At 44.2% G+C, this 69,188-nt stretch overlaps 7 protein-coding genes across 11 annotated transcripts; 1 reads left to right on the forward strand and 6 right to left on the reverse strand.

Annotated features, from left to right (window-relative positions):
- Positions 1-920: 920 nt before the first annotated feature.
- commd2 (COMM domain containing 2) lies at positions 921-3,491 on the reverse strand. Its single transcript, XM_078259568.1, has 6 exons — positions 3,174-3,491; positions 2,352-2,429; positions 1,861-1,943; positions 1,655-1,729; positions 1,463-1,561; positions 921-1,276 (listed from the first exon to the last, which is right to left on the reverse strand). Exons 1-6 carry the CDS (start codon positions 3,238-3,240, stop codon positions 1,073-1,075), a joined length of 606 nt encoding a protein of 201 aa, XP_078115694.1. The 5' UTR covers positions 3,241-3,491; the 3' UTR covers positions 921-1,072.
- A 2,455-nt stretch (positions 3,492-5,946) lies between these two features.
- Positions 5,947-16,828, reverse strand: lmnb2 (lamin B2). The gene is made up of 13 exons (XM_078259569.1): positions 16,413-16,828; positions 13,491-13,627; positions 13,196-13,352; positions 12,595-12,720; positions 12,109-12,207; positions 11,829-11,900; positions 11,613-11,738; positions 11,288-11,508; positions 10,270-10,507; positions 10,083-10,190; positions 8,777-8,896; positions 8,575-8,658; positions 5,947-7,574 (listed from the first exon to the last, which is right to left on the reverse strand). Exons 1-13 carry the CDS (start codon positions 16,626-16,628, stop codon positions 7,539-7,541), a joined length of 1,740 nt encoding a protein of 579 aa, XP_078115695.1. The 5' UTR covers positions 16,629-16,828; the 3' UTR covers positions 5,947-7,538.
- Positions 16,829-17,765: 937 nt separating this feature from the next.
- On the reverse strand, positions 17,766-19,511 carry nanos2 (nanos homolog 2). Its single transcript, XM_078259571.1, has one exon. It carries the CDS (start codon positions 18,689-18,691, stop codon positions 18,014-18,016), a length of 678 nt encoding a protein of 225 aa, XP_078115697.1. The 5' UTR covers positions 18,692-19,511; the 3' UTR covers positions 17,766-18,013.
- A 105-nt stretch (positions 19,512-19,616) lies between these two features.
- On the reverse strand, positions 19,617-40,143 carry pde6d (phosphodiesterase 6D, cGMP-specific, rod, delta). 3 transcript variants are annotated; one of them, XM_078259572.1, is made up of 6 exons: positions 39,859-40,143; positions 31,924-32,070; positions 28,963-29,083; positions 27,339-27,464; positions 25,323-25,428; positions 19,617-20,799 (listed from the first exon to the last, which is right to left on the reverse strand). In XM_078259572.1, exons 1-6 carry the CDS (start codon positions 39,928-39,930, stop codon positions 20,718-20,720), a joined length of 654 nt encoding a protein of 217 aa, XP_078115698.1. In that variant the 5' UTR covers positions 39,931-40,143; the 3' UTR covers positions 19,617-20,717. The 3 variants fall into 3 exon arrangements, with proteins under 3 accessions (XP_078115698.1, XP_078115699.1, XP_078115700.1); XM_078259573.1 differs by lacking the exon at positions 31,924-32,070 and having other exon boundaries at positions 39,859-40,134; XM_078259574.1 differs by lacking the exon at positions 31,924-32,070 and having other exon boundaries at positions 28,963-29,051; positions 39,881-40,129.
- A 6,279-nt stretch (positions 40,144-46,422) lies between these two features.
- Positions 46,423-50,587, reverse strand: rpl36 (ribosomal protein L36). Its single transcript, XM_078259575.1, has 4 exons — positions 50,479-50,587; positions 49,521-49,615; positions 46,765-46,899; positions 46,423-46,547 (listed from the first exon to the last, which is right to left on the reverse strand). Exons 2-4 carry the CDS (start codon positions 49,611-49,613, stop codon positions 46,458-46,460), a joined length of 318 nt encoding a protein of 105 aa, XP_078115701.1. The 5' UTR covers positions 49,614-49,615; positions 50,479-50,587; the 3' UTR covers positions 46,423-46,457.
- Positions 50,588-51,933: 1,346 nt separating this feature from the next.
- lrrc40 (leucine rich repeat containing 40) lies at positions 51,934-62,572 on the reverse strand. 3 transcript variants are annotated; one of them, XM_078259576.1, is made up of 15 exons: positions 62,351-62,572; positions 60,488-60,669; positions 60,297-60,370; positions 60,016-60,145; positions 59,805-59,928; positions 59,576-59,715; positions 58,975-59,147; positions 58,789-58,879; positions 56,589-56,634; positions 55,677-55,779; positions 55,368-55,475; positions 55,153-55,260; positions 53,949-54,026; positions 52,407-52,592; positions 51,934-52,304 (listed from the first exon to the last, which is right to left on the reverse strand). In XM_078259576.1, exons 1-15 carry the CDS (start codon positions 62,493-62,495, stop codon positions 52,199-52,201), a joined length of 1,794 nt encoding a protein of 597 aa, XP_078115702.1. In that variant the 5' UTR covers positions 62,496-62,572; the 3' UTR covers positions 51,934-52,198. The 3 variants fall into 3 exon arrangements, with proteins under 3 accessions (XP_078115702.1, XP_078115703.1, XP_078115704.1); XM_078259577.1 differs by lacking the exon at positions 55,368-55,475; XM_078259578.1 differs by lacking the exons at positions 51,934-52,304; positions 52,407-52,592 and adding an exon at positions 52,599-52,923.
- Positions 62,573-65,026: 2,454 nt separating this feature from the next.
- Positions 65,027-67,124, forward strand: smim24 (small integral membrane protein 24). The gene is made up of 3 exons (XM_078258203.1): positions 65,027-65,127; positions 65,477-65,579; positions 66,386-67,124. Exons 1-3 carry the CDS (start codon positions 65,064-65,066, stop codon positions 66,462-66,464), a joined length of 246 nt encoding a protein of 81 aa, XP_078114329.1. The 5' UTR covers positions 65,027-65,063; the 3' UTR covers positions 66,465-67,124.
- The last annotated feature ends 2,064 nt before the right edge of the window (positions 67,125-69,188 follow it).

The following is a 69,188-nucleotide window of genomic DNA, read 5'->3' on the forward strand; positions in this document are numbered from 1 at the left end:
TGAAAATGCAGCAAATCCGCTGACTGTGGCTTCTCAAACCGGAAGAATCTTTGTGTACAAGTTTCGGTAACACTTTACTTGAAGGTATCAACATAATCGTGACATGACACTGTCATAACTGTGACATGACACTGTAAGTAACGTGTCATAAACGTTATAAACAAGTCATAAATGTTTATAACTTCTGTCATTAAGTGTCATTCGGTTTTTGTCATGACAAGTTGACATTGTTTGGGTTGTCTTGATTATGACAAGTTGACATTAATCAAAGTGACATTACCAGAAGTTGTCTTGGTCATGTCAACTTGACATTAAATTTCTTTGGAGTGTCCTTATTAAGACAACTTGACAGTAAACAAGATGACATTATGTCAAGTTGTCATGGTGATATACATCTTCTGGTAATGTCATCCTGGTTAATGTCAACTTGTCATGACCAAGACAACTTCTGGTAATGTCACTTTGATTGATGTCAACTTGTCATAATCAAGACAACCCAAACAATGTCAACTTTTCATGACAAAAACCGAATGACACTTAATGACAGACGTTATAAACATTTATGACTTGTATATAATGTTTATGATACGTTCATGACAGAGTCATGTCATAGTTATGACAATGTCATGTCACGATTATGTCGATACCTTCAAGTAAAGTGTTACCCCAAGTTTCTATTATTATTCCAGCTTTAATAAACCACCTTAAATGAGAGCAGTTGTTTGTCTTCTGTCCTAACTGACCAAGTGGACCGCGTCAGATTCCTACTGGCGTGATGTGGAACCACCAACACTCTGAATAAACAGCTCATTGTCACGCAGCATGCAAACATGAGTTACATAAAGGACATTAATGACAAACATCTGTCACTGTTCATCCTCTCATGTTTGCACGGTTGGCTTTGACAAACCACAAGGATGGCGTTTTATCTTGTCTGACACTTTAATACAACGTCAACCTTAGAAACCGTAGAAACCTTATGTACAACACAGTCAGTACCATCTGCCACATATTGGGGTTTGAGTTTAAATCAACCCTGCCTAATGTCTCCAGGTATGAAGGCAGTGATGGGTTATTTGATGTTGCGAAATATGCGGCGAGCGTGGCTGGTTTTCATGGAGGCCAGAGCGGCCTCCAGTGTGGAGATGAGGTGCAGGAGGGAGCTGGGGTCCGTCTGGAGAACCCGGCTGCTGCGGCCGCCGTCAGCCCCGTCCGCCAGCAGCAGACGCATCGTCACCGTGGGAACCACTTGCTGACGCAGCGGACGGCTCGCCAACTGGCAGGAAGGAGCAGAGCACAGCGCGATGAGAGGAAATGTCAACACTGATAAACGGAAAGCTCAAACAGCCCTTTAAAGTTGTGGGGTCCAGCATTTTGGCCCCACAAAGCTGTCCGGACCCCACAAGTATACTGTATTCCCTGTTTTTGGACCCCATGAATACACACACACACACACACCTACCTGAACGTCCAGTCTCCACTCCAGGTTGTGGTAGGCCGGCAGGTTGGAGGGCAGCTGGCTCAGGATGCTGCGGATCTGAGCGTGGTGCTGCAGGTAGAGCTGCAACACACACACACAGTCACACACATACACTCGCAGAGATCACTGTCTGCTAACACTAACAACACACACCAATGAAACAGAGTCATGTACCTGTAACAGGATCTGGTTCAGCTCCTCACCGAACCCCAGAACCAGCACCGAGTCCAGGAAATCCACTTCAGAGATCTACAGGAACACACACACACATACACACACACACACGTCTCGGTTAAAGCTTTTGGTAATTTGTGTGTGTGTGTGTGTGTGTGTGTGTGTGTGTGTGTGTGTGTGTGCGTGTGTGTGTGTGTGTGTGTCACCATGTGTTTGGAGCTCTCTGTCATCAGAAACATCAGGCCTTCTACTCCGTGCTGCACCGTCTCCACCGGAACAGACAGCTTCCCTGAAAGCAGACGCTGGTCACATGACGGTTCCAGTGATCATCATAAGCTGCAGAGCTGACTCTGAATCAGCTGGGAGCTGTCACATCATAAAGCATATGGTGTTCAGCTGCAGCCTTTTTCTGCCCTTTGTGCTGCTGTTCAACTCTCTGCTTTATATCAAGTAGAGCTAGACTCAGCATTAGAACATTATTATTATTATATATATATATATATAGCATTGACTTTGGCTCGCTCTGCCTAACAATGACCACTGAATACACACACACTGTGAGAACACTGCAGTCCTGCTGTATATGCAGTACCAAGGGTTTATACAGCACACTGTCCTGACTGGTCCACCACTGCTGTCCACAGTGTCCACCAGTGTGGACCAATCAGCTGCTGGGGAATGAAAGCTGCAGTCTTACTGGCTGCCCCCTCGTAGATCTTTGGACTGGTCCCTCTCCTCAGAAACTCCAGCGCGATGCGACCAAACTCTCCCACCACTGAGGACAGACAACACATAATGTAGGACACATATATCAACTTCAACATTCATTCATTTCTCTGCTCTCATGTTAAAAATAAATAAATAAAAAAAAACAACCTACAAAGCCAGAAATCTTTGAATTTCAACAGTGACAAAGTCAGCCTACTATCACCTTAAGAATATATCAAGGGTAAAAAAGGACTTGGTCTCAGCAGGATTTGGAGAAAAAAAAAAACTTGTCCATGCTTTTTATCTTCAGTAGACTTGACTGCTGTAACGGTGTCTTTACAGGTCTCCCTAAAAAAAATACACACAAAAAACAGCTGTAGCTGATTCAGAACGCTGCTGCTCCAGTCCTCACTGAGGCCAAGAAAGTGGATCACGTCACTCCAGTTCTGAAGTCTTTACACTGGCTTCCTGTCTCTACAAGAATTGATTTCTAAATACTACTGTTGGTTTATGAAGCAGCAGATCAGAAATAAACCGTTCAGTGCTGCATTCTGAACCCTCCAGACCTCTCAGGTGGTCTGGGTCAGGTCTGCTTTCTGTCCCCAGAGTCAGAACTAAACAGGGAGAAGCAGCGTTCACTTTCTATACACACATATCTGGAACTAACTTTTAGAATAGAACACCTGATGGACAGTGTGTGTGTGTGTGTGTGTGTGTGTGTGTGTGTGTGTGTGTGTGTGTGTAATCAGCTGACAGTCAGCTGACAGCCCCCGCATGTGCTCCTGGTCCTGGTCCAGAACAGTTAACTGACCTGCGGAGTCAACCTTCGGCAGGAAGGAGAGGTGCTCCTTATGGTCTTCAGACAGGACCAGCAGCATCCTCAAGGGTCCAGCACAGTCCGACACAGTCCCGAACACACCCAGCACAGTCCGGCACAGTCCGGAACACACCCAGCACAGTCCCGAAGACACCCAGCGCAGTCCCGACGATACCCAGCAGAGCCTCTGGACCCTGGTACCGTTCAGCAATAGTCAGGAGCAAATAGATCCACGAACCAGGAAACCCCCTCAAACCGTATGATGATAACCATAGCTTTCTTCTTCTTCTTCTTGTCCGGTGTCTTCCTGCAGCCGGCTGCGGTGCTGCCCCCTGCTGGACCGGATCAGCAAGGCAACGGGATGTGGTGAAGTTCTGCTGGGTCTGCTGTCTGAACGCGATGACACTGCTGATTTATGTATCAGTCTGTGTGTAGGCCTTTAAGGTGTCTTCCCGCCATACTGTTCTAGTTCCATCATCAATAACTTTGGTCATTTTATTATTAATATTGGTAACAGTTTCAGTGTTCTGACCAACAGGGAGCCTGTAGCCCCAATCATGTAATATAGTATTGGAATAACATTTTTACCTTTCAGGCGGCTGATTTATTACAACGCTGATGATGTCATAAAAAGTGTGCAGTACTGTTAGTCGTCCATGACAGCAGTGGATCCCGTGTCCGCTGCAGGGTTATGAAGGGCTTGGTAAGGCAAGCATCCATCGGGTGGCATAATGTCAGAGAAATGTTCAATTTCCATATTTTCTGCTCATTTAAACATAGCGTCATGCTTTCGAGTTCAAGTTACTTTGTTTGTCCCCCAGTGGGGCAATTCGTTGTGCAGCAGATAGTATTGTACAAATCACACACAATCATGCACACAATACAGAGATTGCCTACCTTGCAGGCAGTTTAAAACAGTTAAAAAACAGTAAATCAATTAGTCGATAAATATCTATGGTTCTTTATAGAATTAAAAAGTAGAATGGCTGAGAGTTTATCTGTTGGTTCTTAGATTTTGGGAATTGAAAGCATGTCAATTCAGCCTGTAAGGGATGAGGACTATGTGACACGATAGATTCAACCCTTCTTAGCATCTGCTTCTGTTTTTTTCTGTTTTACAGTAGGGGTGGGAATCGAGAGGCCAACGATTCGATTCTGAATTGATTATCGATGCATCTCAATGCAACAGTTTTTTTTATGTACATTTCCATGCATGATTTTTAAAAATATACATATAAATCTGAGTTTGCTAATCACTTCCTAGACAAAGCAGCTAGAAAAAGCTTAGATTTTGACATATATTTGTCACACACAAGTTTTAATGAAATGTTTTGTCTACTGACGTCCATTAAAGGCCTTAAACCTGCTTGTGGAAGTCCCCTTCTCTCCCAGTAATCTTCCATGACAGAGGCTCAGTCATGAGGTGGACAGATGTAATGTGATAAAGGAGATGAACAGCCTAGATGTGTTTTGCTTAATTATTTTATGTACGTCTTAATAGATCATGTGTATATATACAAAATTACATTTTTTTTTTCCTTCTTCCTTTTGGCCATTTTTCAAGTTGTCCATTATCCCATCCTCTTCCAGTCACTCTGTTTTCTGATTTGTACTTGTCTGGAGACTTTTAAATAAAAATCAACACATTTTAACATTTCAACAACTTATTTTCATGCCATGGAACCTTTAACATTTGTACCACTGTGAGCATACTGTAACACAGCAACATGTGCATCATGGCAGCTCAACGGTCACGTGTGTATTAGTATTAATAACACCACTGACATAAAATGTGTATATGTAAAACATTTATTGTGTACAAAAGTAGTTCAACAACACAATCATGAATAAAGACTCACATTTGGCATGCCCCCCCCCCCCCCCCCCACACATTAACAATACTAGGTTAAATGAAATATCACAAAGAGCCTCATCGCGTGACAGTCCCTCCAGGAACATGGGAACTGATTTCAGTTATGTTTACACATTTCATCTCTGCTGCAAACTCTTATTGTACTTGTAGTTCCACGGAGATTGAACCTTATTGGAGTTCTAGATCAACTTTAATTTTGGCTTCTTAAATTCTAAAATTGGCATTAGCAGTAAGCTAATCATTTCAAGCTTTCATTCCTGGAGCGACTGAAATGCCATCATATTTCAGTTATCGATATAAAAACGTAATAGTCAGTTTAGAGGCACCACGCTGCCAGACTGTCGGACCTGAGCATGTGACCACTTTGAAGCTCTCGGCAGAAGCTGCAGGAGTGTTCGGTTCAGTACTGGTTCATCAGAACCCTCGACATATTTAAAAATAAAAATAAAAAAGGGTAATAAACACACAACTTTAATCCTCCCAGAAATCCTAAACCCTAAATAAGAAATTAATTAGCTTGGTGTAAACAAATTGATTACATAGACAACCACTCTATAGAAAAATAACTAGTAATGTAAAGCACGGCAGACACACGCAAGAAAAATGGAGAGCCGCAGCTCAAGACACTGCTCTGGCCTCTACCTCCAGTGTCAATGCCTCTCTAAGCTCATTATCACCAGTTCAGAGAGTTTAACATACAGGAGGTCATGTGGAGCCTTGTCTGGTGTGCAGCACATGCTCCCGTGCACCTCTCGTTACATAGAAGCACCTGTTCCGTGTCAGACAGAAGCAGTTAGCCCTCCCTCCTGCTCCCGAGGACACTTCAGATCGGGAGTGGGCACCGGAGGTTTCCACTCCCAACAAAAAAAAAAAAAAAATATATATATATATATATATTTTTTTTTTCCAGAAGAACGAGACAATCCCTGATTTACGGGTCCTAACGCTAAGGACGGCTACACACTGGCTGCGTGTCGTGTGAGCGCGTCAGCTGCGTGGCCGTTTATATTTCGGGCACCCACGTGAACAGGTTAGAGCTTTCACACTGCCTGCGTGACACGAAAACGCGTGCGTGATAGAAATAGGGCCGACGCCTATTTTCCACGCGACACGCAAACGTGTTGGACGCGTTTCCAGGCAAAATAGAACAGGAAAAGATGTTTGTCATTTAGACACAAATGCATATTAATAAATGACATGTTGATGTTTGAAAGTCTCTAAGTTTTGATATAAATGTAATTTATAAAAAAATAAAAAACGATTTTCCAATATTGCACCCATCAATACAGAATGAAATATTCTGGAGCCTATTTTGCTGTCAATACTGACGACGTTGTCTTTGCTGTAATCAAATCAGTATATATTTATGTTTAACATGGCATTTCATTTTATCAATGGGAAACATACATGTGTACAGATAAGGCCAGCAGCAGCGCCGCGTCAGACACGTTTCTGGTGTGCAAAGACAGAAAAATCCACGCAGCTGACACGCAACAGAAACGCCACACTCACGCCACGCAGGCAGTGTGTAAACCGGCCTACGCGGGGCTCGCAGGCAGCACGGGCCTTCTCCTCGGAGAGATGTCGGGCTGCCTGCATGAGTCACACACACACATATATATCACTGATGTCAGTCAGACTTCTTAACCTGTAGTGTTCCTGTTCCAGAGAGAAATTCCGCTCCTCTCCAAACCTTTGCTACAAGGTTCAAACAAGAGTCCTTCATTAAGACGGGCACCAGGTGGAGCAGAGGGATTGGGGGCGGGGGATTTGGAGTTCAGTTGTGCACACATTGAGCACATTTTGGATTAAAGAAATCAGCTCTCCCACACAATAATGCATCATTATTATCACCAATCAATCTCTAATTTCAACTGGGTTTTTTGGGGCAGTCAGAGGATGCTGTGTAGCCCTCTAACAGACCTTGTGTGAAGCACACCTGTGGGCAATTTTGTAATATTGGGCTGTATGTATAAATAAAACTGACCTAATCTGCCCTTTCAACGGAAGAGAAGACGTGAATAAATATCTGGTAAGCACACAAACAAAAGTCTGGATTTCATTTGTTCAACACTACAGTTCTGACTTCTTCACATCTTTATGGCGATACAGCGCAGGTCCGTTACGTTCAGAACTCTTAACAGCTTCTTTCAGTGGATTTCTGAGCAACGGCTCCAGATTGTGTTCTACTGTGCATCGAGGACAAGTGAACGGCGGGAGAACACGCAGAGTAGTTTAGTTTTAAGATATCCTGCCATTGTTGGATCCACCAGCGTTGTGATCCACACACCTTGGCATTGCTAGTAATATTTAGGAACATGACTTGTTAAAAAAAAGGTCCAGAAATGTGGAGGGCAGTAAAAAGAGTCCATCAGTCCAATAAAAAACACATAATGATAGATGGATAGGATCATATCTGAGCGGCTCTAGAGAAATATATATTTATATATAATGGGGGAAGAGAAAGCCGACACAAGGGGAAGGCTTCACATGATGGCGCACTCTCTGGATGTCACCTTGCCCTGTAGGAGAAACACAAAAGGTCCAGATTATCAGAAAAACATTTATGACAAATGTGTGTACTTTCAAAGGAGGAATAAGCGGCCTCATTACAGAAACTTCCTCAATCTCAAACTCTTGAATCTGATCTCAGTTACGGATGACATTTAGGATTGTTGGTATTGCAGGAACTTTTTCCTGACTTCATTCAGGAAAAAATCTGATCTTATTGTAGGATAGGAGCTTAGCTATTAGAGACCGGTCCCAACTCAGGGATTTTCCAAGTTGGGAACCCTAAAGTAGGATGGCACAGACCCTGTGCTGAACTCAAAACAACGGTTGATTCTGTATGGACGCCGCTCTATTTTAGTCCATGACAGCCGGCCAGAGACAAGTGAGAGCCGTTGATATTAGGGCCCGTCGCTCTCAGCGGCCTACCGGCACATTCTGATCAAAGATTAGGGTTGAGTACCGAAACCTTGAAACTTCCTTCCTTCCTACGCAACCGGCAGGAATCGGACCGGATTAGAACACAAATTTCGGTTCCACTTAATGTGTCGACTGAAATATTTTCCCTCTGAGGAGCGGAAACCGACGTAAAAATATCACACTCTCTCTGTAGTCTACCGTTAGCTAGCTACCGTAAATGTAGGCTGCTTTTAAAATGCCATGTTTGCCCTCTGGGCTCACCAAAACGGACGTAAAAGCCTTTCTTTGATGCCATTTTTCAAGAATCCATTTAGGAATCGGAATCGTTTTAAAATGATACCCAACCCTATCAAAGATACAAGATTAAAGAATCAAATCCAGTTCGAGTTAGGATTTCTTAAGTTAAGATTGACAGGAGGTCTGAGAGGATAGGACCCAGCCATGAGTTTAGGAGTTGGTTCTGGATCGTTACCTATCTTTGAAACGTTAAGACAGTGTAGGGTATTTGTTCTGTCCCCAGGCTCAGATGTTCTTGACATTAGATATCGACCACTATTGGTTTTATTGTCGATGGTTTTTTTATGGTCTACTCACCGTCTGTGCCTCTTCCTCCTCCTCCTCCTCCTCTCCATTCTCCACCTCCATCTCAGTCTTGGCGACGCGTCTGGTGGCCACCTCCTGCAGGACAGGCAGTCAGCCACCATGACTCAAACACAAACGGCAACCCTCGCCCCCTCAGCCATGACAACACATCAACCCGCCAAATCAAAAGACAGGAACACGTGGATATCTTTACCTCGCCATCAGCGTTGACCAAAGTGGTAACCATGTCATTTCCTGTGCCCCAGGAAGTCTGACTCTTCCACAACAGGTCAGAGGGTGGACTGTGGGCCACGCCAGCATCAGCAGACCAGACCTGGACACACAGAACGGGTACAGACGACATTTATTCAGCACTCGCTTTCACTTGAAACTCATCGTTCATGTCTTAGGGTTCGGTCCCGTTCAGCCCCACTGACCAGCTGTACGCTGCTACGACACATCACTTTGTGTGGTTTCTGAATGAACAGAGGCCTGTACTACGAAGCAAGATTCGGCGTTAACAAGGTAACTTCAGGTTCAGTCCAGGGTTTCGGGTATCACGACGGTGGATCAGTTGTTACCGGGTTAAAATCGCAGTGGTAACTCATGCTGAACACCTAACCTGCTCGGGAGCAGCTTATGTTGGAGATTAGAGATCAACCGGTGAAAAAGCACCGCCTACTGACCAATCAGCACTGGATTGATAACGGCGTCACTGTTCTTGGAAGGTCAGGTGGAGCTCGGTGCGCTCATAAAAGTGAAAACATTTAGAGAGCGACAACCCCGTAAACATTCCCTGATGGGTATTTTTATGAAAGATTTTCAGCGGAGGGAATTACGTATAGGCTGTTTGTCGGCTTCTTGAGCCGTGTGTTGCCAACGCGCACAGCGGTTTGAATTACGTTTTTATATTTTTTATTTGCTCTCACGTTCGCTTCCCCCTGCCAGGGTTGCAACTGAAATAAAAGGCTAAAGCAACGACAGTTTATGGAAAGCCCACGTGTAATTACGGTCAGATCTTGTGCCTGACTGACGGGGGAAGTGATATTGATAAGCGTTGTGATTTACGCATTTACAGCGTCTGCTATTTATTTATTTTTTTGCCAGCTTTCCTTCCTGTTTTAGGAAGCAGCGACTGTATTGCATTTTGCCTGTAAAATCGTGTCCGTGTTCTTCATATTTATGTAGAATTATAGTGCGCTCTTCTTATGTAAAATATGCGGCTCTGGTAGATGTTTGCGATTGGTCGTGCTGCGCAAACACCGCCTCTTTTATGTGAAGGCGTGCGTCGCTGATTGGGAAACTGGCGCCGTGACACAGGTTATGCAGGACCGCGGTTGTTAGGGTTAGGTGAAGCCGGGTAACTGACATAAATCCAGGGCATGTTGATCTTGATTCGTAGTACAGGCCTCTAGTCTCCTATTATCCATTAGGTTATACACATTCTATATAAACAAAAAGCTCAATGAAGAGATACCACAGTGGCAGCACTCTCCCATCCTCCTCTTGATATTTCTCACCGTGACTGTCTGGCCCGCCTTCAGGACAAACTTTGGGGAGAACTTGTAGACGATCTCGTCCCCGTCGTCCACCTGTCTCTTCAACCTCCAGTTGCCCAGCGGCTGGTCCTACACAGCACAACGACAGGATATTAACCTCAGGAGACGCTACCTGTCCTGGTCAGCGTGTGCCGCTAGTCTTACACACCTGCTCGGCGTCGTTGGCCAGCGTGACGGAGTTTCCATCCATGTCCGTGGGCGATATGGTGATCGCGCCGCTGGCCGTGGCTTCTTCAGACACAAGTAGCTGCCCCTCTCCTCTCGCCACCTCCGACAGATCCTTGGCCTCCACCTCCGCCCTCTTCCTCTTGGAGGAGCGGGAGGAGGAAGATCCTGTTGTCCTGGCAACAGTGACTCGAGCCGATGGGCTGGGAGACAGCTTCAGCCTGAAAGAAGCACAGCGCTCACCAGTCAGGTCATTTTTAAAGATTATTTTTTGGGGCATTTTTCGGCCTTTGTTGACAGGACAGCTGAAGAAATTAAAGGCGGGGGGATGACGTGCAGCAAAGGGCCGCAGGTCGGAGTCGAACCAGGGCCCGCTGCGTCGAGGAGTAAACCTCTATATATGGGCGCCCGCTCCACCAACTGAGCTATCCAGGCGCCCGTCAAGACAACTACACTCGCTACCGTAAAAACTCAAGAGCCCAGGGAGGCACATGAAGCCCAACTCTGCTTCCATTTTCTTTTTCCAAACAGCTTCCTGAAGACAAAGAGTCGAGCAAACACCACCCATATTTAAAACATTAATTACATTACAGACATGTACGATGGGTTTACGGTGTTGTCATTTATAAATGTTTATTTGGTTTATTGTCCATTTTGTTACTATATATTGTAGTTACTGTCATCTTTTCTTGATTTTTGTCTGGGTGGGTGGTGACGTCTGTCATGTTGCGAGTTGTACGTTTTGTATTTTGTTAAAATAAACAAAATAACATTAGGCTAGATGAGGTCTATACATTTAATTAAAATTATTGCTGCCACTGCTTCAGAAGATTATGAAATGCTGTAAAGTCGCAATTACATGACTCATGACATTACATGATGTCCGTCCCATTATATAACAAAGAGCCATTTCAATTCCAGGCTGCAATGCAACAAAATAGTAAAAACACAGAGGGGTGAATACTTTTGCAGGGCGTTGTGTGTGTGTGTGTGTGTGTTACCTGTGCTCCTCTCCCTCCAGCAGTTTCCTGTATGCATTGATCTCCATATCTAGGGCGAGCTTGACGTCCAGCAGCTCCTGGTATTCACTGAGCTGAGCGTTCATCCTCTCTCTCAGCTCGCTCATCTCTTGTTCTTTTCCTTCCATGGCACGCCGGTGCTTGTCTCGCTCTGCTGACAGGATTTCCTCCAGCTCTCTGATGCGATCCTCGGAGGCAGCCGCCTACAAACAAACAAACCCGACCAGCAGAACCATCAACTCGTGAAGCTAATAATAATTAAAACTAATTCCGAAGCTGAGCGGCACAGGCGGTCATAAAGCGGTACCTGTTTCTGCAGGGCACTGAGCTGATATCCCAGGCTCTCTATTCTCATACGGGACTCCTGCACCTCCTCCCTGGCTGTGCCCACTGCCTTGTCATTGATCTCAGAGGACACCTTGGCATTTTCCAGCTAGAGGGACAACAAGACAGACTTTGTGTGAGACTTTGTGTGCAGAGTCGGAGCTTCCACAGATAGAAGAACAAGGAATCAGCCTCTCACCTTGGCCTGGAAGGTTTGCTCCAGTTCTCCCTTATAAAGAGAGACCTGCTCATCATGTTGCCTGCGCAGGTCCTGGTGGAACACACACACACACACACAACACACACTAATTAGGCTGCTGACACCTCTCACATGAACGGTCCCATTCACTGTGGGCCAAAAACACTTTAGCAATGTACAGAGGGAAATGTGAGTAGAACTTGAAATGCGAGTGGAACTTGACATATTCACACCGACACCATATTTGCATTCCGTTTCCCCGACATGTTTCTATTGGCACCTGTAAAGCTTGTGCCAGTTTGAACTCGTAGTCATGTCTGACTCCAGAGTCCACCTCCACGATCCTCTGCTCCTGTCGACGCCGCGACTCGCGCACCTCCTGAACACAGGGAGGAAGATCAGAGTGGGACATGTCATCCATCAGAACCACGTCAACGCTTTGCATGCAGATGTGACTAGGGCTGGGTAACGTTACAGAAAGGTTAGATACCGGTACCAAAACCCTGACTTTGACACTGGTTCCTAAACACTACTTTTTTCGATACCAATTTTATAAAACAAAAAGAAATTACGGCACAGTCTTGTTATTTATTTTTCAGCTCCTACTACGTGAGCCGTCTCTGCGCGTAACAGAGTTTTTCCCGGATGCCTCTGCAACGTCCAACATTAGACAGCCAATCACAGACATCGTTAGATCTTGGTAGAACATGCCAGTATTTTTATTTATTAATGTCTACATGAGTAGTTAGTGGAAACCAGCCCTTACCTCTTCGAACATGCTCTTCCTGAACTCCAGATCTTCACTCAGTGACTGGCAGCGGTTCTCCAGGTCTACACGCATCAGCGTCTCCGCCTCCAGCTGGCGCTTAGCAACACCATGGCTGTCCTCTGCCTACAACAAACATTAGCACATGGAAACACAAAACAGGTTTACCTGACTGACCCATGATGAGCAAGCCGTGGTAGAAAACCTGAGAAGAGTTCAATAGTACAGAAGATGACCATGGGGTTTGTTCTGATCTACTGACCCCGAACCTGGTCTGCGATTGTCCTCCGCCCCCATGTCTTTATGGCGGTGTCATCTTGTGGACCATTAAGTTAAATAATTAAAATTACTGGAGCTCTGCTACTGTGGCTAATGTGGATGTGTAATACCTACCTAATCGTTAGATGCTTCACTATTAGGACTTTCTCGACCTCAGTGGGATGGACACTGTCAACACTGGTTCTATTGGGGTTTTTTTGGACAATGGTTTTATTGTCTCTGGAGGGTACTTAAGCACCATCTTTCATTAAAACCACACGGCAGTTCTCTTCAGACTACTTAACCCTCTCTACTGTCCTTCTTCCCTGGTTGCAGTACTCACCTTAGCCAGCAGGCCCTTGACATCAGCCAGCTCAGAGGACAGAGCAGCATTCTGGCTTAGAGCTGTAGAAAGAGAGGCCTCACTCTTGTTCAGCTGGGCTTCCAACCCACCGGCCCTGGACACGGCTGCTGCAAGATCACTTTCCTTCTTCTTGGCACTGGGACACATGGACAGGGGAAGGAGAAACCCGTTATATGGCTTTGAACTGATTCCAAAAGCGTATGTGGTCTCCACATTCATCTGACCGCCAACAGTGAGACCTGTGCGATAGGTTAGGTGTGCTGCATCAGATCACCTGCGTGTGGCCTCTTCCAGGTCAGCCTGAGCCTTGCCCAGGTCTATCTGCAGCCTGGCTCGCTCTCTAGCCGTTTCATCCAGAACCCGCCGAGCATCAGCTAGCTCTGCCTCATACAGAGCCTTCAGGCTGCTCACCTGAAGAGAAGGACAGACGCACACTCATTACTACAGGGCTGGCTAGGTGGAAAAAGAAACCTTACAGCTCAGGGTTGGTCCATTCGTTGCTGCATTACTGCCGTTTAACACTCGTATTGTAATTCGAATTGTAAAACTGGTTCGCTAATAGGGTTGGGTATTGTTTGGATTTTTACGATTCCGAACCGGTACTTTTAAAACGATTCCGATTCCTAAAAAACTGAAAAATGACATCAAAGACGTAATATGTAGAGCTGTCAGCATTAACACGTTAATCGCGGTGCGATTAAGAGCCGAGCCTAATGCGTTTTTTTTTTTTTTTTTTTTTAAATAATCGTATTAATCCCACGCCGCCATTTATTAATTTATTTTCACTTCACTCGGCTTTGCGTCGTGCCTAACAGGCTACTATTTTGCCGTACTTCCTCGTAACACATCCTGCTGCTGCTGGAATAGCAACGCGGATTTCAGTGCCTCATGCCGGTGCCACTGATATGTCTACACTTCTCTCTGATGCTCTGAAACAGACGTTACAGGAAACACAAACATCGCTGCACGTGACGCTAGTTAACACTATACTCAACAGCAGCTGACGTTAGCCTACCGCTAGCTAGTAGCTGGATTAAACACTGTTACAATGCTGACAGCTAACGCTAAACGGTGTAAAGTGTGACTGTATTTCACTGTAGAGGATTCAACACCAGAAAGTAACAATCTGCAGCTGCTGTTGTCGGAAAAACACAGACGGTGCGTTCAATGAAACTGGTAATTTACAGCCTCGTGGTGCATTCATAGTTGTTGTTAAATGCCCTTTTCCCATCTGGTGGTTGTTTTTGTCATTCAACAGCTATTTACTGGTGAAATAAGTTATTGTTATAGTGATTACATTATTATTAAACATTTAATTTTGACGATATGGCCTTAGCAATAAACAAGCCGTTCTTTAATGTCACCAACTGTTTAGTACCCTTCTTTTTTTTAAACTTTCTTAAAAAGTATCGGTTCTGGCACCGTTAAGGTACCGTTTTAAAAGTACCGCTTTAGCACCGGTATCCAAACCAGACCATACCCAACCCTAATACTGACTCTAGATTCAAATGTGTGACTAGATTAAATATATAATAAACAAATACAAATCTTAAAATCAAGTTCATAAAGTCATTTTCTTTGCATTCATTTGATTCCCAATCAAGACACACTGGTAAGAATGGCTTTCCATTGTTAATATGTACTTAAAAACAGTTCTGAAATGCAAAATAATACAATTTTAATCATGTGATAAAACATGCCATTAATTGCGATTAAGAAAATGTTATCGTTTGACAGCCCTAGTAATACGTTTACTAGCGATCGCGTGCAGTGAATGGTTAATATGCTTTTACGTCCGTTTTGGTGAGCCCAGAGGGAAAATATGGCATTTTAAAAGTAGCCTACATTTACGGTAGCTAGCTAACGGTAGACTACAGAGAAAGTGTGATATTTTTACGTCCGTTTCGGAGCGACAGAGGGAAAATATTTCAGTCGACACATTAAGTGGAACTGAAATGAGGAACTGAAATTTGTGTTCTAATTCGGTCCGATTCCTGCTGGTTGCGTAGGAACCGGGTTTTTGATCGGATTAATAATACTATGTGCAACTAGAGACCATCTTGTTATGAGATTAACATTACACCAGCTGGGACAGAGGCTTAACGTGAGAGGGGGAGGGGGGGTAGCTGATGGGAATGCACGAAATTAGCCTCATATGATTTCATGTGATAAAGTTGATTGATACCCCCTACTTCCTGCGCCTTTAAATGTGATTGTTTTATTACTATTATTATAACTAATTATATTTGTTCTGTGTCTTATACTTGATGTATATTTTTCTCTCTCCTATGTCTACTTAATGTGTATTTGTGTTATTCTGATGTGTGTAAAAATGTTTCTTTTGAGCTGCTGTAGCACAGGAATTTCCCCAGTGTGGGATTAATAAAGTCTATCGTATCTTTGCTCGGAGCCTCGGACCACACCCATCTTCGAACTCGGCTTTCATTTTGATCCCAACTACACACCTGAAAAGTCTCGTGACTGTTATTTGCACCGTTGTGACGCTATCGCGATGATCAAATCTGTCCGTAGACAGACAGAAATATCAACAGCTGGCAAAGTACTCAAACAGCTTCTGTGTTTCTGCTAAAGTTGGTGTCTCCAGGTCCACATTTAGCCACACACACACACACACACACACACACACACACAAATAGCCCTCAGCATGTAACTAAAGCAGAGCATCCTCAGCATAATAATCCAAAGCATGATTACATCGCAGAGTAAATGAAGAGCGGCCATCATTTTGACTCTGCTGCGGGTCAAATTCATTTAAAGTTTGCCTAAAGCTTTAACTTTACGTTGCTGAACCACACAATGCTTATGTAGATTAATTCACGCTTCCGTCAAGTGAAGTTATGAACATGAACTCATAACTTGGGTAATATTTATAGATTGGCGCGCAGACCCACCCGCCCGATCTTCCCGGTCCCGTTTGAATGCACGGTAGGAAATGCAGCAGCATGTGTCTTATTAACGCTAACAAAGTTACTGTAGACTAACGTTAGCGCACTGACTGCCCTAAGAGTGTTCGGCTGTTAACATGTTTCTATGGCCAGACTGCAGCCATTACTCACGGTATTATAACTTAACAGTTCAGTAATAGTATTAGTAATAGTATTGCTTTGTAATACTTTATTACTAACGTTTAACTACATGTGGACGAGGGTGAGTGAACAGGGCTCCCTTCACTCACCTCTTTGGTTGTCACCTCCTCTTTTTCGGACACTTTGAACATCAGCCGGTCGTTCTCCAGCTCCAGGGACCGGACACGGTCGATGTACACGGCCAGCCGGTCGTTCAGGTGCTGCAGGTCCTGTTTCTCCTGCAGGCGAGAGATCCTGGTCGGGGAGAGAGGCGTGGAGGAGGCCGCCGACCGGCCAGCTTCACGGCTCGGGGTAGCGGTCGCCATGACGGTTCTTTCAACAATCCTCCGGGAGAGCAACACACAACACTAACGTATATATATATATACGTATAAATGTTAAAAGGTGACGCGAAAACGGTTTCTCTTCTTATTTAACGACAAGAGGTCAATCAATGAGTTGCGTGCTCTCAGAACCCGAAACACACTGAATAGACTCCAAGATGGCCGACACCGCGCCAAAAGCAGAGGACGCTTCCTGTCTCGCAATGGATTGTGGGAGAAGGGGAAAGAAAGAGAGAGAGAGAGAGAGAGAGAGAGAGAGAGAGAGAGAGACAGCGCGCGACACACACACACACACACACGCGCGCGCACACACACACACACACACACACACAGAGTCTTGTTTACACCATATAGATCTCCTATATGTAATTATTACACCGTATTACACCCCTAGCACTATAACTAGCAGAAAGGTGTTATATATTTCAATTATTTATTCATGTTTTAACTGTTTCATGAATGGATCTATTTGAGTGAAGGATGATTCGAGCAAACCCAAAGGGCCCAGAGCATTCATGAGTTTTTTCTTTTCCCAAAAATATCAATTGTCACTAGGCTACTGTCGGTCAAATATAGATTGCATTTTCGCTGGTTGCTTCACAATAAAAGCCAGCCATTGCTTTGACACTGGAATGCGTTTAAACTAAAATGGCATTTGTCACATTTATAATAAAGCAACAGTATGGGGCGGCCTCTAGCTCACCCCATGTTGGCTGACTCCTGCAGCGGCCGGGTTCGAATCCGACCTGTGGCCCTTTGCTGCGTGTCATCCCACATCTTTCACATCTATCCACTGTCACTACAATAAAGGGAAAAGCCCCAAAAAATAATCTATAAATAAATAAAGCAACAATATAATATGTATGAGATATAGATTTGGTTTATGACCCTCTGACAGTACAGCAGCAGGTGGAGATACCAGAGTCTGCTATGATGCTACCTTTTGGTGGATTAAGGAGAAATCTACAGACACAAAAAGACAAAGTGTAGTAAAATAAATGTTTCCACTATGTCTGATGAATAGAAGGCATGTTCTGGAAGATGAAGAGCACAACACCTCTAAACTGAACCTTATTTTTTTTTCTGTTTTCAAGCTCAAATCAAACAACAAAGCAGAAGAACTGTTCCCTGATTTATTCCTGATAATGCACACAGAGGGCAGATATTACAGGTCGGATAACATGAATGAATGAAACGCTGAATGAAACTCTCTCTCTCTCTCTGTGCAGGATGACGCTAACATATTAATGCACAAACTTACAACTGTCGATGAAAAACACGAACTCATAGCCCAAACATGTTAAGGTAAATATGTACAGTGTTTCCGGTGTCCTCAGCACTTCAGTGTCCCACGTGGTGTCCCGGTGTTACCAGGACCGGGACCCCGGCAGCATCCGCCCAGCCTCCAGCCGCTGTGCCTGCGGGCAGTAGCGGCGCGTGTGAGCGCGCTCCCCGGTGGCTTCACAGATGGGACAAGTGTAGTTCCAGAGGATCGGACAAGTGACTTTCCCGTAGTCTGATTTCAGGTTGTGTGACCGGTACACCCGCGGAGACTCCCCGTTCTGCTTACAGAAGCCACAGTACCCTGCGGAGGAGGTCCCGGTGCAGCTGGTGTCCGTCCCGGTGCAGCTGGAGTCAGACAGGCTGCTGACTGAGGCTGAGCTGGTCTGTAGGTTTGGAGAGGTTCGGATGTGGCTCCACGGTGCCGCCGCTGATTGTCTCTTCGGGGCCTCGATGTCTCCCTCCCCGGAGTCTCCCTCCTCGGAGTCTCTGTGGCTGTCGGCCAGCCTCTTGAGCAGGCAGCCCAGCTTCATGTAGTCATGCCACATGTCGAAGCCGCTGTTCCAGGCAGAGAGCAGCGAGCCCCGGACCCTGACCTGTCTTTCCATGGCTGCAGAGAAGATAAGCGCTGCAGAGCGGGTGTGTTTGTGTGTTGGAGCATCCCATATTTGTAGACGTCTTAGAGTCTTTAAAGTGCAACAATGTTTCGGTGCTGACCCTGACCCGCCCTGCAGTCTGCGGGCAGGTGTCCGCTGCTCTTTCATCCAGATGCACCTGCTGCAGGTCACACTGAGGTCTCTCTCTCACACACACACACACACACACACACACACACACACACACACACACACACACACACACACTCACTCACTCACGCACACGCAGTCATACACACAGAAAGGATGATTTGCCATGTAGGTACCACTTACAGAGAATGTGCATTGGTGGATGATGCATACATAAACATATTGAAAGGAAATAAATGCAAAAGAAACGGTAACAAAAATAAACAAATATGTACAATATAGCTATTAAACGATATGAAAAGCCAGCTGTATGTTGGGGGCTAGAAGTAACCGATAACATCATAACACAAACTAATGATGTGTGTTTGTGACCTGATGCTGACCTGAGGAGCTCTGGTGCCACAGTGTCTGCTCTGTAACTATTGAATCTGCAGGTGACCTCATATGTCTGTGTGTGTGTCTCTCTGTCTGTCTGTAGGTTTGTGTGTGTGCATCTCTTTCTGTCTTTGTGTGTCTGTGTGTGTCTCTGTGTGTGTGTGTGTGTGTGTGTGTGACCTGATGCTGACCTGAGCTCCTCCAGGTGCAGACAGACATTAAGCACCTGCTGTCTGACCTCCATCTGTCCTGCTCTTTCTATCGCTGTCTTTTTAAATGTATGGACATTAAAAACACACTCTGGATTCGGATCATTTCATTAAAATTACTTGTTCTTGTTCTTATATTAGTTGTAGCAGTGCTGCAGAGTTCCCTGTGCCCTGCTGCTGTCTGCTGTCTGGTTGGGATGGCCACAGTGTGGAGCTGTGATGTGATGTGATCAATCAGCTGCTGTGCAAACCAAGTATTACGTGACGGAGCAGCAGCAGCCTGTCTTTACTAAATGTCAGCTGGTCAGAATAAAGCTGTTTGTATCAGACACGCCCAAAACACACACACACACACCTCATGTTATTACAACATTGGATAACTTTAATCCACAACTTGTGTCATATTAAAACTATTTTACACAGCTCAGTTAGCCGCTAGGAAAAAAAAAACAAACAGTGACATCCACGCAGTGAAGCCAGAATGTCCAGAGCTGAGCTGAGCAGCTGTTAGCATCTGGGGCTAGCTGGGCTCAAACTGTCAACTACTGAGAGTAAATGACGCAGGTCTACACCGGGTGAGGGTTTAGTTAAAAGTCAAGCATTATAAGTACAAGCATGTGAGTGGATATAATAAAAGACGTGTCAGTGTGCAGCTTCTCATCCTAAAACATCACTGTTCTGACCAGGCTCATGTCCTCAGGAAACAGGAAACAGGTTGGATGGAAGCCGTGTCCCACTTCAGAGGACTACAGCTACCACTCGACCTCGCAGGACCTTCTCAAAGCTGAGTTGTTGTGTCCAAATACATGCGTAAAAACTTCTATTTCTCTGATATCACGGAACCATTTTCTGACTTTACAAGTTACTGACTACAAACAGAGGCTGCATTTCACTGGTGGAACGGGACACGATGATCTACTCTGTCAGGAAGAGTGGACTTCACAGGAAGTGGGACACAGCTGGAGGAAGTGTTACCTAGGGGGGTTTCTGATGAGCAGGAGGACACGTTGAACGCAGCTCAGCAGAGACTCTGAGCGTCCTCCCTTGCCGCACGGAGAAGCAGTGTTTCCAACAGAAAGGAGAAGGTCCCAGCAGACAGGTTTCACATCTGATGTTGTGTTCCTGAGTGGCTCCCTGGCTGACTGGAGATCAGTGGAGGGTATTTACAGTGGAACAGTCTGGAGGGGTTAGGGATGCAGAGAGACAGAGGAAACAGCAGATGGCGCTCTCCTCCTCTCCCCTCTCCTCCCAAAAGGTCTACAACAAGTTTTCAGGTGGACACAAAACAAGAAAACAACCAAACACAAAGCTCACGTCACTGGCTGAGGGACCACAGCTGGGTTCATCCGGATGTGCTGATCCCAGGTCAGCAATGAGCCGTTTACTGTAGCTAACCTTGGTAATCTATAGACCTTGGCAGGACGTCAGCGGTTTGGAAGGTAAGAGTCAGCGGTCAGAGGTCAGACGTAGAAGAGTCGTACCCTGGAGGTACTGACATGGAGGTCGTCATCGTAGAACTTGGTCTCTATGATCACATTACCACTGGAAGACAGAGACACACGGAGACATCAGCATGATCCCCATGAATGAGTACACAAAGTTACAGAAACATTTCAGATGATTAGATTCAACTTTATTGTCATTTAGCAGAGTACAGGTACAGAGCCAAAGAAATGCAGTTGACATCCAACCAGAAATTAGTTTTTGTGTGATTGTTGCGGGCAAAAATCCTTGATTATGCAGCATGTTTTCTTAAAAAATGCGATGAAATATGCGGGATATTTATGCAATTTTATGCAATGAAATTGCGGGAACTTGCAAAAACTGCGGTTGCTGATGTTCACGTCCCGTAATTACGTCACTTCATAACGTTCCCATGGCAACAGGGGAAAATGGCTGCTCTTGTGTGAAGTAAACGCAACATTTTTCAACTTTCTGCTAAGATATGTGTGACGTTTAAAGGTCGTCACTCCTTTTTTTAACATTAGACGCTGAGAAGGCGTTTGATCGAGTGGAGTGGGATTATCTCTTCCATACTCTCGAACAAATTGGTTTTGGTGAAAAATTCATCTCCTGGATTAAAATTCTGTATTCTTCTCCATTAGCAGCTGTCCGAACAAACAACAACCTCTCTTCTTACTTCCCTCTCCATCATGGCACCCGACAGGGCTGTCCACTGTCGCCCCTCCTATTCGCTATTGCGATTGAGCCATTGGCTTTAGCGTTACGTGGTGAAGCTAATATAAAGGAAATACGGAGATATGACTCGGATAATAAGGTGTCCCTGTATGCTGATGATATGCTTTTATATCTGTCCCATCCTTTAACTAGTCTACCAAATGCCCTGAACCTGCTTGAGGAATTCGGCAAAATATCGGGGTACAACATTAACCTACAAAAGTGTGAAATTATGCCAGTGAACGCAGCAGCTAAGAAAATTAACTTTGGTTTATTCCCACTTAAGTCAGTCCACAGAAATTGAAATACTTAGGAATCTGGATAACGCATGCCTTTAAAGATATATTCAAAGCCAATTTTTCACCACTATTAACCCACCTTAAGCGAGATTTGGAACGTTGGAGTTTATTCCCCCTGTCACTAGGAGGCAGAATTAACATAATTAAAATTAATGTTTTGCCAAAATTTCTTTATATATTTCAATGCATTCCCCTACACTTATCTAAATCCTTTTTCATGTCAGTGGACAATTTGGTGTCGGGATTTATATGGAATAAGAAAAACCCTCGAATACGGAAAAGGATCTTACAACAGCATCGTCAACATGGAGGATTATCCCTCCCTAATTTCCAGTCTTACTATTGGGCTGCCAACATTAGATCTATGCTGTTTTGGAAAGATTCCCCATCTGGTGATACTACCCCCGAGTGGTTACGAATGGAAAACTCCTCTTGTCTTTATACTTCTTTACACTCATTATTCTGCTCAAAACTTCCTCTTTTGGAATCTATATCTAAATTCACCATAAATCCAATTGTGAAACACTCTTTTAGAATTCTGACGCAGTTCAGACGAGCTTTTTCTCTCAGGGATCTGCCCACTTGTGCTCCTATAATAAAAAAAATCACCAGTTCATGCCATCAATTATAGACAATGCTTTTCATGAATGGGCTAATAGAGGAGTTGCCACAATAGAGAACCTATTCATTGATGATACTTTTGCATCCTTTGATCAATTAACACTTAAATTTAACATTCCTAATTCTCATTTTTTTAGATTTTTGCAGCTCCGTAGTTTTATATCAACATCATTTATTCACTTCCCATCCCAGCCACCCAACTCCCTCTTAAATTCCATTCTGAAGCTTAATTCAGGTTCCAGAGGGACTATTGGGAAAATATACTCCTTACTAAATACATATAATTTGGAACCTTTGACGTCATTAAAGACTCAATGGGAGAGCGAATTGGGGTTCGACCTTCCTGCGGAGGTCTGGGAAGGAGCCTTAGATAGAATTCATTCCTCTTCAATCTGCTTACGACACAGTTATCCAGTTCAAGGTTATGCATTGCCTTCACTGGTCTAAAGTAAGGCTAGCAAAGTTCACACCAAGCATCAATCCTAGTTGTGATCGGTGTAGGCAAATGCCAGCCACCTTCTCACATATGTTCTGGTTTTGTTCAAAACTAGATAATTTCTGGCAGTCAATATTTAAAACTTTTTCAGATGTTTTACAAGTACCTATAGAACTTTCTGCCATCACTGCCATATTTGGAATAACTCCACAAGACACTCACCTTAACCGCCAGGCAAAGAATATGATAGCTTTTGCATCTCTTATAGCTAGGCGGTTAATACTCTTTAAATGGAAGGAGAAACTTCCTCCAACCTGTACCATGTGGATCAATGACATTCTACACCATTTGGTATTAGAGAAGATTCGCTATTCTACAAGAGGATGTATTCAAAAATGTTATACTACATGGAAACCTTTTTTAAGTTATATAGAGAAATTACATGTCACTAATATTGATGTTTCATATGACTGATCCTGTATTCTGTATAATTTGAAACCCATAAGGACCATTTTTGATTACTTATTGATTTTGTATTTATTTCTTTTTATTATTATTTATTTCTTTTTGATGTATTATTTTTATTTACTTATGTATCATATTGTTTTGTTTTAATATATATATATTTTGTGTGTACATGTAATTTTGATACTTAAGTGATGCATGTAATATAAGTGGTTGCATACAAGTTCAATCAATACTAGGTTGTTGAATGGTACAGTAATAGTGTTGCAGGGACGGGGCTCTGTTAGAGCGAAGGGGGGAGGGTAAGATGTTTATACTTGTAATATTTCTGTTCACCTATGCTTCTGAATTGATGTGCTTTGTACACTATCACTCTATGTAAAAATATCAATAAAAAAGACTTGGAGAAAAAAAAAAAAAGAAAAGATGTGTGACTTTTTTGCAACGAAAATGCGGGGATTATGAAATCATGCAAGCCCCGCATATTTTGCGCGGAAATAGGCAATTTATGTGGCGAAAGTGCAGCGTATTTGAAAAAATGTGGCCCCCGCATAAATATGCAGACTTTGGCTGATTATGCATTGAATTATGCGATCGCATAATCACGTTTTTCTGGAGGGACTGACTATAGAGATTAATTATGTACAACAGTGTATAGTTAGATAAATACAGGTTTTCCAGATTACATGTCTACAGTGACAGATAAGAAGTATATACATACATACACACACATGTGATATACATATGTATATGTATGTATATTGCACAGGTTTATGGGCAGGTTTATGGGCAGGTTACACAGGTTTATGGGCAGGTTATGGAATACAAAAATAAGTATATTGTGCAGTTTTGGGTGTTAGCAGTGCAAGGGCATTGATGAAAACAGTGCAGGAGTAAATGTAAACAGGTAATCAGTGCAGTGCAGTAAATATGAACAGGTAAACAATGCAGAATTCAGATTCAGATCATCACAACGTGAGCTGCAAAGATGAATCAATTAGATGTCCACTATTAAATGAATCGCCAAAGGGTCACGTGACATAATGCCAGGAGAGGGCTGCAAGATTACATGTCTACATTAGAAAATTGGGAAATGATTTATATAGATCTGGACAGTTCCAAGCGCACTTGAAGGCAACTTCATTTCCTGGAGAGACAGAAAAGAGACGGAGGGACTAGAGCTGGGCAATATATCGATATTATATTGATATGAGATATGAGACTAGATATCGTCTTAGATTTTGGACATCATCATATTTTAATATGGCATAAGTGTTGTCTTTTCCTGGTTTTAAAGGCTGCATTACAGTAAAGTGATGTCATTTTCTGAACTTACCAGACTGTTGTAACGGGCAGTTCAGTGCTTGTGTTTGGTGTTTTAAAACTTTCTTGTGGCAGCAATAGAGGCAGTGATGTTTCCTGTTTCCTGTACGGGACTCTCACACCGCCTCAAACACACCCGACAAGTCTGACCCACGCGCACATGACTTGGGGTTGACATTCTAGTTGACTCGGTCTCAACTTTTGGCAGCAGGCCGCTGCAGGTTTTTTCCAGCTCCCCCCTACACGCACTTCCCGCATTCAAAATGAATGGAAAGACCTCGCTCGTTCCACCAACTGAGCTACCCGGGCGCCCATATATAGAGGCTTACTCCTCGGCGCAGCGGTCCCGGGTTCGGCTCAGACCTGCGGCCCTTTGCTGCATGTCATTCCCCTCTCTCTCTCCGCTTTCATGTCTTCAGCTGTCCTGTCAAATAAAGGCCTACAAATACCCAAAAAATAATTTTTGCATTTTGAATTTGCATTTTTCAAATTCCATAACTTTTCCAAGTTTTTTCAAAACGTATGAACACTGTCTTTTCCTAACCACAACCGCCCCGTTGTTGTGGCGTCCCCGAGAGCAGCCCAGTTTTATGGCAGTTCGTGAAATGGTCACGTTCGAAAAACGTGACCATTTCACGGACTGGCGTGAGACCGGGTTGGCTGTGTGTTGGTGAGTTGCAGCTGTTCAGGCTGAGTAATGTGTCAGCAGCACGACTACATACGACAGAGAAGTGGAGACTCACGTTAGAACGTTGGCTGGCATCATCTGGGACTCTGGAGCTGCTTCGATCAGAGACTGCCATGTGTTGGTGGAGTTGGGGATGACAAAACCAAACTCAAAGAACCATTCTGGACAGAGACACAGACAGACAGACACAGTTCATTATTAACACTGCTGCTAGTTTATACTCAGTGTGTCAGGGTGCCATGACGCTCCAAAGACATTCTCAGCAACACAAACATGTTGTGTTGGTGTGTGTCGTCCCCGGGGCCCCTCGCTAAGCTCAGCTGTGTTCAGCAGGGGACAGCACTGCAGTGTGAACACACAGTAACAGGGAACCAGACAGGGCTGTAACACAGCAACAGTTAGCAACCGACGGATCTTATGGCACATTTTAGGAAACCAAGCATTTTATCAAGACATTACCTCGCCCTACTCTGCTTTCTGTTGGTGTTGCCGCAGGTATTAGCCCCTCAGCTAACAGTCATGTTATTTCACCAGGAATCTTCCCATTGAGCAGTGGCGATTTTAGACCTTTTTTAGGGGGGTTCAAGCATTGGCGCCGATACTGTGGGTGCTCCGGAGCTCGAGCACCCACGGAAAATACTGAGCACCCAGTGCCAGACTGCCAGTAGGCTACATTCATTTAAAATTAAACATTGCAGTTGGTGCTAAGTGGAGCGTCTGTCATAGTGTGCCTAGGCTACTAGACAGGTGGAATTGATTCTTAATTTCCCACGAAGCTGATCGCGGTTATGTGTTCATCTCCAATCCTATCTGTATTTGTGAGAAGTGGTGCTGTCCTGAGTTGAAAGCCTACTTTACGGCTTTATTATCGAGTCAATAGGCGGGTGTGTTCGTGTCGGCCGCTGTCCATTTCCTAAGGTTCTGAAATGCAAGCATTTTTTGACTACTTTTTGTGAGCACCCACGGTGGAAAACATAAATCGGCGCCTATGGGTTCAAGCCCCTCTAAATTTCATCTCAGCCCCCTTAAATATTATAATAATAAATCTAAAAAAAATGTAGTGCTTCAAGTGAGAGTTTGGGAACGTGTCTGTTAGTGACAGAGGGCAAACAATTACAGGTTCAAAGAAACAGGTTTGATATCCTGTGTCGCTCTCGCCAATACTATGTAGAGCTGCAGATCTTTGCCCAAACCCGACGGGACTCGACGGGCTCGGGCCGGGCTTGCGCTCTGGGTTGCGTGGTAAATGAGCGGTCAGGTGATGCGTTTCGATTAGTGCGAAAATGGATGCTGAGGGGGTGAAACAGAGGACTGATTTTATTTTGTTCCAACTTCCAAGTGGCGTATAGTCAGTCCCTCCAGAAAAACGCGATTATGCGATCGCATAATTCAATGCATAATCAGCCAAAGTCTGCATAATTTATGCGGGGACCACTTTTTTTCAAATACGCCGCACTTTCGCCGCATAAATTGCTGATTTCCGCGCAAAATATGCGGGGCTTGCATGATTTCATAATCCCCCTATTTTCGTTGCAAAAAAGTCACACATATCTTAGCAGAAAGTTGAACAATGTTGCGTTTACTTCACACAAGAGCAGCCGGTTTCCCCTGTTGCGATGGGAACGTTATGAAGTGACGTTATGAAGTGACGTTATGAAGTGACGTTACGAAGTGACGTTACGAAGTGACGTGAACATCATCGAAAAGCTGCAAACCCCGCGATGAAGCCACGATGAAACCGCAATTTTTGCAAGTTCCCGCAATTTCATTGCATAAAATTGCATAAATATCCCGCATATTTCATCGCATTTGTTAAGAAAATGTGCCGCATAATCAAGGATTTTTGCCCTGCAACAATCACAAAAAAACTCTGCATTTTTCTGGAAGGACTGTATAGTCATGAATAAATTATGTAAAAAAATGTAAATGTAAATGATGCTGTGTGCGTGCGGCGCAGTCTATTTTTTCCTTTCTCTCCCTTTTCGGCCGAGTGGTGCGTCTGCCTGCTTGTGTGTCAGCGCCTTCAGACTCCTACCTCCTACCTAGGTTCAACACGCAACACACAGCTTACCTTCTAGACACTGTCCCTTGAAGAAAACCTTCTGCTCCAGTCGGAACTTCTCCAGTTTCTCTGAGGAGGAAAAGTTCAGTTCTCTGGACACGGCTTTACACTTCAGGATCTTCTTTGGGACGCGAGCTGCAGAGAAAGACAGACTGGAATTAACTGAGAGAAGAGCTTTGGATTCCAAACGTGACCAATAGCAACCAGAGCTAAGAGATGTAAACATTGTGTTTGTAGGAGCTCTGTCGGCTCCATTAGACTGCCTGCATTAGCTGCATTTAAATAAACACCAACAACTCATGTCAGAGTATTTTTAAACAGAATTACACTTGTTAATTATCTTCCTGTAGCCGACCGGGAACCACTGTGCTGCACATCAGGATTCTTCTGTTAATGTATACCCTGGTGATAGTAATACTATATTTGATTTATAGAGCGGTTTCAAGATACTACAGGAGCTCAAATGATCATAGAAAACACACTACAATATCAAACACACAGCATTAATCACACATTGAAGCAGTTGTGAAAAGGTGATGGGAACATGATCTGATTGATGAGATATCAGAGCTTTTAACAGAACTCTATTTTCTGTTCATGTCTCTCCTTTTAGCATGTCATCTTTTGATGTACACAGAGTCTAATGAAGCTTGTAGTTATGGTCAGACTTTAGCTACAGTAGGGCTCATTACACAGCTTTATAATCAACTCCACACAATTGAACCCGACTATCTAAACCACTAATATGCACTCAAAATGACCTCAGTATATCCTCAGCCTTGTGGCACATTGTCCTTTTTCATCCAAATCATCTTTTGGAAATTGATCTTAATGCCGTAATTTAAAAAATGAGGAAAAAGCCAACCTTTAAAGACACCAATTTTCTTTGTGAATGAATAATTTATCGTGAATAAATAAATGTTCTTCCTTAAAATACAGGGGGCATAAGTCAGTACACCCCTATGTTAAATTCCCATAGAGGCAGGCTGATTTGTATTTTTAAAGGCCAGTTATTTCATGGATCCAGGATACTATGCATCCTGATAAAGTTCCCTTGGCCTTTGGAATTAAAATAGCCCCACATCATCACATCCCCTTCACCATACCTAGAGATTGGCATGGGGTACTTTCCATAGCATGGGTGTATTCACTTATGCTGAGCACTATATATAGTATATTATCTTGTTCTTATTTTCACACTAGTCTTTATGCACAGCCTGAAGCCACTCACAACATCCCGTTTCTGTGTGTGACACATTTGAATCCTGTTTCTTCAGAGCTACAGTCAGAATGATGGATGGTGGGAATAACTATTTCTAATGATTGTAAGGAACTGGGGTAAGCTGGTCTGAAAAGCGGTCTGATCTGATCCCCTGGACTTCATCTAAGGTGCAAATGTCACCTGGACTGAAAGGAGTGATGAACCGTGTGTAACCTTACCTATTTTCAGTACTACTACATTCATGTTGCTCATTAGGCTGTGCAGTATACTATGAATAACATTCACGCTGTATTAGTTTGGGTTGTTTTAGTTAGTTAAAAAATGGTGCTCACGCCACTGAAAAAAATGGTGCTCACGCCACTAAGAAGCCCTGTGTGTGTGTGTGTGTGTGTGTGTCTGTGTGTGATGTACCTTCATGTTCGACTCCTGGCACAGACAGGTCCTCAGTTCCCTGCCACAGCACTTTGCCCGTCTCTGCATCTCGAAGATTCATCCAGTTTCTGTCAGGAACATGTTGAGTGACAACAACCAGCTACGGAACAGAACATCATGAATATTTGGGGGAACAACGCGCTTGTGTAATCTACCCACAGTACCCATCACTCGAAAAGAGTTAACAGCATATTTAATCTGGAAAGTTGCTGTGATTTCTCCTATAAAGATATCGAGCCTGCCACTACCAGCTGATAGCAGGTCAGTGAGGAGATCCTGCTGCCGCATCTCTGCCAGCTGTTCCCAGTTAGGGAGGTGTGTGCACGTTGGTAGTCATTACCAGCCAGGGTTGTAGTACTCGAGTCCGGTCTTGGACTTGCGTCCGGACTCGAGGCGGTTTTTCTATGTTCTCGGACTTGTCTCTGACTCGCTGGTATTTGGACTTGGACTTGTGTCGGTCTCTGCCACTGGTCTTGCCAAATAATGGCTTTTGGTCTCGACCGAGTCCAGGTGTCTTTATTATGTTTTATGTGAAACACTGGCCACCTGATAACCAATCACACACTAGATTATCTTCACACGCCCTGCATCTGTGTGCCCTGCTAACGTTATTGCCATTCATTTTCATTGATTCACACACACACTGTAACAAACGAAGATGTCCGCCAATTCTGCCATAATCAAATTTGGTTATAGAAATCACCAGGAATTTCTCAGCACTGCGCTTAAAAAGAAACACAGGGCGGACTGCAAATTCTGCAAAGCAACAATTTCGGAAATCTGTGGGACAACATCAAACTTCATAAGACACCTGCAGAGGCATCATAACACTTTTTTTTGGACTCGGTCTTGACTTGGTCTCGATTAGTCCTGAACTTGGACTCGTCTTGGACTCGACAAAGGTGGTCTTGACTACAGCCCTACTACCAGCTGACTCTTCTTATCAATGAGGTCAGTTATGTTAGAAGTAAACAAGTGCAGTGCTTGGCCTTCAGTCATCAAAGATCACCCCCCCCACCCACCTGTGACTGGTGGAGCTTGTTGGGCCTGGGTTAAACATCTATTCAGTCACTAATGACAAGCCCACTTCCTGCCGAGCCTTGTGCTATAATGTCTCAGAAGTATGTGACTACATATTCATACAGAGCGCCTGGTTGGAGAACAGCCATGATGTTTTGACGTCGGATCTTTGAGCTACTTTAGTGTTTGATGTGAAGCAACTGCAGCACAGCGCCGACTTTTGGAATGTCGATGTCAAGTCCATCTAATTTCGGCAAAAGAAACTAAAACAGATATGCTTTTTTTCAGTACATTTATTTTATTAGGGCTGAGCACCGACTGCTGTCGGTACTGTGCAGCTTTATTTAGTTCCAGCTATGATACACATTGACGTATAGTAGTATACAAACTACTGATCTACAAACAGCTAACGAGGACAGCGCTGAGTCATGGATTGGGCATCGAGAACCGATTCCTACTTGGAATCGTTCTAAAAATTACGATTCCGTCGGAATCATTTCTTTATTGGAATCGTTTGGAGGATTTGGTTTCAAATCCGATCATCTGTTCCAAATTTTACACGCGCAAGTTTTGGTTTCTGTAGCAGCCAGGCGCTTGTTGTGTTGCAGCTCTCTAGTCTGGCTTTGTTTTACGCCCGGTAAAACTGCAAACCACCATTGAATCAAAATAAAACTTTCCTCTTATTTGTGAAATAAGCATGTGACCAGTTTCAACTCCCCCACTCAAAGAATCGGAATCGAAAGGAAGAATCGGAATCAGAATTATTAAAATCCAAACGATGCCCAACCCTAGTGCTGAGTCATGGATTTGATTGAAGTAATATATATTTATAATATCATGCTTTAGAAAGCATTGTTGGTCCAAACTGAGTGAGGATGAAAGGTGAAAGAGAAGCTTCCAGGTCAGCTAAAGACAGCCATGTGGAGGTGTGTCTTTCAGCGGGTCAGCTGGTCCTGACTGTCCACACAATACAGCTGTCAGTGGCAGAGCCTGCAGGACACTCGCTGCTCCCCCCCCCCGACAGGAAGTGGGTTGGTCGTCACTGACTAAATGGATGTTTAACCCAGGCCCAAGTTGAAATGCTCCCAACAAGCGCCACTAATCTCAAATTGATGGCGGTGGGGGTGATATTTGATGACTGAAGGAAAAGCCTGCGCTTGTTAACTTCTAAGATAAATGACCTTATTGACAAGAAGTGTGCATTCTGCTCTCTCTATTCCTACATCGGCTACTGGACTGGTCAGCTGCTCAGGGTGCTGCTGCTTCCCTCTGCAGAGGAAGTGTTGGTGGCACACTTGATCTGTGAATATATCAGACTGACGGACACGCCGCCCTTTGTTCCTGAACATCCTCCACTCGGCACCCTGTCACACTCAGATACTACTTAGTGTCACACACACACACACACACACTGGACTCCACACCATCTGTGAAGCCCTCCATCCCAACTGCCTCCAAACACACAACTCCTAAAGGCTCTGACACACCAACCCGACGACCGACCGTCTGCAGAAAAGGCAGTCGGACTGATCAGTCGGCTCCCCGGAGTCAAAAAAGGGCCTCGGAATACACCGAAGCGACGCTTGACTTGAGCGTACGCGTGCGAGAGACGTAATACATCTCCATAACAGCAGGCGGCGCTAATCTGTATGGTCACCCAAAAAATGAAAACCGGAAATGACGGAACATCTCTCTAGACCTAGTAAACACAGAGCACGCTGTCGTCAGTCATTGTTTTCATCAGAGAGCTGAACGGAAGTCAAATCGGCCAAAATGAAGGCCGACGGCTCCTCCGGCTGACGACGGCACGGAACACACGAACAAACTCGAGTCAACGACCTCGCCAGACTGTCCGACGGCCGATAATCGGGTTGGTGTGTCAGCACCTTAAAGCGACAGTTAGCATACTGTTACACTCACAGCCCACACACAGTCATCTGAGAGGACAGCATATTCCTGCGTTTGACAGTCATACATCAGTTGGTTCTCAAGACGATTCCGGAGAAGACATGGAGTGTGTTTAGGAGAGTCCAGCGCCTTCGTAATGATGAGCAGCGGCTTCACCAACTTGTCATAATTGAGAGGACAGAGAGAGGCGACAGACTATAACAGGCTGTTTTAAAGGTATACTATGTAACTTTTCCCTCTTCAGTCCCCCTACAGGCTGTCTCATTGGAACTACAGCTCGCGCGTCCCACTGCTTCGGTCCCCCCCTACAGGTTGTCTTAAGGCAGTTACACACCAACCAGACGGCCGACCCTCGGCAGAAAAGGCAGTTGGACTGATCAGTCTCCCCGAGTTGCTCAAAAAAGTGCCTCGGAACACACCAAAGCGACGAGACGTAATACGTCTCCATAACAGCAGGCGGCGCTAATCTGTATTGTCGCCCAAAAAATGAAAACCGGCAGCTGATTGGACGAACGCGTCACGTGGGTCTGGTTTCTCCAGAAATTCAAAGACAGACTGTCATGGCGGCTTGTTCAGAATACGATCTCATATTGTACTAAAATAGTTCACTGAAACGTGTTTCTGAGCAAGAAATAGGCCATGCAGTTCCTGAATCTGTCTTCATTTCAGATCGACAAAGATTTTCGTCAGATTTTGAGAGGCTTAGTCACGCTCATTCCGCTCGCCATTTCCAAGTGAGTCCCGACTGCCCTGTCTCCGACTAGCATGTCAGGTTGGCCAAAATGAAAGCCAACAGCTCCTTGGACGGACGACTGGACGGAACACACCGAACAGACTCAAGTCACCGACCTCGCCAGACTGTCCAACGGCCGATTATCGCCCCGGTGTGCAGCTGCCTTTATTGGAACTGCAGCCGTGCAAGCTGTAGTTCCAATGAGACAACCTGTAGGGGGACTGAAGAGGGAAAAGTTACATAGTATGCCTTTAACTCAGTGGGGGGGGGGGGGATTTGATACACTGTCAATGTGTCCTACAGTTCAGGAGGAAATGTGAGGGTCCATCCTGAACTGAAATATTAAGGAATAGCCTAGCAAGTCAAAAATAAGCCTTTACTCTGCTTTGGTCATGACCCAGCATGACCCAACAGCCAGGCTGTGTATGCATGTATACATGCTTACACAGCCAGGCTGTGTTTGCATGTATACATGCTTACAGTAGATATCATGATTAACTGCTGTTGTTGCTGTCTCGCCTCCACCCTCCCCCACCTCTTCCCCTGGCTTTACAGTAAAGTGTGCTGAGTTGAAAGGTTTCTGTAATCCTCTCAAGTCTAACTAAATCCAAACTCCCACATCAAACTCATCATCCTCCACACCTTCCAGAACAATCCTCTTTCACTCCTCTCATTTCTGAACCTTGTCACTGCCAACAAAAGAACAGCAGCCTCCTTTAGCAGGTTTACGATGACAGCAGCCAAGCAAAGATCACAACACACATTTACTGTTCATATCGGATCATGTGTGTCTTCTTTTCCTCCATTCTCTCTCACAGCTCTTCCAACAACATTACACAACATTACACAAGCTTGTACCATGGCCCTTTCTGTCATTTTCATGTTATGTTATCATGTTATAAAACCTTGTATCGAAAGCTCAGTATGAGAGAAGATTTGTGTTTTAATCCAGAAGATGGATCAGTGACAGTTCTTTTGAGAGCCATCTTTGTCTGATTTCAGAAGGACACCAGCAGTCCGTCTCTAAGCAGCACAGTTTCTGCATCCGGCGAATTACATTGGGCCGTCAGGGTGTGTTGAAACACGCACACGCACACACACACACACACACACACACACGCACACACACACACACACACACACACACACACACACAGGCTAATGAGCCCCCAGTGAGAAGCTGCTGTCACTGTTTAGTCTTTGTTTATTTATAAAGACGTGTTAATGGTTGGGAAGACGGCCGCTGTTACGGAAAGACTCAGGAGCAGCACAACTCATTTCCCATACGTGAAGAAGATTCGGGAGACCTTGATGAATTACACAAGAGCATTTAATGAACACTCAATTGAGGAGAGAATTTAGGCAGGCAGTACAGTTTAACCACGATGTGTTATCGTGTCTTGCCGTCCCAACTCTCTGAAGTGTCCTGTCCCTGTCTTCCTGAAGGCGTATTTAAACTCATGCTGGGGGCATTAAGTTGAGCTGAACCTTTAAGGTAAACAAAGATATTGCGGGTGCCCAAATACCTCATCACAGACACAATGTGTTATGTGTTTGCTTTCCTCTATGGCCTTGGCAGGGTGAGGTCTTATCATACAGCTGCTACGTCTCCGGTCATCTATGGAGTCACAAAGTTGAAGAATTCTTCTGCTTGGAAAGGTTAAGAGGTTACGTTGGACACTGACTGAATGAGACCTGGGGTACCACTGTCTCAACTAAGATAGCATTAGTTTGTAAGCTATCTTATCCTCTGCATCCTACAGCCCAACACTCTGCTCTGAACACCTCTTTTTTTTTTTTTTCATTAAAGTCAACTGAGAACAATTTCTCAACAACCAAAGTCTGTTCTGATGGCCACTGAGCAGCTTCACTCCACTGGAGCTGTTGGGATTAAGGGCCTTGCTCAAGGGCACCTCAGTGGTGGTAATGACAGTGGAGGGACACGTTGTTGCTGTTACTCTTTCACTTTCCCCACCCAGAATTTATCCTGCCGGTCTGGGGGATTGAACCCCCGGTCCCAAGCTCGCTTCTCTAACCTTTAGGCCACCACTGCCCCCTACCTCTGCAGCCCAACACTCTGCTCTGAACACCTCTGCAGCCCAACACTCTGCTCTGGCCTGTTCAACAACAACTGTTACAGATCATCATCATTCATCATCATCATCATCATCATCATCATGATCCAGTTTGAGGGCTCTCAGGTCAATGGAGCAGGCCCAGGGGAAGTATCTGCTCCCAATAACTGAGGCTGCCTCAGTGATCTGGCAAAGTCAGAGAAGCATCCTACAGTTCAACGCTTGCATTCGGATTCCTTCTCTCAGCAAATAAGCATTTGAAATGGTTTGAAAGTTCACTATTCTGTTCACTTTTGCAACAACGAATGAAAAAGGTCGGCGCTGATTATGTTATTATTGGCCGTGATCATTTCTTTTTGAAAGGTTTGGGCATAACTTTCAAACAGACGCAACGGTTGTTGTTTTTTTGTTTTTTTAACTATCTCAGAATAACAATAAAATCAGTTAGCCTTTTGGTTGGAATATGTGAGACTACCAATCGGCAGGTGAGCCTCTGTAACCAACAAAGTGAGAAAACTTCCCAAGTTGACGGCCTGTTCTCTTCCTATTCATATTACTATTCATATTCTTAAAAGGATTTAGACAACAAATGGTGATGGGAGCAGTGTGGAACACAAGCTCTCCGTGTTGGCTTTAATCAGCCAGCATGGACAGAAGGTAGTAAATCCCTGGTCACTAAATCGTGGATTTAGGCATTACCCTGCTAGAGGCCACACACACACACACACAGAGGGTAATTTGGTACTAGGTGGTCACATCCGAAGGTGTCTTCAGTAATATGGGAAGCATCAGTTTGCCCCACCTCCTCCACAAAGCTGCAGTCTGCTTTCATAAAAAAAACATATTGTACAAGCTGGGCTATCTGGGGCTTACAGCAACCGATGTTATCTGGCACATTTACTGTGACCCAAACAAACTTTAACAGCCCGCTTCAAGCTCTTGGGACTACTTTTTGCGTTGTCGTTACTGTGACTGTCTGTCAAGGACTGTAAAATAATGATGGGAGGTTAATACTATCAATAGATGAGCTGTAACATCCTCCTGCTTCCTGTTCAGCTCAGGTGGATCAGCTTAAAGGGGCCACGCACACCTGGTTCTGTTCTGGACTATATCCAGTGTTTGTCGGCACATGTGTCTGCGTTCCTACATGTTGGACACAGACAGATGATTAAAGTATGTGGACCGTGCAGATGTGCGTCTTTTGGGCTGTACCAACTGAACCGCTGTCTGAACGTGGACCCTGGGATTCTGCACTGCCAGCACAATAAAGTAGAGACGGGATCCAATAAACACCAGCGACAGGACGTGTTGGTCCACATGGCAGCTCCAAATTATTGTTCATTTTTTGAAAGTTCTTTTCAAAAACTAATCTCTCTTAACATAATTCTAACATATTTTTAGCAAATATAAATCAGCCAATTTGTGAAAAAAAAACAAAACATTGATGATAGGCTTACTGGCCTATAGGTAAAGTAGGCACTAAGGCCATCTACAGATACAGTTCATCCTAAGGATTCACTGTGCCACATGTGTTTTTACATTAAAACATGATTGATTAAACCATGTCAACAATTATTATTTTAATAGCTTAGTATTCTATGCAAAATAAAAAGAGGTATGTATAAAGGCTGTAGGCTGCCCACACGTTATTGTAGGCCCAGTTTAATATGCAACTTCATTTTATACAATATATGTAGAAGGGGGTCCCCTGCTCCGTGTCTCTCAGTTAAGGGGTCCTTGGCTTAAAAAATGTTGAAGACCCCTGCTTTAGGTATTTTGGAGATGACTGTAAGTCAAACACAACCAGACAATTCAAAGAAGTGCTACAAGAGTAAAACAGAGGATTAAAAAGGGGAGAATACTAACAGCATAGTTGTTTCCAAAGTCCTCTTAAAACAAGTGACTGTCTTCAGTCATGTCTGCAGATGAATTTAGAACTTTCTGCATCAGTCAGTCAGTCAGCCAGCCAGTCAGTCAGTCAGTCACTGTGACACACACAGAAACACTAAGATCTCAACAACACCACTGGAAAAATGTCCAACACGTAATATAAAGTAAATGTGGCTCCAGGAAAAGAGAACACGTCACAGCAGTACCAGCATCATCACACTGTGGTGTAAATGATTCCAATGGTTTTAACTGCTTATTATCGTTCATTATTATTATTATTATTATTGGTCTCCCTCAGGTTGTCTCCTGCTGGATGATCAAACCGTTAGCGAAGCAGCTTTGTGTTGTTGTGCACCAAAGGCTTGGAACAAAGCTCAAAACCCTATTTTTATGATCTTGCTTACAATTTTTTCTTTTTAAATTGTATCTTTATTTGGAATGAACAGGGACATATACCAGCATAGCAACATTAGTAGAAATAACAACACATGTCCTTCCAGTTTTGTTTGTTTTGAGTCCAGAATAAGTGCATCACCAGTCATCCAGGCATACGGGGCCAAAGGAAGTATAGTCATGGATCGTGGATCAGATGACGGTCATCCTTTGTGTTGCCCATTCTCCTCTATTAACTTAGATTTCACAGCAATTGTGATAGAATAGCATTAGTAGGTACTCATTATCCTCTTAAGGACAGTACTGACAGTTAGCCCGGGATAAACCGAGCCAGATGAGGTCCACATGTTCACTTAGAGAGAATTCTGAAGCAACTTAAGTATAGATAGAACAGGTTTTATGAAACTATGTACAGGAACCAGGGTGGCCGCCTGCTGCTGCTGTCAGAAATAATCATCAAAAATGAAATCCAGTTGTTCCAAATTTGGTAAAATTTGTCCCTTTGGATTCTTAATTGGTAGGTCAATTTTTCTATCCTAAATATCTCTAGAGTAGTTCCAATCCAATCATCCAGGGTATGCTGGATCGGGCTTAACCATCTCCTTGTAATTGTTTTCTTACTTGCCACCAAGAGTAATTGCATCAACTTTATCTCGCTCCTACGTTCCAAAAAAGAGACACGACCCAGGTACAGAACATCAAAGCTCAGAGGTATTTGAGTGTTAAAGACCATGTTTAAGGAAGCCCGAATACCCCTCCAGAAAACATTTAACTTGGGGCAATCCCAGAATATATGATAATGGTTAGCGACAGTCGAGCCACATTGTCTCCAGCACGGCCTATGTGCACCTTTATACCTCTCCTGATACGGTGTCTTGAAATATCTAACAACATTCTTCCAGCAATGCTCTCTCCAGCTCATGGAGTTGGATGTTGTCCACTGGAAGGACCAGATATTGCCCCACGCCTCCTCAGAAATCTCAAGCCCTGATTCCCTTTCCCATTTACCTTTGATGTATAAAGTGTTATTATCATTGGCATGGGAGAGAGCTGTGTATAGTTTTGAAATGGAGTTAGAAGGGATCATGGTCATGGCATTTTTCAGAATGCAGTAAAAATCTGAATCAACATCTGAAAGGTCAGTCAGTTTGCATTCATGATCAATATATGATCGTAGCTGCAAGGATCTATGAAATGCGCTTCGTGCCAAGCCATGTTTGACCCGCAAGGTCTCAAAACTGTGCACAGTGTTTCTTTGAGTGAGTGAGAGGAGTGTCGTGAGACCATACATTGTCCATGATTTAAAGCTAGAGTCGTGTCTGTTGGGAATAAAATCTGAGTCAAAAGCAAACCATCTGAAGATTCTCAGCATTCTATGCATCTCACAAATATTAATTACCTTCTGCCAGACTTGGAGTTTGTGGGTCAACCAGGGGTTCCCCAGCTTTTCTAAATGACACATTAGACCCCTATCCGCTATTGCAGCTTGGATAGGGAACTGATTTGACAGATTGGACTCCAGCTCCTTCCACCTAGCTATATAAGTTTCATTACAACAGTATAAAAGGGGAGTTATTTGTGCAGCATAATAATAGTTCCTTAGACAAGGGAGACCCAACCCTCCGCTTTCCTTGGCAAGTTGAAGGGTAGCATATTTAATCCTTGGTTTCCGGCCTTGCCAAATAAATCTGGAGATCCATTTGTCCCACTCAGAAGAGCCCAGAAGAGCCCTGAGAGGTCCCCAGTCAGATGTATCCCCAAATATTTAATCTTATCATTTTCCCAGTTTACCTTAAATTCCTGAATCCTTTCCAGTATATTAGTTTTAGGGTTCTTAATTTTGTATATTGTGCTTTCCTCCTGTTGTTTACGTAGTTTGTACGCCAGGTATTTTGCTGATTTCCCTCCTGTCTCATAGTATTTCTGCCTCAAGAAAGTTAGATTCTTCTGGGCTTCCTGTGTGTAAATAGCATTGGTTTCACCCTGTATTTTCCTGATTTCCTGCTTTACAGTGGGGTTTGGGTTGTTTATATCTTCCTGTTGTTTCAGCTTTAAATTTGTCTGTAGATCTGCTAGTTTTTGCCCTTTGGTTCTCTTCAGGTGAGAAGTAATAGAGATTAATTTACCTCTCATATCTTGCTTACAATTTAATATCATTTGAGGTTTCTTTAATATTTATTATACTTGTTTTTTAAAAGTGTTGCTATCACTATCAACAAATTGGCTTTATTATTACCAGTATGATCCTATTTTCATTTATTAAGGGATTTTATTATTGCATTGTTGAGCTGTCTCCTGTTTATTATACCTGTGTTATTGACTTGTTTCTCAGTAAAGCTCTTTGAGCTGCATTTTATGATATGGAAGGTGCTATTATAAGTGTATTATTAGTATTATTATTATTATTATTATTATTGCATTAAAACACACTGAAAAGACTGTTAAGCAGAGCAGCACTGAAGTGGACTGCCTTGTCTGTAGACAGGGTCCCACCTGGGTTTGACATCTCCCATCTGTCACCGTGTTGTAGCATCATACAGCTAACAGCTAACAGCTACTTAAGTCTAGTAACACTAGCAGTTAGCCAGAGCCGAGGCCACCCGTGTTAGCTGGCAGGCCGTGTTTCAGGTGAGAACAGCTGGTTCCTAACTACAACAACATTTAATGATGTAGCTAGTCCCATGTTCACATTAAGACAGACATGGCTGTAGCGGACAGTGAGAGGCGGGACTGGTGGCAGCTAGCCACCGCAGCTAACGCTAACCTGCCTGTAGCTTCTCACTCAGTCACAGCATGCTAACTCCTCTGCTAACGCTAACGCTAGTAATAGTCAGTGATGAACAGGGAGCAGAGCACCGTGTCGGAGCAGAAAGGATACAGTCTGAAGCCCTTGAGGATCTCCTTGGCCCTGTCTTCGTCTGAAGACATCTCGGAACCTGTTGTGTCACTTGTTGTCGGTGCTCCTCACACAGAAGATCCAACTGCTGCTAGATGTTAGCTTAGTTCCTCGGCATGAAAACACCATCAACTATACGTGTGTCCTTAACTCTAGATAGTTGCACTGCAGGTTAAATCTCATCCGATAATGCAATCAGCTAAATATACCCAGCTAACCGACAGACAGCTAGCCCAGCCAGTCAACGGTACAGGGTGGCTGCTAACAGCCAACCACAGGCCGAGAGTGAGATGCATGGGCGGGGCCTACTCTCGATAGAGACGCGTCACCAGGGGCAACGCCGCGCACACTGAGCAGTGACTGCTGCTGGGGCTATGGCGACACCGCTCGTGCCAGGCTCGTGCATGTACCACTAATTTATCTTTTAAAGTGTACACATACAATTTAAATAAAACGAAATTGTGAAAGTCAATATGAGGTATAATGTGGGAATATCAGGTCATATATGTATTACTAGGCTACTAACAATAATAAAAAATAAAAAGCGCGCGCTTTTGTTATTATTTTATAACGCTGATACGATGAGGCAGTAGTTCCCAGCAGCACTTGACTGACTGTCAGCTGGCACAGTGACTTATACATATTGTGTGGAAACAGTTTACGGTTATGGGAAATGTGTGTGTTTTGGGAATTGGGAATAATAATAGAGGAGCAACTGCCTATGGTGCAGGATCACCCAGATCCCCCATCACCCACAAGGTGTTCAGCCTGCTGCCGACCAGCATCCGCTCTCAGAGACAGCTCCATCACTCTGACACCGTCACTCTACCTTCATGTACTTGGACTTAGGCTACTAGTGTTTACACCTGTTTCACATCTCTCTACAGATGTATTTATTCCTTCTCATTTCAACAAATTGTAGACTAAATAAAAACCACTTATAGAGCACCAATTAACCCACTCTTCATCAAACTAAAAGCATTCAAATTTAAAAATCTTGTTGACTTTAAAAACTGCACAAATCATGTATAAAGTAAATAATCAAGAGCTATCGGACAGTATCCAAGGGTTGTTTTCAAATGAGAGCGAGAGCAAACATCACTTATAAGAACAAATGCTACCTCATCACAACTAAAGGAGTTCATTTATGGAACAGCTGCAGTGAAGAGATGAAATCATGACACAGGTGTTTTTAAAATGAATATATTGAATGGATATGAAAAGGACTGGAGGGGATTGTGTACCGACTGGATTGTTCTTGGGGTTGTATATCATGTCTAGCTTGGATGGGTTATTATTCGGTTTGATATAACTGCAGATAAAAACATTGAGTGTAGTTGATAGCTGTGTATGTGTGTGTGTGTGTGTGTATATGAACCGCCTACATGGCCAGAGTGCAGAACCCTTATTTTAATTTTTTGACAGTTCAACAAAATTAAAAATAACAGCGTTAAAAAAAAGAAGGGAAACATAGTTAGAACTTGTACCCTGTTTACACGTACATGGTTATTTTGAAAAAAGGAGCCATTTCCCTTCGTTTGTGCCCTCCGTTTACACGCAAACGGAGGATTCGCCTCTGAAAACGATTCTTTCTAAAAACTCCGGCCAGAGTGGAGATTTTGGAAAACTTCGTTTGCACGTTTGCACGTAAACTGAGACAAACGGAGGTTTAGGCAGCCGAGGAAGTGAGGAAGAGAAGAGAGAGGAAGTGATTTGTTGCTGTTGTTGCTATTTTCAGGATTCTGACTGGCTAACGTGGGCTTGAGCTTCTCGTTACACTGCCACCTACAGGTTTGGCATGCTCTTGACGACATTTACGGCATATATATATATACATGGGTACGTGTAAACAAACACTTTTCTGAAAACTGCCAGCTGTGCACGATGTTATTTTTGAAAACGGAGAGGTTGAAATGTCCGTTTATGCAAATAGCCGGCCACGTGTAAACGTAGCATTGGATTCAGTATTTTTCATCTTTTTCAATATCATATTTGAAAGACATAGAAGTTGACCTCTTTTTAGTTGTATGATTATTAGGGGTGTAAGAAAAAATCGATACACTTGAGTATCGCGATATTTTATTTTGCAATACTGTATCGATTTTCAAAAACGATTTTTTTTTAGTTTACGTGCAAAACTATTCATGTAAGACAATGGTTCACGTTTATGTTGTCTTTAAACCCCTTTCCGCTAGATGGCTATGCTGAGACGCACCACTAGTGTCCTCGCCTAACAGTGCCTAGCAGTGCCTGACTTTTTGCTAGAAGCTAACAATGTAGCTGTGGCTGAACTTTGGCCTACTTTAGCATATAAACATTAGCTCGCTAAGAAGCTGTAAACCACAATCCCAAACTGGCAGTTTGATTTTCTGTTGTACTGATTTTTTTTACCTAAACTTCTTTGACTTCTATGAACATCATGTCTTTTTTTAAATATTCATTTTTCTGAAATTATACTTACGCACAGTATCGAAAAATATTGCAATATATTGAATCGTGACCCATGTATCGTGATACGTATCGTATCGCCAGATTCTCGCCAATACACAGCCCTAATGATTATAAATATTCTTCAAATATGAGCATGAAAACAAATGCATCAGTTATTAAGTGTAGATGTTTTCAAGTGAAATCAAGTGGAAGTGACAATTTTTTTTATAGCCATACACCTATTCTCCATGCCTGTCATGTCAGTGATGATAGATAAAGGTCTATAATATGTATTGTGTATATCCGCATAACCTATGTATCCCATTTGAATCCCATTTCCTGCATTTCTACATGCATTTAGGGGCCGTGCTGATACAAAATCCACGAAATAATTAACAATGATCATAATGATCAATTCTGCCAGAAAGAATAGTTCTTAACTATGTATAAGAAAAAGACGTCTTACTTTCTTTATTGTTTAAAATAGGGGCCGATCACTGACACTTTTGACAACTGACAATTTTAAAGTGTGTGTGTGTGTGTGTGGGGACGGACGGACGGACACATAAATGGGTTTTTAAAAAGTGGGGGGGACATGGCCCCCCTGAGAACAACATGTAACGAAAATAAGCAACAAGTAACATCAGTGACTGCACCTCATAGTTGTCTGAGGCCTACACCTCTTCAGATCCTTTGTACAGACACACAAATACAGTATTTAGGCCTAAAATTGCGGTTCTTTGAGTCATTTTTCCATTCTTGTTCTACTGCTATTTTTTAGTTTTCCGTGAGTTAACGTTCATTTTTTCGGTGCACAGAAATGAAAATTGTTGGCTGGAACCGAACACACTGGAACACTTGGCTGAATACCAAACGTGGCTTTTTGCACTTTTCTTTTGAAAATTGAGTCACGGGGGGCAAAATCTGTCTATTTAATGTAGCCCAATTAAATCCCATATTGTGAATCAATTTGTGTGTCCTGAGGTGCTTTTGAAAGTAGCATTATCGGATGATGCATTTTGTACAAGTATGATCAGACCAGAATCTTTTCCCATGTTCATTTTAGATACATACTGTATATTAAGTTATAAAATGAGAGTCAGTGTTTGTTATATATTATGTAAATGATTCAGTGCATATTCTATTTTATATTAATATATCATTGTAAATCCATGGGGTTTTCTTCAATAACTTCCAGTTCATGTGACCCAGTGTCTCCGAATTATTAAATATAATACTACACAGGACACAGTTGTGTACAAAGCACAACATTAATCAGATCTGGCCTCTTAATTTTCCTCTCAAAGTGCACCAGATTGATCCATTAACTTTAAAAGGTAACATTTTCTCCCGGGGGGGGCCTTGCACCTGGACCCCCTAGAAGGTCAGGAATCAGCCCCCCCAGTCATTCTTAAACAAACTGATATTGCTATCCATCACGGACAAACAGGGTGGTGCACCCCAAAAGATTGTATTGGCCCCATAGACTGTTAATATTAATATACAGTCTATGATCGGCCTCGTTGCCCCCCCCCCTCCCTTAAAAAAAATCCTAGAATCGCCACTGCCCCTGTCTCCAGTGGAAATTACCCCCTAGTGTGTATGCATGTTTATATGTGGCTGTAAGTAGGTATATACAGCTGCTGGTCATATAATTAGAATATCATGAAAACGTTGATTTATTTCAGTAATTCCATTCAAAAAGTGAAACTTGTATAATGTATACATTTATTCCACACAGACTGATATATTTCAAGTGTTTATTTCTTTTACTTTTGATGATTAGAACTGACAACTAATGAAACCCCAAATTCAGTATCTCAGAAAATTATTAATATAATATTGTGACAAGGTTCAATATTGAAGACACCTGGTGCCACACTCTAATCAGCTGATTAACTCAAAACACCTGCAAAGGCCTTTAAATGGTCTCTCAGTCTAGTTCTGTAGGCTACACAATCATGGGGAAGACTGCTGACTTGACAGCTGTCCAAAAGACGACCATTGACACCTCGCACAAGGAGGGCAAGACACAAAAGGTCATTGCTAAAGAGGCTGGCTGTTCACAGAGCTCTGTGTCCAAGCACATTAATAGAGAGGCCAAGGGAAGGAAAAGATGTGGTAGAAAAAAGTATACAAGCAATAGGGATAACCGCACCCTGGAGAGGATTGTGAAACAAAACCCATTCGAAAATGTGGGGGAGATTCACAAAGAGTGGACTGCAGCTGGAGTCAGAGCTTCAAGAACCACCACGCACAGACGTAAGCAAGACATGGGTTTCAGCTGTCGCATTCCTTGTGTCAAGCCACTCCTGAACAAGACACAGCGTCAGAAGCGTCTCGCCTGGGCTAAAGACAAAAAGGACTGGACTGCTGCTGAGTGGTCCAAAGTTATGTTCTCTGATGAAAGTACATTTTGCATTTCCTTTGGAAATCAAGGTCCCAGAGTCTGGAGGAAGAGAGGAGAGGCACAGAGTCCACGTTGCTTGAAGTCCAGTGTAAAGTTTCCACAGTCAGTGATGGTTTGGGGTGCCATGTCATCTGCTGGTGTTGGTCCACTGTGTTTTGAGGTCCAGGGTCAACGCAGCCGTCTACCAGGAAGTTTTAGAGCACTTCATGCTTCCTGCTGCTGACCAACTTTATGGAGATGCAGATTTCATTTTCCAACAAGACTTGGCAACTGCACACAGTGCCAAAGCTACCAGTACCTGGTTTAAGGACCATGGTATCCCTGTTATTAATTAGCCAGCAAACTCGCCTGACCTTAACCCTATAGAAAATCTATGGGGTATTGTGAAGAGGAAGATGCGATGCGCCAGACCCAACAATACAGAAGAGCTGAAGGCCACTATCAGAGCAACCTGGGCTCTCATAACACCTGAGCAGTCCCACAGACTGATCGACTCTATGCCACGCCGCATTGCTGCAGTAATTCAGGCAAAAGGAGCCCCAACTAAGTATTGAGTGCTGTACATGCTCATACTTTTCATGTTCATACTTTTCAGTTGGCCAACATTTCTAAAAATCCTTTTCTATATTGGTCTTAAGTAATATTCTAATTTTCTGTGATACTGAATTTGGGGTTTTCATTAGTTGTCAGTTCTAATCATCAAAATTAAAAGAAATAAACACTTAAATATATCAGTCTGTGTGGAATGAATGTATACATTATAAAAGTTTCACTTTTTGAATGGAATTACTGAAATAAATCAACTTTCATGATATTCAAATTATATGACCAGCACCTGTATGTATCTGTAAGTATACATATAAATAAGTGAAGGAATAAAATTGTTTGTATAAAAGTAGAAAAAAAGGGGGTAGGGTGTGACAGTCCTACTTTAACATGGAAATCCTTATTGGAATCATATACAATAATCTTAGTTTTGTTGGTTTTCTTGCTTGTAATGGAATTTACATGTTATTTATCTTTTAGTTTTATCATATTCAAAACAAAATAAAAAAATAAAAAAAAACAGCTTCAGGGTTCTGCACATCACCCAGTGGAGCAGCACACTATAATAAACGTATCAATGTTGTGGAAACAGGCTGATTTTTTTGCTAATGTTGGATTCATGATATTTCATCTTTCAATAATTCTAGTATGGACTAGAAAATTCATAATTTGGCTGCCCCCTGCAGTAACGGAGGACAACCGTTGAAGATCACTGCTTCAGAGCTTTGGTGAATACAATAGTTATTACGGCACTCAACTAAAGTGATGACAGAGAAAGAATAAACATGATGTAACAATTACCATCCTCACGCTGTATGTTTGGTCTGATTCAAGGTCGGTAAATAAGCGGCCCATCCTTACACCAGGCATTAAACATGAGTTATTGAGTCATATTTCAGATGCATCCGTGATCACGTCAGTGCATTTCATCTAAAGTTCACCAATTAAGCCCAGCTTCCGTAACCTCAGCCACAGAAGTCAGAGCCAGTCCACCCACTCACACGTTGTCCATTGACAACTTGTGAATTGCAGTGCACCATGTAAGTATTTTGAAGCATGACTAATATGCACAATATCCTGAACACAGAACAGAGTTCAGACCTGATGAGCAAAGCAGAGGACAAACAGACCAACAGTCTGGATTTTGTAGTAAACGTTTATTAAAGCAACTGATTAGTCCTTCTTGGCGGCAGCTTTCCTCATGGCAGCCAGGACGTTGCTCAGCTCCTCTCTCTTTCTCTTAGCGCGGATGTGAGTGCCAATCTGGGGAGGAAATACAGCAACGTCAGTCTGACTCAACAACAACTCAGCAGAGAAAAGATCACCATCAGAACTGAGCTTTTTTTTCCTTTCTGCTAAAGCCTTCAGCTCTGAAAGTCTGTCTTTCACTCCAACAGTTCTCAGATGAGAAATGAGCAGCAAGTGCTACTGAGACCGGGCGGCAGCTTTACGTGCTCCGATAGCAGAAATACAAACTTACCCTCTTCTTGATGAACTTGAGGGCTCTCTTGTCCTTGGACACCTTCAGCAGCTCCATGGCTCGCCTCTCGTACGGAGCGAAGCCACACACTTCACGGATCATGTCCCGAACAAACTTGCTGTGTTTGGTCAGACGCTGCAGAGGAAAGAGGAGGTGCATGAAGACAACGATCCACCTCATCTCAGCTGTGTGAACTCTCCACAGGTTCACCCATAACACAGGCTCCACTACATCTCCTGCAGCATGTCTAGAACATTGAAATGACTGCATACATTTACAAAAGTGACTTTTAGACTTCTTCACTTTAGATCAGCCTGAGAGCATCACCAGTTTACACTATGTTCTATAGAACAGTCATTAGTTTGACCGTTTCCTTTCTACCATGGATCCTACATGACAACCAGGTCTGAAAAGAGTTTTCAAATTTTTTTTTTTTTTGGGCACTTTGAGCACCACAAGCTGAGTGCCATCTAGTTCCATTACATTGGAGAGAAGGCAGACATCTGCAACACAGGGCAACTCAAACCAAAAGTACCCAGACTGATAAATAGCACTACTGGTGAGAGGAGACACATACAGGTTGGATTTCAGGGATGATCTATCCCTTCATCACAAAATCTGTAAACAGACTGCTGAACACACGTCAGACAAAACGCCTCTGTAAATGTGTATCATAAAGTGAAAACATTTGCAAAAACTAACTCAAAAAATTCTACGAGGCGAACGTTTGTCATTTTGATGGTGGGTTATCATGCTTTAAACCAGTACTTTGTGATCCTAAGTCTTTCCCTTCTGCCTGTCGCCCTGGCCGAAAACCCTCCCCATTTTCGGAACGCGCCTAGGCACACTTTGGAAACTCCCGTTGGTTTCTCCCAAGCGACTGGCTCTGGAGACTGGAGGTTAGGGCCGTTTCACACTGGCTTGAGCGTGGATTTTTCTGTCTTTTCACACCAGAAAGGTGTCTGACGCGACGCTGCTGCTAGCCTTGTGTCTGTGTTTCCCCATTGATAAACGGCACCCAAGCAGTAGTATACTTCATGTTAAACATAAACATTTACTGATTTGATTACAGCAAAGAATGTCGGCAGTATTGACGGCAAAATAGGCTACAGAATATTTCGTTTTGTATTGACAGGTGCAATATTTGAAAATCGATAAATTATATACACACAACATACATTTATGTCTGCATATACATATGTCAAAAAAATGAAGCGGGCCTGTGGCAAAAAGTTGAGACCAACTCAACGTTTGGAGAAACGCAACCCCACGTCATGCTGCGGTGGCCAGTCGTGTGCACTTGGATCTGACTTGTTGTTGTGTTTTGAGGCGGTGTGAGAGTCCTGTACAGGAAACAGGAAACATCACTGCCTCTATTGCTGCCACAAGAAAGTTTTAAAACACCAAACATGCGCTCTCTCTCTCTCTCTATGAAGTTGCCTTGTGGTCGGAAACGTCAAGATCTATAAACGATCTGACAGAACACCGTAATTGTGAAATATAAAGTCTACTTGTGCTACATTGGGTGGGGGGGTTTAAATAACACAACAAGACGTCACACAAATGGGCCGTTTTGTTAAAGGTGCACAATGAGTTCCTGCATGGTTCCACGTTCCAGCCAATCACCGACAAGATGGTTGGGGGAGGGGGTGCTTTTAGAGCAGCAGCCTTAATTTCAGTGAAAAAGACGCACTAACCCCCACCCCCTCCCCCAACCATCTTGTCGGTGATTGGCTGGAACGTGGTTTGTTGTATTTTGGTGCCTATCCTGTGCCTCTAGTGTTTGTTTTGACGTTTACGACCCCTGTGTTGTCTCCCGAGACCGGGCTTTTTCACGGCGTATTCAGGGGGGCAGGCAGCTAGCGGATCAAGGAGAGATGCCTACGATTTGAGACAAAAATGAAATCGCGCTGAAACCATGCAGGAACGCATAGTGCACCTCGCGCAGAATCGTCGGATCGTTTTTTTGTTGTTGTTGTTGCTCTGAACGTTGCTTAATGTGTCTGAGAGGAGACGGGGAGCGAGGAGGGGTCCTGTGCCACCCTTCAGCATCATTACACAGCAAAGAATGTCGGCAGTATTGACGGCAAAATAGGCTACAGAATATTTCGTTTTGTATTGACAGGTGCAATATTTGAAAATCGATAAATTATATACACACAACATACATTTATGTCTGCATATACATATGTCAAAACCTAGAGACTTTCAAACATCAAAATGTCATTTATTAAATGTATTTGTGTCAAAATGGCAAACATCTTTTTGTGTTCTATTTTGCCTGGAAATGCTTCCAACATGCTTGCGTGTCGCGTGAAAAATAAGCGTCGGTCCTATTTCTAGCAGGCATGCGTTTTCGGTACGGCTCGAGCCGCGTGTGTCACGCAGGCAGTGTGAAAGCTCTAACCTGTTAACATGGGAGCCAAAATAAAAACGGACACGCCATGCAGCCGACACGCCACGCAGCCAGTGTGAAACGGCCCTTAGTCAGAGTCGAAAGAGGAGGAGACAAGGATGACATGTGTAGATATTGCCCATTAAATAAAGTATTTTATAGAATTTGCGGGGGGAAAAGGCCAAGCGTCTGGAATACCATGACGCGTCGGGAAGTGTCTGGAATACAGCGAGCCTACGTTAAACCAAATGCTCATTGAGTATCCCAGTCTACTGATGGAGGGGTTTACAGCTGTGAGACCAGGTGAGTCAGGTGCCCAGCAGGGTCTACCTGGGAGTCAGCGACAGGTAACATTACTCACCCCACGGCGGCGGCTGTGTTTGGGAGCAGTCACGTTCTTGGTGACTGGATGGCCTTTGTTCAGGCCAACGGCCATTGGGTAACGTATAGCCATGTCTGCGGAACACACACACACACACGTGTATTATTAGCTGCTCAGGGACATCACAAGCTATCAGAAACATGGGGACAACGGCATCAGACACACAGGGACACATGGAGACAGCACCAACAGCATCAGACACATAGGGACGGTATACGTGCAGTTTAGTCTTCCAAATTCCCCATACAATGTACTCAATTATGAACCTGCTAAACCAGCTGTGCTACCCTAACCCGTGTCAAATAAGACCCTCATCTTTTGGAAAATAATTTGGGACACTAAACTGCACGTAAGCCCAAACACATGGGGACAACACTAACAGCATCCACAGTAACAGCAGAGACATTAATGCAGAAAGCAGGGTCACTGAAACATGTTCCCTTAATATAGACGTGTGAGAAAATGTTCCACATTATATACACACTCCCTAAACATGTTGCACATTATTTACATATGCCTGGAACGTGTTGCACATACGGGTACTTGAGCTTGTTAGCTAGCGGCAGTTAAACAGTAACGTTAACGGGGAATTCACACATGTAACGGAAAAAGCTGGATTTATAAACCATGTATCGTGTCTGACACACAGAGGAACTACAGTAGTCTCTGAACATCATTGTATGTACGTACGTATAATAAATAATTATCAGTGTGGCTGTGAGGAGCAATACGAGCTGCTGCAGTGCAGAACGAACAGACATGGAGCTAGCTACTTTTTTATTTGTCTCTTTTGACTGGTTGGGGAGCTACAATACTGCCCACAGATGTTCCGTAAGGTCAGTAGATGGATGTAGGGTCAATTTGTTCTGTAGAGAAGGACGGATGGCAGAGATTAAACGCGGCTTTTCTCTGATAGTTGTCAACATTAAAATCTTACCTGCTGTCTATGATGGCGGTCAAGCCGGAAGGACTGCTGGAGGAGCGCAGCGGGGTGATGAGACGTTTGACCCGGAAGACACTTCTGCGACGTCGGCAGACGGGGGTCATGCAGCGCCCCTGCCGGATTGGAAGAGGTACTGCACCGTCATTAGCGCTCCGAGCACCTACTGTACTGTACGGTGGATTTACAGTTATGGAACGGCATTTATTTACACAAAATAAATAAAATTAAAGAGGCAATTGTTATACATGTGTCAACCTACAGTACCAGTCAAAGGTTTAGACACTTTCCCATTCACAGAAATGACAAATTGTGTCCAAACCTTTTTATGAAATTGTATTTAAAAAGTTAGGCTACTTTTCTTTATTTCAGGGAATTCTTATTTTATAATGCCACATTTAATTTCCCAGCTCTTTTTTTTTTTAATCTCCATGTGTTATATTCAAATGAATGGGACGTGGTGATTTATATTACATTGAACTAGTTCATTTCAACACAAACATCATTTCAGCTAATAGAGGAGTTAGGATATTTTAAGGGCGTCCTGCCCATCTTGGACATGCGTCTTGAAAATTACATCTTTCTAGTGGTCAAACTTTGGTAAACTTTTAGTATGTTATTAAGGACACCTAATACTACAAAAACAGCTGAGAATTTTTTTAGGGTTATGTGTTTTTTTTTTTTCATATATGCAACCGCCTATAAGATTGAACCTGGACGCACTGGGATGATGTTGGGATCTGATCTCGTGGCGGAGCAGCAGCATCCTCTGCTGGTTGGAAAGGGAGCTGCAGCCAGAAGCAGCATCCTCCGTTTCCTGGTGATGCTCGCTTTGATTTGCTCATGGTCAGCGTGCACTGTTAAAACTTCTCTTGAGAAGCCACATTGTGCTGAGAAACCGGCTGACAACTCCAGTATCTGTTTGTTTCGGGGGTGTGGGTGGGTAGGGAGACCATCGAAACCATTAAGGATGCCTGAGTGAGGACACGTGCACAGCACAGGTACCACTCTGTTCCCCCTCTACACCTCAGACTTCAGATACAACTCCCAAGTCCTGCCACGTGCACAACTTATCCCACCACTCCTGCAACTGTCGGCTGCATCAGCCAGAGGAAGGATCCGAGTCCAGAGGTGTCGTCGACTCTTCTGCCGAGCGGGCTGGAATATAAACCTCTTCACCTTTTCGCGTGTATATTCTGATTGCTCCTTAATAACTTTTAACCGCCTGTGGTGCTGCAGAGACACGGGGTGCTTTACACTCATTTCTAGCTTGCACTGCAACAACTGCACAGCAGCTTTCCGCTGAATGAACTCATTGTGGTTTCACAGCTGTGGTTCTCCTGTTGTGATAAGTAAATGTCAAGGCATTTATTTATTTTGTGCAGCTTTGGAGTCCAAAACAAATTGTGTTGCTGCGATCACTATTATACAACTCACTCCACTCCTTCCAAATTCTCAGCAACAACTTTATTATCAATCAATCAATCAATCAATCAAGAGAAGAGTCTTTGTCATTGGTCACACATGCAGGCATCACTATGTATCTGATTGTCCAAAATTATTCTGACACATCCATGGACTGCAGACAGATCCACTTCAGAGGAGAGGTGCTGCCATCACGTCCCTACTTCACACGCAGCTGTTGATCATTGCAGACTTGTGTAACATGAAGAACAATCACGTTGATGCATTTAAACGCCCCACATTGATAAAAGGGTCATGTGGGTATGCGGCTCCGCAGGTACTCCAACACGGCATCTGTCCCTCTGGCCACGATGGCTGCTCGGGGGGCGCGGAAAGGATTCCCCTCCAGACTCAGACTCCTGAGGACAACACACACATTTACAGTTGTTGATTAAATCCATTATTGTTAGCGTGTGTGTGTGTGTGTGTGTGTGTGTGTGTGTGTGTACACGTGCGTGTACCTGAGGCTGGTGCACAGGCCCAGCTCCGGAGCGATGCTCAGCAGGTCGTTGTTGGACAGATCCAGCGTTGACAGACGAACCAGCTTCATCAGACGCTGAGGGTCCACCTTGTCCACCTGGTTGTTACCGAGCAACACCGTCTCCAAGGAAACCACGTGGTAGAGGACTTCAGGGAAGGACTTGAACCTGTGATCAGTGCACACAGACAGTTGAGCTGGTTCTGCTCCTCCGGCCACCATGGAGGACGCAGTAACGTCTGTAAGGCCTCATTCACACAGCCTGCGTCGGCCGGCTTGGCGGTCCGGCAGAAACGCAGGTCTTTCCATTCACTTTGAATGGGGGTAGTGTGTTTAGGCTGCAGCGGGGGGGTGACACTCAAAAAAATGCAGCGGGCCTGTGGCAAAAAGTTGAGACCAACTCAACGTTTGGAGAAACGCAACCCCACGTCATGCTGCGGTGGCCAGTCGTGTGCACTTGGATCTGACTTGTTGTTGTGTTTTGAGGCGGTGTGAGAGTCCTGTACAGGAAACAGGAAACATCACTGCCTCTATTGCTGCCACAAGAAAGTTTTAAAACACCAAACATGCGCTCTCTCTCTCTCTCTCTCTATGAAGTTGCCTTGTGGTCGGAAACGTCAAGATCTATAAACGATCTGACAGAACACCGTAATTGTGAAATATAAAGTCTACTTGTGCTACATTGGGTGGGGGGGTTTAAATAACACAACAAGACGTCACACAAATGGGCCATTTTGTTAAAGGTGCACAATGAGTTCCTGCATGGTTCCACGTTCCAGCCAATCACCGACAAGATGGTTGGGGGAGGGGGTGCTTTTAGAGCAGCAGCCTTAATTTCAGTGAAAAAGACGCACTAACCCCCACCCCCTCCCCCAACCATCTTGTCGGTGATTGGCTGGAACGTGGTTTGTTGTATTTTGGTGCCTATCCTGTGCCTCTAGTGTTTGTTTTGACGTTTACGACCCCTGTGTTGTCTCCCGAGACCGGGCTTTTTCACGGCGTATTCAGGGGGGCAGGCAGCTAGCCGATCGAGGAGAGATGCCTACGATTTGAGACAAAAATGAAATCGCGCTGAAACCATGCAGGAACGCATAGTGCACCTTGCGCAGAATCGTCGGATCGTTTTTTTGTTGTTGTTGTTGCTCTGAACGTTGCTTAATGTGTCTGAGAGGAGACGGGGAGCGAGGAGGGGTCCTGTGCCACCCTGCAGCATCATTACACAGCTCCTCTCACAGAGGTGACCCGCTGATGATGCTGTTAACTTTAGCGCTGATGAGCAAGGCTCTCCGGCGGGAGCCAGGTCTCCCCGGTGAGAGCGCTAACCGTGGAGCGCTGTTAGCAATCCCTGTCCCGCCCCCCAACCCCCTCCCTTTGCGGTCCGCTGATCAGCGTTGTGAGCGCCACATGAGCACTGCTCTCCCACAGAAGCTCGGCCTGTGTAGTCTGCAGTGCAGAGCAGCAGCAGCTAGCAGGATCCACACATAATGTGACAGTGATCAGAAGCTAAGCCCGAGTCACAACTCACCTGTTGTAACTGAGGATGACGGAGGACAGTTTAGTTAAGTTCTTCATGTCAGACGGTAGATCGCTCAGCTGGTTGTTCCTGAAACACATCGATGCGTCAGTACTATCAAACCCTGGTGTCACACATGGAATTTGGAGCACGACGGGCTTCATCTGTACAGGAAGGAGTGCTTTTCTCCTTCCTGTACACGTTTGGGACAGGACACTATAGACAGGCTCTGAGGCTTAAAGTGGCCATATTATGCTCATTTTCAGGTTCATAATTGTAATTTGAAATTGTACCACAATAGGTTTACATGGTTTAATTTTCAAAAAACACCATCTTTTTGTTGTACTGCACATTGCTGCAGCTCCTCTTTTCACCCTGTGTTCAGGTCTCTGTTTTAGCTACAGAGTGAGACCTCTCAACTTCTGTAAGATCTTTGTTGTCAGTCGCACATGCCCAGTAGCCAGGTAAGGATTACATGAGCGAGCTAGCTAGCTGTTTCTGCAACTTCGGCCTGTACAAGGCAGGATTAGCCGGGAGACTTCTTCTAAATGAGGGCGCACTTCCAACTTTGCGTGGAATACCTGCAGAACAGGGACATGGAAGTAGTTCTATACAATTTACAATACATACAATTTGTAGATTAGGGTGAATTTGTGTGTGTTGTAGCCGTGTTTTGCCATTGAGAACGAGCTAGCATGCTAGCGGTTAGCCCCCTAGGCCCCTCGTCTCGGCCAGTGACGGAGAAAGACCTGCAGATTTTGAACAGCTCACCCAGAGACTGAAGGCAGGACACATTCAAACAAGTTTGTATGCGTGTGGAAGCACCAGAGACACAAAATAACACCCCAAATCCCAGAAAAAAGTGTTTTTGTTTTTCATAATATGGGCACTTTAATAAAGATCATCATGACACTCACCTCACTCCCATTTCTAACTCGCCTCATCCACTCTGTGGTCATCAGTCATTACAGGACAGAACTCTGCTGCCTGTTTCATACACTGTGGACACGCACTTCTTATTTGCTCACATGCTGTGTGTGAAGCATTCAGACTGCAGCAGCAGACATGAATAAAAGACTGGGGGTCAACTGTGCTGTCTCTTTGGGTTTCAGACTGTCGGACACAACGAGACATTTGAAGACGTCACCTTGGACAACAGTCAGCTGCAGTGCTCCAAGTAAACACTGTGTGTGTGTGTGTGTGTGTGTGTGTGTACCTGAGGTCGATGTGGACCAGCTGCAGGAACTTGCAGAGGTCAGAACAGCAGCTCAGTCTGTTGAAAGCCAAGTTGATATCTGACAGAGAGGACAGGAACTCCTGCAGTCTGCGCACGCATGCACACACGCACGCACACACACACACAGTCAGGCATCTGGGGCCACATTACAGTCTGTGATCTCCGTCACACAGTGATGCTGTGTGTGTGTGTACCTGGGAGGGGTGCAGGTGAGCTGGTTCTTGCTGAAGTTGACAGTGGTGACACTTTGACCTGCTGCAGCGTCAAACAGCTCATCTGGAACATGAGCCGCCTGCTTCTCACTGCGCGCACACACACACACACACACACACACACACACACACGAGATGAAGCCTTTCTGCCGCAGAACGCGGAACTAAAGGCAAGACGCTGCGTGAGCAGACCAAGATGCCAGCTGTGTGTGAAGCTGGTGATGACACCATTAGATTGTGTGTATCGCCACGCCCTGATGAAGGTTATCGCACGGTGCGTGCATCACTGACCTGTACTCCAACAACTTGAGAGTTTTAATGCTGTGCACGTTGACTCTGGCCTGGCTGGGTAACGTCATGGCTGTCGGCCCTCCGTCCGTTCTCTCAGGATCCTCTGAGACACACAGACACAGAAAATAACGTCAACATGGAAACTTCAGGGTTTGCTGGTTTAGGTGCACAATGCAATTACCAAATCCAATAGAACCTCTGTACTCTAACACTGTTTTCTATCTCTAATCCATGTAATTCATCTGCAAGATTTCCTTCATTGAAGAGATGTGACGATTTGGTGGCACCCTGAGTCAGATCACATGACATCACAATCACAGGTCAGATTTGAACAGTTGTCAAGCGGTTGAATTTACACTAAACGAGTGACACCTGAACCTCCCTTCACATGGAGACACGGTAGGAGCAGACGCGGGCCCACTGGCTTTGTCTTTTAACGTCTAAACGTCACAGTTCCAGGTGTCCTCATATGATCCTGTCTCTCTGGGGGGGTCCACATGTCAACATCTATCTGGATCTTTCCCTGGCTGTCCGCTGACTGCTGCTCCGTTGACCTTTGCCCTGTTCCCAGTGGATGAGCGGTGCTGGCCTGCTGATGTTGTGCGTTCGGTCTCTTGCCGTCTCAGCGCGCACACCTGAGCCCCCCCCTCTGGATGACTTTGGAAGACTTATCGGATGCAGCGGATCAGACCGAGAGTCATTTCTGTGCATTGTGACTCTCGCAAAGATTACATATTATATAATATTAAATATTCACCGCGCCATAGCCGCTGCTTTCCCTACGATTGTGTATGGGGTAAAGACAAACTCCGATGGGACCAGAAGTCATTCTCTTTTGGTGACCTTTGCTGAAACAATTACAAACATGACAATGGGAACGTGTCCGACGCGCCCCCAAAAAGTGAACTGTACCTTTAATTCTTCCTCTTAAATATGTCAGCAGCTCATTGGTTCCTTTCTGTGATGAGGACACCAGAAGAGGAGTTAGAATATTAATGCCAGTGTTTGTTCTTGTGAACAGCTGATTCAGACACACACACACACACACACACACACACACACACACACACACACACACACACACACACCTGTCTTACTGAAGCTATCTCACTACAGCGCACTGAGCGATATCTGACTGACGTGATTCATGGCTAGCAAAGCGTGAGCAGCTGAATGCCCGCAGGCGTCTCTGGCGAATGTGTTTTTACACGGAGGTTACTGTGACAGGGCACGGCGGCTCAGTGGTTAGCACTTCTGCCTCACGGCATGTTGGCAGTGCAGAGTTCGATCGCTGGTCCGGGCAGCGCCTTTTCGGTGTGGAGTTTGCATGTTCTCTCCGTGTTTGCGTGGATTTTTCTCCGGGTTCCTCCCACTATGAATACATGCGTGCATAGGTAACTAGGACTACAGTTGAAAATTAGCCGTCTGGCTCACACTGGCGCATTTACAGGAATGTTGACTGAAACAGACAGACAGCCTGTAGCTCTGGGGCTGACACTGTGCTCCTGTCTCCTCAAGTAACCACAATCTATAGTGTGTTTTAGGGCGTTTTCACACCTGTAGTTTGTTTGCTTTGGTCCGAATCAGTTAGTGAGTTAGGAAACTTGGAGCGTTTTGCCCTCGGTCGGTTTGGTTTGGTTTGATTTCACACCTGGAAAAATCCAAGCGTACCAAAATGCGTCATTACAAATCAGGCAAGAACATCCAGCCCTCTTATTGGTCGGATATGTTTGGGGGTGGGAGCAAGAAAGTAAATACAAGAAGAAGGTCCTGTGTTCTGGTCTAGTGGTCAAACCAGCTCATTTTATTAAAATGATCAGACATTGTTTCGCAAGAGATGTGACTACGTCTGCTCTGGTCACCGAGACGGGAAGCTTGACTGCAGTCTATAGAAACACTGCAAGCTGCTACAGTTTGCTGCTCTGCTGCATCGCAGATTGCCAAACACACCTGACTACAGGAGACGTCAGCTCGGACTTGCGGAGTACGTGTAGTTGGTGCGGTTCGAGTACGGATCACGTTCTCGCCACAAACGAACCGCTCCAGAGTTCGAATGAACCACCTCTCGTACCGAGACCACCCCTTCAAGCAGGTCTCGGTACGCTTGTTTGGTCCGCTTTTGGTGCGCACCAGAGTTCGATTGCCGCGTTCTCACCTGCCCAAACGAACCGCACCAGCGGGGCAAACAAACTAGTTTGATTCAACCGAACTAAAGGCTGTCGGTGTGAAAACGCCCTTCATATCTCTACTTCACTTATTTAACATCTAGATGACATGTAAAGGTACTTTATTGTCACATACACATACATGTAGCGAAATTCATTCTCTGCATTTAAAGAGGAACTATGCCTTTTTTTTTTTTTTAGCTTAATTTACCTCAACTGAACAGCTTAGGAGTCTTTGGAATGGTTATATGACTTTTTTCGGGTTGAATGGTGGTCGTCTCGCTTCCCCCCTAGCGCCTGTGAAACCACCCTTGCAACTTTCGGCTGCCGAGCCGCCGGCCTCCGCGCCAGGAAGTATCGCTTGCGACCGATATCAGGTCTTGCGATGTTTAACGGATTGCTTCACGGCACTGCACACATCCAGGAGCCGGCTAGCGGCCCATGTAGCGATGGAGTTTTTCACACTATCGTCACGGCTGAGCCGGCAAAAAAGAAGCAGAAAGCTAGGAAAGCGTTGTCGGAGGAACAGAGAAAGAGGAAACGGCAGACTGACCGAGCGAGGGGTCAGCAGTTACTATTCCAAAGCTGTAGGTGGAGCTCTGTAGAGAAACCTGCGAGCAAAAAGCGAAAGAAATTGCCAAAACTGCATAGCGCCCCTTTAACCCATCCCTCAAGGGAGCAGTGGGCAGCCATTTACATCGCCTGGGGACCAACTCCGGATCTGAGCCAGTGCCTTGATCACTGACACGAGAACCTAGTACATGTTTTTTGATGATGGGGGAAACCGGAGCACCACATACAAACTCCACACAGAAAGGCCCGGAACTGAACCCAGAACCTTCTTGCTGTGAGGCCACAGTGCTAACCATTGGGCCACCATGCTGCCCATGGTAGACACTTGTTAGTAAGTGTTTGCATTATGCTGTGTGTGCCAGTGTGTCCCCCACAGTGAGCAAGTCTCTCCTGATTCCTCTCAGAGGGTTTCCCTCCAGCAGCAGCACCTTCAGGTTGGGCAGCAGGCTGACAGACGCTGGCAGACTGACACACAGAGATACTCAGGGTGAAAAACTCAGGTGACGACAGTTGTCTGTATGGATCTGAAACCTGCACGGCGTTGTCACGCGTTGACCTACGTGGTGATGTCGTTGTTGGTGACGTCGAGGCGTGTCAGCGTGCTCAGTAAGGTGATCTGCTCAGGGAGGATCTTGATCTTGTTGTCCCGCAGTTCCAGCAGAGAGATGGCTGTGAGGCAGGCCAGCTGCTCCGCCTGCAACTGCTCAATGTGGTTGTTCCCCACATACAGCTCCTACACACACACACACACACACACACCCACGCATGCACATAGAGACACACGTACAAGCACAAACACACAAAAACATGCATGCACACGCACACACACACACGTTTTCATTTATTATTCATTTATTTTTTTGTAATGTCTGATGTATAAAAGTGTTTCTAAAAAGAAAAAAATGTTTTGACATTCCCTGACCTAAAGTGGTTAATTGGTCATGTTAATGATGATCAATAATCAATAATCATCACAAGCTTGTAAAATACAAACAATATGACTCATTAATGAAACTTCATCTATGAGATTATTACCCATCTGCCTGCTGCTATGCATTAAACTGCACTCAGCACACTGTACCTGTCTCGGTGGCAGCAGCAGAAAGCTCAGTCAGGTGAGCGCTACACCTGGGGGGAAAACGCTCACGTTGCTATGGTTACCTTGAGGGCTGGGGCAAGGAGCTTTGGGAGGAGGCGGAGCTTGTTGTGTCTGAGGTAGAGCTGCTCCAGAGCGGACATCTCTGATAGGCTGGCCGGGACGTCAGTCAGCTGGTTCTTGCTGCAGTCCAGCAGCTTCACGTCTGTGGAAGCACAGCTCAGAGTTTCAGGGTTTCGGTGAGCATGAACTGGGTGTGCTGTTGTATTTCTGATGGAACAAGGAGAGTCTCACTGCAGAGCCGGGCCAGGCTGTCGGGCAGACTGCTGAGCTGGTTGTTGGACAGGTTTAGTTTCTGCAGACAGGTGAGGCAGCCCAGGCTGGACGGCAGGATCTTCAGGTGGTTGTTGGACAGGTCCTTCAGCCAATCACAACAGACAGGACACCTGGGTCAGCCAATGACAGGGCACAGCCACAGAGGCTACAGTGTGCGAGTTTTAGTTACCAGCTGGGTGAGGTTCTGCAGCTGGCCCAGCTCCTCCGGCAGGCTCTCCTGCAGGTTCTGCTGCAGGGTCAGGCTGCTCAGCTTCTTCAGGGAGCACAGCTCCACCGGCAGGGATCGCAGCTGGTTATTACTGACACACACACACACACACACACACACACACACACACACACACACACACACACACAATGTAGTTTAGTTTGTTACTTTATTTGACGGGGACAATGCCTCATAATACCACACACATAACTGTTTGTGTATGTGTGTGTGTGTGTTTGCACCTGAGTCGCAGTTGCTGCAGCTCCTGCAGTTCTCCCAGAGCGCTGGGTAAACTGCTCAGCTTGTTGTCATGGAGCTGCAGAGCAAAATGTTCTAATAAATGCTACCGATTTCTCATAGTAAAACTACTTTCATCAATATCAGCAGCACTTAGTGAGCCAGGCTTCTAACTGACAGAGCTGCTGTTACTTACATCCAGTGTGATGAGTGCAGGCAGCAGTCTGATGTCATCAGACAGGTGTGTGAGCTGATTGGATGAGAGCAGCAGTTTGGTGAGGTCAGTCTGTTCCCACCAGCGATCTGACGCTCCGAAGGACACATTCAGCTTGGCGTCCTCTGGGGGGTCCACGTTCAGACGATACACTTCCTGAGGGACTGAGACACATTCACTTATCATCTTCATCTTCACTGCCACTCATGTTCATCTTCTTCTATTAGGTGGAGTGAAACAGGACCAGGAGACCCAGGGATGCAACCTGTTGGCACAGTCTCTCAGTTGTGGACAACAATGAGCAGAAAGCAAAGGAAGACATGCAGCAACCTGCAGATGTAAAAACTCCTGAGGCACACATGCTCCTCTTTAACATTATTATATTATGATTATGAATTAATCTGTAAACACTGGCCTACTAATTTTAATGAATGTCTTGTTCTTTTTGTGTTTCACTCCAAGCATTATATCCACGTTTCACTACCATCTGGATGCTTTTTTATTATATAAATCACTGGATGTTCCGTGCTGGGATAAAGCCTGACATCCTCCCCTTCCTGCAGATAGACCTACATCTGTGTGATAGACCTACCTGATCTAATATAATACATCCATGGCCTCTAGCCAGGACACCGTTGCTGCATCTGGGGCTTAGCTCCACCCAGGACGACTGTGATTGGTTTAAATAAATACAAAAATGCCAGAGGACCTGTAGCTGTGGGTCAGTGGGAGACTAGAGGACCTGTAGCTGTAGGTCAGTGTGAGACTAGAGGACCTGTAGCCGTAGGTCAGTGGGAGACTAGAGGACCTGTAACTGTGGGTCAGTGTGAGACTAGAGGACCTGTAGCTGTGGGTCAGTGGGAGACTAGAGGACATGTAACTGTGGGTCAGTGGGAGACTAGAGGACTTGTAGCCGTGGGTCAGTGGGAGACTAGAGGACCTGTAGCCGTGGATCAGTGTGAGACTAGAGGACCTGTAGCCGTGGGTCAGTGGGAGACTAGAGGACCTGTAGCCGTGGGTCAGTGGGAGACTAGAGGACCTGTAGCCGTGGATCAGTGTGAGACTAGAGGACCTGTAACTGTGGGTCAGTGTGAGACTAGAGGACCTGTAGCTGTGGGTCAGTGTGAGACTAGAGGACCTGTAGCTGTGGGTCAGTGTGAGACTAGAGGACCTGTAACTGTGGGTCAGTGTGAGACTAGAGGACCTGTAACTGTGGGTCAGTGTGAGACTAGTGGACCTGTAGCCGTAGGTCAGTGGGAGACTAGAGGACCTATAACTGTGGGTCAGTGGGAGACTAGAGGACCTGTAGCTGTGGGTCAGTGTGAGACTAGAGGACCTGTAGCTGTAGGTCAGTGTGAGACTAGAGGACCTGTAGCCGTAGGTCAGTGGGAGACTAGAGGACCTGTAACTGTGGGTCAGTGTGAGACTAGAGGACCTGTAGCTGTGGGTCAGTGTGAGACTAGAGGACCTGTAACTGTGGGTCAGTGGGAGACTAGAGGACTTGTAGCCGTGGGTCAGTGGGAGACTAGAGGACATGTAACTGTGGGTCAGTGGGAGACTAGAGGACTTGTAGCCGTGGGTCAGTGGGAGACTAGAGGACCTGTAGCTGTGGATCAGTGTGAGACTAGAGGACCTGTAACTGTGGGTCAGTGTGAGACTAGAGGACCTGTAGCCGTGGATCAGTGTGAGACTAGAGGACCTGTAACTGTGGGTCAGTGGGAGACTAGAGGAACTGTAACTGTGGGTCAGTGTGAGACTAGAGGACCTGTAGCCGTGGATCAGTGTGAGACTAGAGGAACCGTGGAGCTGAAGCTAACGGTTAACCTTAACGTAACGGTAACGTACCTTCAGTGAGCCCTCGGTCGGACAGGTTGAGCTGGCCGCTCTTCCTGGCTGCCTTTAGCAGACCGGAAGGGACGGCCTGCTCCTTCTTCTCCGCCCTGAAGCCCGCCAGAGAGTCCATCTGCGTCGCTCGTTTCAGTCGAGACATGTTGCTGCTGTATTGTTTACCTCCACACCCAAACGGCTGTCTGTCTTCTCTTTCCGCCCGCCGCCAGCAGCAACAACAACAACGCTTCCGCCCAGAATCCTTCACAATAAAAGCGTTATCTCCACAATCCAAACAGACTTGCCACAAAACATCGCAAATCATACGTGAAAATACTCACGGGCTTGTACTGTGATTTAAAAAAAACAAACAAAAAAAACCACGTAGACCCTGGTTTCAGTCACCCATCTGCCTTAATTGTGAAAAATAGAATTGCATGATTTTATTGTGAAGAAATGTGAACAAATTGGGAGCTCAGTAGAGGGAAGTAGAGGTTTTGTCTGGTTTTGATTCTTTCGTTGTCTTCAGTATATTTTGATCTTATAAGACTACTTTTTCTGTTGTCTGTTTTAAATTTTCAACTTGTTTAAGAAACTAATAAAGTGCTTAAAAATGTTAAGTTGGGTTCTAATATCCGGAACCGCTTTATTTAATATTATTATAGGCCTACTGCACATTGTTGTAGGACCAACATATCTCTATGAACTCTGTGCCTAGTGTTGTGCACCCCTCCTGTTGTAAATGTTAATCTTTAACATTTGTTTTGTAGTATTTTTCACCACAATAACTGCCTCCGGGCCCCAGACCTGAGTGGATCAACACGCTCCAGATTCAAAGTGCTCAACCTACGTTGTGATCATCTTTGTTGTTTGGTAAAACTGTATGCATCACTAAAGCCCGGTATGCACTGACATGACAGGTGCCTTACACTGAGGCCTACATAATTATATAATAATGGCTTTAGATTATTATTGCAGCAGGCTTTTTTTTTTAATCAATATGTCACGTGTCACATAGACCCCTCCCAATGACCTGTGGTGTGATCACTGTCGCTCCAGAGTTCAGCTGAACTGCTGAGTCTGGTATGGCTGACCGGAGACCTCCCGTCTCATGCCCCTCCCGGCTGGTGCCATCCAGGCCGTCCCCGAGCTTCGACTTTTCAAAATAAAAGCTCGCGTCTGGTCCGCTATGTTTTCGTACTTTGGTGTTTTGGATGTTTTTGAACTAAACAGTACGGCAATCATGCTATTGCTAATGAATACACTTATTTTTTTCAGCAGATGTCTTAATAAAGTAAGTTACAACACGATGGAGTTATTAGCAAAGCAGTTTTGCAATTTTAGATATCAGGTCCCCTTCTAATGGGAGGCATGAAAAGCTTTTTATTGTGGCCTACTCTGCTGTGGTCTCATATGTTATAATTGTAAACATTTATTAATTTTAGTATTATGTGGGTGGCTTCATTGTTGAGCTATATATATTTTTTAATTGCCGTACGTTTTTATGTTATGTTTGTCCTTTTTTTTTTACTGTTATGAATTTGCAAATAAAGCATTAATTAAAAAAAATGTAAAGTCATCGCAGGTTTCATCAAATAAACAACAAACGTTAACATCAGGGAGACAACATTAGCATCCACAACTCTGCCAACTATAGGCTATGTATGGCTATCGTTAATTTAAAGGTCCCATGAACATTTCACTTTATGAGGGTTTTTTTAACATTAATATGAGTTCCTCCAGCCTGCCTATGGTCCTCCAGTAGCTAGAAATGGTGATAGGTGTAAACCGAGCCCTGGGTATCCTGTTCTGCCTTTGAGAAATGAAAGCTCAGATGGGCTGATCTGGAATCTTCCCTTTATGACGTCATAAGGAGCAAGGTTACCTCCGCTTTCTCTGCTTTGCCCGCCCAGAGAATTTGGCCCACCCATGAGAAAGAGAGAGACATCATGGCTTTCAAGCGAGCAAAGTGGCAGTTGGTCAAGGCTGTACAGAACACATGTTGTGTGGCTGATAGTGACGTTTAGAAGTCAGAGAGACTAAATCTGTTCAGATTACAGATCATCTACAGTCTGTTGTTAAATAAAATCAGCAACAGATCACATGTAGAGCATTTTGACAGCTACTCTGTCATAATAAAAACAACTGGAGACTGTAGGAGCTGATATATGGTCTGATTACATTTTATTAAATCGGCATTGGACCACAGTGTTTCTGTGACTTCCTGTTCAGCCTGAAGGCTTCTGGAATGACTCCGTGACTTCATTTAGAAAATAATTAGCGATTTCGTATTCTGAACATCTGAATTTACCGTTGGACACGCCCAGGCATGAGACGGGAGGCATGAGACAGGAGGTCTCCAGGCTGCAGCCATACACTCTTGGAGCTGCTACAGTATTGTGCTGCTGAGATTTAACACTCGTCTGTCTGGGATGTTTGACTGCGTTATTTATGGGAATGTAAGCACTCCAGATTCTGACAGACATGAGACAAGCAGAGCTAGTGACTTTAATAATCTTCTTCATATTTATGCAAATAACACACACACACACACACACACACACACACACACACACACACACACACACACACACCCACTCACCCAGATGGCAGATTGTGACAGTGAACTTTGACCACCATCAGAGTCAAGTGTTACAGATGTCTTTGTGTGTGTGTGTGTGTGTGTGTGAGCTGAAGGTCCAGTGTGTGTCGAGCCGTCTGTTATATCAGGATGAAAGTGTGTGCTCTCCTGCTGTGTGTGCTGCTGTCTGCCTCCAGCTGCTCAGCTGACAAAGGTAGGCCCACAACCTTTCTGTTCTCTTCCATCTCGCGACATACTGTGTACATTATGGATATATATAGGCTACTGTTATGTGTTTGTGTTCCCCATTCAAGTAAGAAACAAAGATGGCAGCTGAAAAGATGTGTGTGTTACCTGCCATGCTTTATAATATTGTTGTCTGAAAACATTGTGACATTGATCTCAAGTCAAGTCAAGTCAACTTTATTGTCAATTCTGCAATATGTGCCAGACATACAGAGCAATTAAAAATTTCTCTCCGACCCACGGTGCAAAATTATGTAATTCTGTGTCATAACAGAATATTTTCGTGTGTGTGTGTGTGTGTGTGTGTGTGTCAGCAGGAGTGACTCTTCAGCCCTGGTTGGTGGGTCTGACAGCTGTCGTCGGTTTCCTCTTCATCGTCTTCACCATCCTGATCATTCACAGACTCCTCAGAAAGAAGAGGTCAGACACACACACACACACACACACACACACACACACACACACACACACACACACACACACACACACACACACACACACACACACACACACACACACACACACATTATCACATTATATACCATATTATTTAGATAGTTCGTAGGCAATTGCACTAATGGGAAATATATTGCACATAGTAAACAGTATTATTCATAGATGTGTGAACAATGTGCTGCGTTTAAACATGACCTAACTGCACCACGGCCACACAAATCTCCCACTGTGATTGGCTGGCACGTGTCCAGTAAATCTGGAGACCTGTCAGCTGTTACAATATTGAGAAATCACCTTTCAAGTTAATTCAACATTTCATGTTAAATACAATTAGATATTACATACACAATGCACAATATCAGCACATATATCAAAACTAATTTATACAAAAAACACACGATGACCATAAAAAGGGAGGGTGTAAGGACAATGACATAAAAATACATAATCAGGTAGTCATCTGTCATCTCTGTATTCATCCTCACTGCAGTACGACCCTACTACTGGACTTATAGCTGTCACATAGGGAGAGGAAAGAAGCTTTGTATTTGAAAATATTAAATTGTGAGTACCCACAGTAACAGTACTTTAGTTCACTCGGTGGCGAAAGTAAAGTAAGCAGGCTGAACTGACGGAGCCTTGACATTTCACCTCCATTAAACGTTCTCATAATCAGGATCCAGGTGTGGTCATGGACTTCCTTCCTCTCCCTGATGACTGCACGTCCGAGTAAATGACTAACGTGTGCGTGTTGCTGTCGTGTGTTGCAGGGCGAAGCAAGAGGGCCGGGGTTATGACAACAAGGCTCACGACATGGACGAAGATGAGAATAAACAAACCAGTCTGTAGGAACTGACGCACCTGTCAGCTTCTTCCCACTGCTTTGTGACAGCTGATAATAATGTCTCTGTTCATCTTTGGTTGCTTCTTTTAGAGATGGAAAAAGAAGAAAAAAAAACCAAATGGTTATTTGCTTTTCATTTTTAAATACAGAAAATACAATAAAACTTTTGTTGGTTTAATTATCATAAATTGCACAAGTCATGTTTATGGACCGTTCTCCCAGCCATAGGGGAGAGTGGGGGCAGTTGTAACACTTTACATTTCCTTCAGTTTCTCAGCAACCGTTTGTATTAGAAAGACAGAAAATATATATTTTAAACCCATATATGTCACCTACCTGCCCATGCTGCTGCAACATGTGTACATATGATAATATGGAAGTAATTTGAACTTAAATGGACCCTGAAACTATGTTGCAACAGTCCCCATATATGGGGACAATTGCAACAGTACCGAGGGGCAGTTGCAACAGTCATTTAAATGTAATAAAACTCATACTTCAGCATAATTATTCAAAAAAATGTTTTTGTTTATTTGAGACCAGAGTTATTAAACCACTGAATTGCCTTTTATGTCAGTTTTATCTAATTGTCATTATTGTTGTCATGAGGGACAGTTGCAACACCATGTGTGGATAGTTGCATAGGGGGACCGTTGCAACGCATCACCCCCTAAAAGCCATCTTAAAACTAGTGATGCTAGCCTAACACATTAGCTTTAACACATGGTACTGAAGTCTGTTAAGAGCTAAGAAACTGCACATTCAAACTATATAATGATAAAGATATATACTTAAACAGTTTAGACAGTATGACAAAAAATCTGGTCGTAAAAAAAGTTACTTTTTCACCTTGAATTTCAGTTCTCCCATAAGGAACGATGACATGTGGCTGTTAACTTCCAGACGGATGGAGGGGCCTACTGAGCATGTGCATTAGGAGTTTCATGACTCTAGCTCATTCCTGATTGGAGAAATCAGCAATGTTGCAACTGCCACATGTTGCAACCGTCCCCACTCTCCCATATCATTTATGGAGTTTTGGTTTGAATGTTCCACTGCTCCAGCCCTCTGTGGCCACCAGAGGGACCTAATAACTCATCACTGCTGCTCCAGTTCCTGTAATGTAGTATTTACCATGTTTTATTACTTCAGTCATGTGTTGTGTCTAGTAACCCACCCCCATCGATATTAGCTTTTCTTCTTCTTCTTCCTCGCAAAGATTCATTTGAAACAAGACAGCTATGAGCAGATCGACATTTCCTATACAAATACAGATGCTTCCATACACATGGATACAGAGCTGATGAGTATAAAATCTCTCTAAAAGAATCTTTCTGCTGCTCCAGTTTGTAATTTTAACCCAATGTACATATATATATATATATATATATATATATATATATATATATATATATATATATATACAGTATCTCACAAAAGTGAGTACACCCCTCACATTTTAGTAAATATTTCATTATATCTTTTAATGGGACAACACTGAAGAAATTCAGTAGAGATTGACTAGAGATTGACATGGGGTACTTTCCATAAAATCATCTCTCAATGCAAATCAAACCAGCTATCAGGCTAACTGAAATAAAACCACGCCAATCTCTAGGCATGGTGAAGGGTATGTGATGATGTGGGGCTATTTTAATTCCAAAGGCCAAGGGAACTTTATCAGGATCATAGTATCCTGGATCCACGAAATAACTGGCCTTTAAAAATAAACATCTGCCTGCCTCTATGGGATTTTAACATAGGGGTGTACTCACGGTTTTAGACATTAATGGCTGTGTGTTGAGTTATTTTGAGGGGACAGCACATTTACACTGTTATACAAGTTGTACACTTAATACTTTACATTGTAGCAAAGTGTAATTTCTTCAGTGTCCCATTAAAGATATAATGAAATATTTACTAAAATGTGAGGGGTGTACACTATATATATATATATATATATATATATATATATATATATATATATATATATATACAGTGCTCAGAATAAGTGAATGCACCCATGCTAAAGTTGAATAAAAAGAGGAATAAAAAAATCATCTTTTGGAAATTGATCTTGATGCCTTAATTAAAAATATTTGGAAAAATCCAATGTTTAAGGACACCAATTGCCTTTGTGAATGAATAATGTATTGTAAATAAATAAATGTTCTTCCTTAAAATACAGGGGGCATAAGTCAGTACACCCCTATGTTAAATTCCCATTGAGGCAGGCAGATATTTATTTTTAAAGGCCAGTTATTTCATGGATCCAGGATACTATGATCCTGATAAAGTTCCCTTGGCCTTTGGAATTAAAATAGCCCCACATCATCACATACCCTTCACCATACCTAGAGATTGGCATGGGGTACTTTCCATAAAATAATCTCTCAATGCAAATCAAACCAGCTATCAGGCCAATTTAGCATGGGTGTATTCACTTATGCTGGACACTAGTCTTTATGCACAGCCTTATTTCATTTGAGTGAACCTGTAACCATATGAGACATCAGTCACTTGGAGAGTGAGGTGGCTCCTGCACCTACAGGTCAAAAAGCCGTACACAGGATGATTCAATCACATCTTAGTTAAACAACAGAACACAATCAACTGAGTTGAAGCATTTTATTGTCAGCAACTGAAAGGTATGCGATTAAAAAACCTCTCTCCAGGTTAAAAAAACAGACAAACCTCCTGAAATATGAGCCCATTCTGCTCAAAAGACA

Source organism: Sander vitreus, chromosome 9, assembly GCF_031162955.1.
Source record: "Sander vitreus isolate 19-12246 chromosome 9, sanVit1, whole genome shotgun sequence".
NCBI lineage: Eukaryota > Metazoa > Chordata > Actinopteri > Perciformes > Percidae > Sander > Sander vitreus.

What these genes read in the sequence shown, in the direction of transcription:
- commd2 (XM_078259568.1), bottom strand. Translation starts at nt 3,240, where the DNA reads ATGCTGCTGGTCCTGTCTGAAGACCATAAGGAGCACCTCTCCTTCCTG. An exon ending in GATCTACGAGGGGGCAGCCA is followed by an intron (nt 1,944 to 2,351) that starts GTAAGACTGCAG and finishes GTCTGCTTTCAG; the next exon opens with GGAAGCTGTCTGTTCCGGTG. An exon ending in CAGAGAGCTCCAAACACATG is followed by an intron (nt 1,730 to 1,860) that starts GTGACACACACA and finishes GTGTTCCTGTAG; the next exon opens with ATCTCTGAAGTGGATTTCCT.
- lmnb2 (XM_078259569.1), bottom strand. Translation starts at nt 16,628, where the DNA reads ATGGCGACCGCTACCCCGAGCCGTGAAGCTGGCCGGTCGGCGGCCTCC. An exon ending in AACTGGCACAAGCTTTACAG is followed by an intron (nt 11,901 to 12,108) that starts GTGCCAATAGAA and finishes GTGTTCCACCAG; the next exon opens with GACCTGCGCAGGCAACATGA. An exon ending in CTGGAGGGAGAGGAGCACAG is followed by an intron (nt 10,508 to 11,287) that starts GTAACACACACA and finishes TGCTTCTTTCAG; the next exon opens with GCTGAAGCTGTCTCCCAGCC.
- nanos2 (XM_078259571.1), bottom strand. Translation starts at nt 18,691, where the DNA reads ATGAAAGAGCAGCGGACACCTGCCCGCAGACTGCAGGGCGGGTCAGGG.
- pde6d (XM_078259572.1), bottom strand. Translation starts at nt 39,930, where the DNA reads ATGTCTTCAGACGAAGACAGGGCCAAGGAGATCCTCAAGGGCTTCAGA. An exon ending in ATCCTTTCTGCTCCGACACG is followed by an intron (nt 32,071 to 39,858) that starts GTGCTCTGCTCC and finishes AATTATGACAAG; the next exon opens with TTGGTGAAGCCGCTGCTCAT. An exon ending in CAGATGACTGTGTGTGGGCT is followed by an intron (nt 29,084 to 31,923) that starts GTGAGTGTAACA and finishes TCTGTTCCGTAG; the next exon opens with CTGGTTGTTGTCACTCAACA.
- rpl36 (XM_078259575.1), bottom strand. Translation starts at nt 49,613, where the DNA reads ATGGCTATACGTTACCCAATGGCCGTTGGCCTGAACAAAGGCCATCCA. An exon ending in AACACAGCCGCCGCCGTGGG is followed by an intron (nt 46,900 to 49,520) that starts GTGAGTAATGTT and finishes TTTCCTCTGCAG; the next exon opens with CGTCTGACCAAACACAGCAA. An exon ending in TCAAGTTCATCAAGAAGAGG is followed by an intron (nt 46,548 to 46,764) that starts GTAAGTTTGTAT and finishes TTTCCTCCCCAG; the next exon opens with ATTGGCACTCACATCCGCGC.
- lrrc40 (XM_078259576.1), bottom strand. Translation starts at nt 62,495, where the DNA reads ATGTCTCGACTGAAACGAGCGACGCAGATGGACTCTCTGGCGGGCTTC. An exon ending in ACCAACAACGACATCACCAC is followed by an intron (nt 58,880 to 58,974) that starts GTAGGTCAACGC and finishes TCTGTGTGTCAG; the next exon opens with TCTGCCAGCGTCTGTCAGCC. An exon ending in GTCATCCTCAGTTACAACAG is followed by an intron (nt 52,593 to 53,948) that starts GTGAGTTGTGAC and finishes CACTGATCACAG; the next exon opens with GTTCAAGTCCTTCCCTGAAG.
- smim24 (XM_078258203.1), top strand. Translation starts at nt 65,064, where the DNA reads ATGAAAGTGTGTGCTCTCCTGCTGTGTGTGCTGCTGTCTGCCTCCAGC. An exon ending in CAGCTGCTCAGCTGACAAAG is followed by an intron (nt 65,128 to 65,476) that starts GTAGGCCCACAA and finishes GTGTGTCAGCAG; the next exon opens with GAGTGACTCTTCAGCCCTGG. An exon ending in AGACTCCTCAGAAAGAAGAG is followed by an intron (nt 65,580 to 66,385) that starts GTCAGACACACA and finishes CGTGTGTTGCAG; the next exon opens with GGCGAAGCAAGAGGGCCGGG.